At 33.2% G+C, this 72,089-nt stretch overlaps 2 protein-coding genes across 3 annotated transcripts; one reads left to right on the plus strand and one right to left on the minus strand.

The window, feature by feature from the left end:
* Positions 1 to 17,803: 17,803 nt before the first annotated feature.
* On the minus strand, positions 17,804 to 35,320 carry LOC134251108 (alpha-(1,3)-fucosyltransferase C-like). Its single transcript, XM_062733474.1, has 2 exons — positions 35,168 to 35,320; positions 17,804 to 19,108 (listed from the first exon to the last, which is right to left on the minus strand). Exons 1-2 carry the CDS (start codon positions 35,228 to 35,230, stop codon positions 17,873 to 17,875), a joined length of 1,299 nt encoding a protein of 432 aa, XP_062589458.1. The 5' UTR covers positions 35,231 to 35,320; the 3' UTR covers positions 17,804 to 17,872.
* Positions 35,321 to 43,244: 7,924 nt separating this feature from the next.
* Positions 43,245 to 47,351, plus strand: LOC134251109 (uncharacterized). 2 transcript variants are annotated; one of them, XM_062733475.1, is made up of 2 exons: positions 43,245 to 43,528; positions 46,362 to 47,351. In XM_062733475.1, exons 1-2 carry the CDS (start codon positions 43,478 to 43,480, stop codon positions 46,968 to 46,970), a joined length of 660 nt encoding a protein of 219 aa, XP_062589459.1. In that variant the 5' UTR covers positions 43,245 to 43,477; the 3' UTR covers positions 46,971 to 47,351. The 2 variants fall into 2 exon arrangements, with proteins under 2 accessions (XP_062589459.1, XP_062589460.1); XM_062733476.1 differs by lacking the exon at positions 43,245 to 43,528 and adding an exon at positions 44,666 to 45,298.
* Positions 47,352 to 72,089: the final 24,738 nt, after the last annotated feature.

Consider the following 72,089-nt stretch of genomic DNA (forward strand, 5'->3'; position numbering starts at 1 on the left):
CTTTATGTTGTTGTTTAATGTATAAGTAAAGGAGGGTACTGTAACCCATGGAACTGCTGAACCAGAGAAATATGTACCAATATGTTCACAACACTACAGGGATGACCATCATAGAATGCTTGAGTATTGAAAGAGTACTACTGGGTAAGGATACAGGGCTAGAAATAAATTGTGAGATGAAAGGAAATATCAAGAAAAAGAGAAAGGAGATTTACTGAATAATATGAACCTATTGTTAGATCCTAATGGTGTTGGAAAAAGGTAGGATATTTTTTTTTTACGTGTTATCAAACATTATTTTTTTTAATTCTATGATACAAATACGAATTTTATCAAACATAGCATTGTAGCTACTTACTTTGAAAAAATTGCGCACTTTGAAAAAAAAAAAGCAAAGTACCTTAAAATTGGGACAAAATCAACGCATGTTGAATTTTTTTTCAAAGTGTATTAAGAGTGTACATCAACATTTTTTAACATGGAGACACTCAACGCCCTTACGAAAACCGTTGGTAAAAAGACAAACCCCTTAAAATCATTAAAACATCTATAAAAGATATCTTATACTTGTATTTTGTGAAGTGACGTCTATGGCATGCCAAATTCACAAAAATGAGATAAACCTAGTTTCACAATTGATAAACCAGGTTTATCGACTGTAAACTATAGTTTACAAACCGTAAACTATAGTTAACGATTCGTTAAGTATAGTTAACGATTCGTTAAGTATAGTTTTCATCTGTAAAACTATATTTAACGGTTGTTAACTATAGTTTACGAATGCTAATCTAAGTTTATCTGTCTGTAATAAGCGTTAACAATAGATTTTGTTGATAAACATAGATTCACGTTTGTAAACTATAATTTACAATCGTAAACTATAGTTAAGAGTTGTTAATCATAGTTTCACAAATCGTGAAACTATATTTATCAGATCGTTAACTATAGTTAACGGTTTGTAAACTATAGTTTACAAATCGTGAAACTGTATTTATCAGATAATCTATGTTTTGCAATCGCAAATGATTGTTTTCAGTGTTAAGTATAGTTTACGGTTGTGAAACATAGATTATCGCGTTAACTATGGTTTACGGATGTAAAATATATATTAACGTTGTTAACTATAGTTTACAGTCCGTAAACTATAGTTTACAACCGATAAACCTAGTTTAACAACTGTGAAACTATGTTTATCTCATTTTTGTGAATTTGGCGTGCCATAGACGTCATCACAAAAAAGGTTTTCGACCTGGTTCAAAAAATTATTTAACATACCTAAAATCTGCAAGAATATTGAACGTTTAAGTACGATATTAACGCACATTGACAAGAAATATGTTTCTTCAACGTGCGTTAACTTGATCCCAAATTCAACGAACTTTGATTTTTTTAACCAAAGTGTGTACTTTTTCAAAGTGCATTGTAACAGAGCATATTGTAAAACTACAAGAAAAAATATTTTAATGCCAAATTCAACATTAAGTTATTTTAAATAAAAAAACTAAAATTACACTTAAAAATGTGCTTTAAAGTAATTTAAGTGAGGCGCCGTTTGACATTTTCAGTATTTATTACGGTTTAGTGAAATCAACTATTCGTATAGGTGATATCAATGGCACGCCTAATTCACGAAATGAGCTAAACATAGTTTCACAGTTGATAAACTAGGTTTTTCGACTGTAAACTATAGTTTACAAACCGTGAACTATAGTTAACAATTCGTTAACTATAGTTTTCATCTATAAAACTATATTTAACGGTTATTAACTATAGTTTACGAATGCTAATCTAAGTTTATCTGTCTGTAATAAAGCGTTAACAATAGATTTTGTTGATAAACATAGATTCACGTTTGTAAACTATAATTTACAATTGTAAACTATAGTTAAGAGTTGTTAATCATAGTTTCACAAATCGTGAAACTATATTTATCAGATCGCTAACTATAGAGTTGTAAACCATAGTTTACAAATCGTGAAACTGTATTTATCAGATAATCTATGTTTTGCAATCGCAAATGATTGTTTTCGGTGTTAAGTATAGTTTACGGTTCTGAAACATAGATTATCGCGTTAACTATGGTTTACAGATGTAAAATATAGATAAACGTTGTTAACTATAGTTTACAGTCCGTAAACTTAGTTTATCGACTGTGAAACTATGTTTAGCTCATTTTTGTGAATTTGGCGTGCCATAGATATCACTACGGTGGTATATTTAGGACACGTAAGTATTTCTTTTTTAAGATATCAGGAAATATTTTATCTCGTGAAAACGACATGTTATATTGTGAAAACGAGAAATTATCTTGTGAAAACGAGGTATTATCTTGTGAAAACGAGGAATTATCTTGCGAAAACGAGATATTTTCTTGTAACGAGAAATTATCTTGTGAAAACGAGAAATTATCTTGTGAAAGCGAGATATTATCTTGTGAAAACGAGAAATCATCTTATGAATATATAAATATTGCATGTAGTTGAGTGTAACATTGAAAATTTTCACCCCAAGAAAACCATTGTCAACCGAGGCGCAGCCTCGGTTGACAATGGTTTTCTTGGGGTGAAAATTTTCAATGTTACACTCAACTACATGCAATATTTATTATATCATACTGAATGTTTTATACAAATACATATTACAGTGAACCGTGCGCGCATAAATTCCGCGCAGTCGCTATTTTTTGGAATACCACCCGTCGTCAAGCAATGTTGACTGTTGCTACGCAGGAGGGCGTGGCTTCATTATTCAGCGGGTAGTAGTGTTTTTTTATCAATTGTTTCTCGACGAATCAGATTCAAGTAATTTACATGAAAGTATGATATAACGAAATATTACCTTGTGAAACGACTTAATATCTTGTGAAAACGAGATATTATCTTGTGTAAACGACTTATTACCGATATCTTGTGAAATCGACTTATTATCTTGTGAAAACGACATATTTTTCCGACTTTAAATTTTCTTACATTCATTAAAGTAATATACGCCGTATGGATGCCGATTTGTATTTGAAACAAAATGATTAAGTGATTTGAAACACATAAAGTGTCATGAAAAAATAATATTTCCACAAAATTTAACTATAAAACTCGTTGTAATAACAGAACAATAAAGCAATATCTGCAATCAAGAATTCAGTCTTTTCATGAATATTGATAAAGGAAGTGCGTAAACAGTAGGTCTAAATATAGACACGTATGTCCACGGGAAATTATAGACAACGAGGCACGTTGCATTTTGACAACGATTATTAATAAAAGGTTAATATGCGTCATAATAGAGTATAGATGGTTGATATTGATTACATTTAAAGATAAGTTATATTAATAGTAACACGCCATCCATGTCAAAAGTGAGTTGTATCTCAAAGGGCTTACCTCGTTTTCTTGACGCCGTGTTTGTTTATCAATCTAAAAGTAGCGACGGCGTCACGTGGTGGATTTACTTAAAAATAGACATTATTCTCCTTGCAGGATAATAAATAATTATAATTTGATAACTTTATAACGAATTTTATTTAAATGGTGTAATTTACAGCATTTTCGTAACTTTTATTGGTAAACAAAATATATAAATTTCCAGCCGTATTTTAAAATGGCGCACGTTATAGCTTACTATATATTATATTACTTTAAACAACATAATTTAATATTTTGCTATTCGTTGTCAAAAATGGATGAAAAGTATATGAGATGATATCATTAAGGAATGCTTGAAATGACATAAATATTCCACAACTTACAATGATGTTATTAGGACATATTTCTATCAAGCCTATTCATTTCTGTTTTCAGATTAATTAATTATGTTCTTCATGTACGTCCCTTCGATGTAAATGCATGCTAAAGATGCAAATGTACATTTTATTTTTACATTTACAAATATCCGATCGTATTTCATTCAAATAAAATGGGAATCTCAAAATGGTCGTATCTGCAAAATATCTGCTTGTCTCAATTATTTTCATACATTAATTGGATTAAAAATGTGCTTTATTGGGCCCTAAAACGAAATTAAAACACCCTTAAACTTTATGTCCAAAGTCATGTAATATATTCTTTGAAAAACAGTTTTACTGCCGCCTGCAAAGTACCAACAATCCCCACCCGACCTTTTATTTCCACGACGTCAATATGTCCTCCTCACGAGATATTATCACTATTTCAAAAGATAATAAGTCGTTTTCACGAGATATTATCTCGTTTTCACAAGATAAGACGTTTTCACGAGATATTATCTCGTTTTCACAAGATAATTTCTCCGTTTCACAAGATAATACCACGTTTTCACAAGGTATTTTCTCGTTTATCAGAAGGTAATATCTTGTTTTCACAAGATAATTTCTCGTTTTCACAAGGTAATTTCTCGTTTTCACAAGGTAATTTCTCGTTTTCACAAGATAATATATCTCGTTTTCACAATATAATATATCTCGTTTTCACAAGATAAATTTTTCCTGGTATCTTAAAAAAATAATTACGTGTCCTAAATATACCACCGTATATCACCTACTACATGGATTGATTTAATTGATTGTATGTTGTTAAACGTCCCTCTCGAGAATTTTTCACTCATATGGAGACGCCACCACGTGCCGGTGGAGAGCTACATTTTGTCCTATAATCGGGACTCAGGACCATTGAGTAGGGAGGGATCTTTTTCGTGCCAGCACCTACTACGACACGGGACCTCGGTTTTTAAAACGGTCTCATCCGAAGGACCGGTCTCATCGTCCCACAGTGGGATTCGAACCCATTCAACTCATTAATTCGCGACTCTAGAGCAGACGCTCTAACCACTGCGCCACGCGGGCGACGCTACTACATGGACTAGTATTAAAAAGGTTATGTCATCTAGTTGAAATGTTGATGCATGAATTGGTAATATCACTCTCTTGAATTGGTGATATCACTTATTCGAATAGGTGATACATGTATCACTATACTGCAATGAATACCAAACTGCGACATATATAAATTACTATTCGCAAAGAAATGCATGTGTAGGTGATATTGTTACATTAAAGTTTTGCAATTTAAGAAATTCAAAACTATCTATAACAATTGTAATAACATTAATGTAACAATATCACCTTTTTTCAAAATTAAATCGGTGAAATCACCTTCTTGCAACAAATACTAGTAGGTGCTATCATTTACTCCGAGTATAAAGTGATACTGATGAGATGATATCAGCTATTCGACCATTCTATTCGATTCAATGTAAAGTTATACTGATGGATTCAAAATAGCCTTGTTTTATTACAGTACACAGTATTTTTGTTTTAAAAGTGTATTTATTTATTTATTGTAATTTTGCCCTCTGAGTAATTGATTCGTGTATTATTTTTTTATGCAATCTGTAGTATTATTTAAATCGTTAGTTTAAAAAATCATGACCCAATATAAATCCCTTCCTTCTGGTAACTGATAAACTATTACCAATATTTTTGAATTTTGCTGTAGAAATTTATATGTAATATATGCAACACTTTATAAATTGTACTGAAATAAACACAATGTCGGAACTCATATCGCCGCAGGGTAAGAATGTGCTGACGGCATTATGACGTTTTTCTTTGAAACTCGTTTGAAATATAATGATTACGGAAGTCCTGGAGGGATATTGACTTACTTCTGATAACTTGTTGGTCATGATTTTTTTTTGTTGTTGTTGCTATATAGTTTTAACCACAGGAGTTCGCGTACCTATTAATTTTACCGAAATTATCAGTAAATTCATGCGCGGATCTAGAGGGGGGGGGGGGGGGGCTCCGGACCCCCCCTGGAATTTACCAGGTTAAAAAATGTATATACTATAACAAGAAAACAGTTACCATGGACCCCCCCTGGAAAACTCAGACCCCCCCTGGTAAGCGTTAACATGTGTGAAGTGCCCCCCCCCCCCACACACACACACAAAATAGGTTTTTGACGTTTGCGCGATTTTCCTTTTTTTTTTTTTTTTTTTTTTTTTTTTTTTTTTTTGTTTGTCAAGAAATTTCTGGGATTGGAATTTTTTTTTGACTGAGGTGGACCCCCTCCTGGAAAAAATTTCTGGATCCGCGCCTGAAATTAAAAAAAAACCCATAATACCTATAGTGTTATTTTTTTTTAATTTGCTGAAAATTTCGGTAAAATTGATAGGTACGCGAACTCCTGTGATTATAACTAAGTGTAACGTAGCTATGGAGAACGTATAGCTTGGATTGTTAGTCCTAGTTTAACTGTGGTGGTTGTTATCTGTTTTAAAATATCTTGTAACTTTAGGTTTGGTTGGTTTGAACATATTTTATTGTATAAATGAGCCGTTCCAAGCAAAAACCCCCCTTATGTCAAAAATTTTCGAAAATGACTTTTTCCTTGAAAAATGATGTAGAACCTTGGGTAAATATAACCTGTAAATATTACAGGTGTATCTTCCGCCGTTACGGATTTACAGGTATTCAAAGTATGCATCATTTATATGGCCGACGTCATATTTTATAAATTTTCTATTGTAGCGACGTCAACGTTATAGCGACGTAATAAAAACATGAATTACTTATACGCAATAATTAAGTATTGTATTGCCGTTCTGCTTAATATATATATGCTTAATTTGTTGTAAACATTTTTTTTCTTTTTTAGGAAAAAGTTCAGTTTATTCTTTTCTGATATTGATTAAAAATATGCCAATGGAGTTCAAATAGTCCTATGATTCGCTGACTTAGAGAAAACATCACAAATAATTGATAGATCTTCTAGTAAGTGAAATTCACTTTCAATTTTACCGCATAAGTTCTTTCAAAAATCTTTCAAAACCAGCAACAACAAAAAATGTTTTAGTTCCCATCAATTTATTTTTGATAATTGATTTTATTTGTCCAACCTTTGCCTTCAAAACACTGACCAAGAGACAGCATTAAGGGACTGCGGCTTGCGCTTTTATTAATGAACACGACATAAGGATTTTGTAAAGTATGATATATCAATGTAAATGATAAGTACCATTTATCCTTTTTTTCTAAATGTTCAACTACATATGCATTTTCTTTGCTTTATTATGTCCTCATTTATTAAAAAATATTAGAAAGAAAGTGGGCGGGGGGGGGGGGGGGCTGCAATAAAAGAATAAATACATAAGTACTAGTATAAACTTAAAGGCAATTTAGACTAGATATATACATGTTAAATCTGTAATTTATGAATAGTTCAAGTACACTTTTCAGATTTCAAATTATGAATTAACTAATAAAATCTTGACCTGAAAAACTGAGAAAATGAGCAAGGCATTTGATTCAGTTTTTTTTTAAAATTGTATATTTTCTACAGTACAATCATGTACATGTAATTAATATATGGAAGACTGCCAAACATACAGCCCCATCTATATCTAACACCAAAATTATGAGAGTCGATCCTCTTGGGCTTTACGCATAGATCTATGAAAGTGAAAGTTAGGCTTACTTTCTCAATATTTAAGTCAGTTAAACGATCCGTATGAAGTTTAAAATATCATACATGTCACACTTTTTTTGTCTGTTTTTTTTTTCAAACAACAGGTTGTTATGAGGCAAGTTTCACAGGTCAACACTTATAATATATAATGAAGGTCCTCTGAAAATGTACCATTTAGTCAAAAGCAAAAAAAAAAAAAACAAATTCAAGAGACTAAGAAAAACGTGTAAGTCAGGGGCCTATTCAAAGCAGCTTTTAAAGTCATCGACAAAAAATGTACAATATTTGATTACCGTCTTCATACAAAAAAAAAACACAAAGAAATTTTACAGAAAAGAGAACATGTTTTACGTGCGAAATCTGCACATTGGACTGTCTTTCGAATAAAATGCTTCTCATATATTAGTAAAATAAATTCTATCCCAGTCTACCCAACATTTTACACACATACACAGAAGTTCCATTGTGTGCAGAGGGGGGAGGAATGCTGGTCATTCTCTGTCACTTCATTAACATCAAATATTCGAACATCTGACCATCCTTACAAATTTACGAGGAGTTCACGTGTTCTGAAATAGGAAAGAGGAGTTGAGTAGGTTACTTTTGTGTTATAGTCTTCTTGTTAAATTTACATGGAGACCGGTCCTTCGGATGAGTCTGTATAAACCGCGGTCCCGTATCGCAGTTAGTGCTGGCACGAAAAAGATCCCTCACTGCTCAAAGGCCCTAAAAGCCGGTTATAGGACAATATTTGCAGCTCTCCACCGACAAGTGGTGGCGTCTCCTTATAAGTTAAAAATTCTCGAGATGGACGAATAACATCATACAAACAATCAATCTGTTTAACTTTAAACATTGAAGTTTCACAATTTAACTAGAACCTTTGTCTATACAAGATATTTCCGAAGTTATCTAGAGACCTTTTTTAAACAAGATATATCCGACTTTTGTGTTTGACATCTGTAGCGGACAATATATATAGGGAACTTATATTGCCTCGCTATTAAGCTAACTTTTCTAGTGATGCGGTAGAGTCCCTCTCTATTTCAGGCAAGTTAAGCAACGGCGAGCCTGTTCAACTATTGGATGGGTGACCGCTCAAAAACATGGAAAGCCATGGAAAGTAATTAGATATAGGCCTATCTAAATGACATGCAAAAATTTAGTTTTTCTGACAAACATGATTATGTATACTTTGTGATGTCAACATCACTCATTTAATCTTTCATTAAGCACTTTAAACTGAAATTCTGTATCATCGCAAACGTTGTTTAAGGATAATTATTTGAACACCAAATTAAAAACTGCATTTTTATACAACGATTCCCATCATTTTATTGTCTCCTAATGGAATCTCAATATATTGATAAAATAAACACTATTATTTCTTATTTTATTTTTTCCACATTTGCTTCTACAATGTCAAAGAGTTGTCTTGGTACAGGTCCACTGAAAATGATAACGCTTAAATATTTTCCCAGGAACATGCGTTTTAAAAACATGTCGGATCGTTTTTCAAATCATTCGACAAAAGTGTTATAATATGATAAATACTCCTAGCTCTCTGATTTCCCAAGATCTAGCATTGTGGAAAAAAATCAGGTTATGTTCACCTGCATGTGATCTTCCTGGTAAAAATTACGAGCATTTACTTCTTGCTATGTTAGACGAAAAGTAGATCGGGAAAATCCAAACTGATTAAAATATTTTGGAAATGTATTTTATTTGCACTCGATTTACACTCAGGTGAACAAATATTGTGATTACAATCATGCACATAAAAAACAAATCCGGGGGTTGCATTGGGGCCCCTCTTCGCATTTTTTCTGAATGTAAATTTTCACTGCTAACATCAGCATGCAATGATGCCCAGGGGGGGGGGGGGGGGTTAGAATAAACTTTAAATATATTCTATCCCAGTCTACCCAACATTTTACACACATGTGTGCAGAAGGGGGGATGCTGACAATTCTCTGTCTGTTCATTCAGTTCAAATATTCGACATCTGACCATTCTTAACAACTTACAAGGAGTCCACGTGTTCTGAAAGTGGGGGGAGGTGAGTAGGTTACTTTTGTGTCTTACTTAGTCTTTTAGTTAAATTTACATGGAGACCGGTCCGTCTCTCTTTTCAACACATTAAAAAAAGGAGAATGTCGGATATACGTGTAGGTCTATTTAATTAATGTGGCTTTGTTAGCTAAACTAGTGTCACTTTTCGTCCAAGAGGTTCTGGGTCTACAATAAATAAAAAAAAAAATTACCCCGGATTTAGATCTGGCATTGGGTGTGGTTTAATAATTCTGTCGTTTTGTTTTGATTGGTGTTAATTCCTGTGCAGTGTTCTTGACACATGTGATTAAGCCCAATCAATTTTCCCCAAGACTTCGGATAAAAAAAAAACATTTCAAACAACTCTTCCTTCCTTTTTAAAAATATTTTTACACTCAATATCATCATTTCATGTAAACGTAATTATTTTTGTCGTTGTTGAATAGGAAAGAGTCGTAAATCTGAATTTTAGACAACAGTCTCATGTTTTATTTAGTTTAACCGAAAACTTATATTGTACATGGAACAGAATACACGTAATTGTCGAAGTGTTGACAAATATTATGTATTTAATAAGACCACTATTAGGTCGGTTTAATGTATAATGCACATGTAGTTTGACAACAACCAGAGTCAGATATGTTATGAAATAGACAAGAGTCATGAAAGAAAATATGCAGAAAGCACAATGAAGAAAATTCTGTGACGTAAAACAAAGCATTCAGTTGGAACGCAGTCAGTGCGCGATATATTTTGATCGCAGTTTTCGTTGCAAAACAATGACGTCGCTTTTTCTATTGTGACGTAAAATTTTGTCAGATTGCATAAGGGGGGTTTTTGCTTGGAACGGCTCAAATACTATACAAATGGTTTGAACACAAGTTCTAACAACTTACTAGGTTCTCACCATACAACTGTCAATATATATACATAGGGAAAATAAGTGAAAAAGGAATATTGATGTACAAACATGTTTGTTAAATTGAAACATACATTTGTTACATATGATAAATATATAACTATATAGAGTGTAAGTGTTAGGCAGTAATAATTAATTAAATCTACCAGAATATCTTATAAATTTTTGAACTGACTGAAAAATATATTTATTGATTTCTACATTTTGTGACTCATCTCCCCGCAGAAGTAAGTGGCAATCAATAATGTTCAATTTAATATTTGGTTTCGTAAGACACAGTAAATCTCTGAATAGGTTTTCTCTAGCATATTGGTACTTATTGCAGACAAAGAAAAAATGATATGGGTCTTCTGGTGTACCACATGAACAGTAAGGTCTCTCGATAATGTTTCTTTTATAAAGATCATAATTTAAAATGCAATTGTGTCGTAGTTTAGTATGTATGATATTAAGTCGTCTATTACCATGGGAGAAATAAGAAGGGGGGTCTGCTGGGTTTTTATGTATGTTATTTTTAAAGCTGCTAAAAGACGTGCTGTTTCTAGTGGTGATACTCAGACTATTCCATTGGTTTATTGTATCAGGAACAAAAGATTTTTTAAATATTTCAAGTCTACATCTAGGAATCGTGTAGTCCTCTCTATTGTGTGTGTCGTACTTTGATTCGTTACGTCTTGTTGCAGGAAAATACCTTTTAAATAAACGGGTACTAAGTTGTGATGTACTTTATACATAGTATTTCGTTTTGCTACTTTTCGCCTATCTGCAAGAGGTTCCCATCCTGTTTCTAAATATAATGCATCTCTTGAAGCGATAATTGGTAACCCTGTAATAATTCTTGCAGCATAAAGCTGCACCTTTTCTAATCGTTCAACATCTTGTAAAGAACACCCATCCCAAACTATAGAACAATATTCAAGTAGTGGTCTAATAAAAGTTATGTACATTTTAGATAAAGTTTTTCTACCGATATTGTATTTCAGCTTTTTCAAAAGGCCTGTTTAACTATATTGTCTATATGATCAGACCAATTAAGATTTTGGCTCAAAAGTAATCCTAAATGCTTATGAGAGGTTATGTATTCTAGATTACATTGTTGAAATTGTAATTTTGGGAGATAATCATTGGATTTTAATGTAAAGAATAATGCTTTTGTTTTAGATGGGTTAAATTTCATAAGCCATTTGGAAGACCACTTATCCAGAATATCTAAATCATGATTTAAAGTATATTCAATAGTTGCAACATTATAAGAGGAACTTTGCAAAGAGTTATCATCTGCAAACAATCAACACAATGAAATCATGTTTTCTGATACATCATTCACATAAATCAAAAAAAGTAAAGGACCAAGAACAGATCCTTGTGGTACACCAGCGTTAATGTTTCTATTAGACGAAAAAATATCTTTGTACATAACTTTCTGTCTTCTATTACATAGGTAACTCTCTATCCAGGTAAGAATATTTCCACATAATCCATATGTTTTTAATTTAAAAAGTAAACCCTTATGCCAAACTCTGTCGAAAGCTTTAGACAGATCACAAAATACCATGCAACAAAATTTTCCTTCGTCGATATTCTTAATTATAGTGTGATAAGTTTCAAGTAGTCGGTAAACAGTTGAGTGACCTGGCAAAAAGCCTGCTTGAAATTTGTAGAATAAATTATTCTGATGAAAGTAATTGTACACATGTTTAAAAACAATTCGTTCCATAATTTTGCTAACACAGCTCAACAATGATACCGGTCTATAATTAGTAGCTACTGAAGGATCATCTTTTTTAAACAACGGTAATATATGAGCGACTTTCCATTGTAACTTTATTGTTATAACTTTCATTTTTATTTGTATATTTGTTATTTGTAACTTCCAGTTTGCATAATGACTGAACACATGAATATAACTACTAATTTATCTTGTTGTTAGAAATAAATTCAAAGACAAAATATCACTGTCTTCTTTTCTGTAACTACACGTAGCCTCCATTTTTCACACTACGTTTTTAGATTAAGTAAACGTGTGATAAAAAATTTAAAAAAAATAAGAGTTGCTATTAAGCCCCCCTTCCAGGCCTTCCAAAGATGATACATACGATTTTAACAAAAAGGAATGAATTTAGAAACAACATTGGGACAAAGTTCAAATAATTTTAATGTTAAGACTGGTTGCAGCAAAATTGCAGTAAAGATTATTAATAGAAAGATTATGAGAGGTTGAAAAATTATGCAGAAGAACTGAAAATGAGTGCCGAAAAGAAACGCTATAACGAAGATAGTAACATTCGATCAATGGACAAAAATTAACGTTCAGTTTATCTTTGTACATGTACTTTTTAAAAGTCTGTTTATATAATTGAATGAAATTTCAAGGGGAGGGGGAAGAAATATCAAAATAAATATGGATTTTATACTAATCAAAAATTCTAAGACCCATATACTCAGAGATTGTTGGTTTTAAATAACTGAGTATAACTAATAGAACTTTAGTGCAAAATTTGTTTGGTACTTTCGAATAGGACAGCAGTAATTGAAAAAAAAAAATAAAATGGCGGGTTAGAAGTTTTGATAAGTATAGTATGTCAAATTTTGTTATGTATATTATCATGTTAAAGAAGCTTCTGAATGATAGTGCAATGTTTGTATGGAAAGTGAACTACCCTGGAAAGGCCCAACATCTAGGGTGTCTGTTATACGACTTTGTCTTGTGACAGGCGGTAGATGGCTCTTTTTTTATTTCTTTTCTTGCGTAGGATTGAACTCCCCTTTAAAAATCCTGGATGTGCGTATGTAGTCTTTAGGCAGATATTAAGAATACCTATGGTGATATTTCACTCTGGGTAAAAGAAATCGAGAAATGTGTACAAATCAAGACACATCGCATTTCCACGATTCACAAATGGCTTTGTCGTCTTTTTGTTTTTTTGATTTGGAATTTTTGTTGCTTTTCTCATATGACTTTCATCAAAGAAACATTACACTATTTAATTAAATAATTGAATGTAATAACTACATGAATAAGTTGTTATATATTAAGTGAATGAAAAGTATGAGCACGTTTAATATATTAGTTTTTAAAAAACTTTTTTAAAACCATATCCTTCATCTCTAAACATTGTTTGGGTATACTCTCCCGACCTACTGGCTAAACTAACCTGACTCAAAGGGGTTTTAACCCTCAGGAAACAGTTGTTTTTATGCACTCCGGAAAATAGTAACAATCAGCATTGATGTTGAACTTTTCTGGGGGGAAAAAGTCAAGCCTGCCTACCGCCTCAAGTTTTTCATCCCAAGACGACCAGAGAGGACAGAAACTTTTTAAAACAGTCAGTTATTTCATAATCGAGGCGACTCTTTTTCTATTTGGCCAACTAATGGAAACAAATGCAATGTTTACCTCTTATACGATTTTCTTTAAAAAACATGCTATTGAAGTAATTATCTATTTAATCATCATATTATTTAAATGTACATTACATGTATCTATTTTTGTCATTTTATTTGTGTTGAAGAGGACAATCTAAGTTGGAATAACTTGTGTCCATCATGTTTCAATAAAATATGTTTAAATCAAATCATATAAATTAAACTTTGTAAATGTTCCTTGTTTTTTATCAACAGAATAAAATTGTTAGAAAATTTTCGGGTTTTCTAAATTGATATGAAAAAAGTTCTGGGGTTTCTTAATGTACTGTTTAATATTTTCATTTCCATAGTTTTTCTTTGTATTCTTCAGGACAGATGATACAAATAATTTTTTCTTTGGAGGAGACTAAATTTCATCTCACGGGCTTAGAAAAAAGGATAATTCTTTGATTTTTTCTCTCCTTAGTCTTGGAAAATAAAATAGACTTGAAAAATATTAGTTCATACTTCAATAAACTAACACATATGGACAAATCATACTCAGTAAATGTTTACAGATGAAAACACAAATTTCAGAATACCGGTATGTTAGCTTACTGCTAATTAACATGTGATAATAACTTAAAAAGAAATATATAGTTACCAAGCCAGGTTCGTTTTATGAGGAAAAGCAAAACGGTAAAAATCAGCCTATGTGATTGTACTGATTTTTTTTACCATTTTGCTTTTCTTCATAAAATTCACCTAGCTTGGTATATTTTTGTAAAGTTTATATTACACTTTTAGCACTAAGCTAACATATTCTGAAATTTGTTTTCATCTGTAAACCTTTACTGAGCATGATTTATCCATATTTGTTATTTTATTGAAGTTTTAAATAATATTCCAAATCTATTTCATCTTCCAAGGCTAAGAAGAAAAAAAATCAAAGAATTATCCTTTGTTCTAAGCCTGAGAGATCTATGAAATTAAGTCTCTTCCAAAGAAAAAAATGTTTGTATCATCTGTCCTCAAAAGATGGAAGTTTTCGTCCACGCTTTTATACAGTACATTTCATGGCATTCACTTTTTACTTTCTTTAAATGACTAAGAATGTAACTATATATAGTTGTAGTTGAAGAAAAAATGATTTTAAAGAGGAGTAAGAGGGTCCTGCATTGAATCATTTAATATCAATGATGCTTCCGAGCTATCAGTTGTATCAGTGGTCCTGTAAAAAAAAAATAGCTCCTCAAACTGCCTGTTGAATGAAACACAAGAACAACCTGAGCACTATGCCATGTTGTAAATGTATCTATTTTTGAATTTAAAAACCAAATACACTGCATAACAAAAGACAATCAATATTTTTCCCTTCTCGTCATAAATGATTGTTTAAAGTGTAGGCAATTTTTACAAGAGCTTTGATCATGAATTATATTTTAACTTATGTTGCTCGATAGAGTTACCTCAACCATCACTAATATCCATAACGTTAAATGTATAGAAGTTCATTCATCCAAAAAGTCCATTATTTTTATTGTTGTTTTACATTATCGTTCAGATAAATGTTTTCGAGGTGTATTAATGTGTAGAAAACTGCTTTAAAACCACCTAAATTTACATGTATTTGAAAAGTTCGTCAATATACAGTACTATTTTTCAATCCCTGTACTTTCAAAGTCGAGCACACTTTTATCGACTATAAAAACCATGAAAGTGTCCTTAATTACTCATGAGTAGCAAACTTAAAACAAAAAGTGATAACTTTTCAAACCATCCAGTGCTTTTCCCAATCATGACAAGGAGCACACGGCGGGTGTGACCGTCGGCAGGGGATGCTCACTCCTCCATGGCAACTGATCCCAACTCTGATGTCTTGGAGGTCCGTGTTTGCTCTGCTCCTAACTTTTATTGTTTTAATGACCTTACATGTATGTTGAAAACTGTTCGTTATATCTATATGTTTCATTAGGATGGATTATCAAAAAGGTTTTGGTATTATGCTGTAAAATTGATACTTTGTAGAAACTAGCAACTTAACTGTATGGCGTGATGACATCAAATTTTATGTGGTCAGTTTCTCAGAGTTACCGTGCTACAGGATATTCTAAAAGTGGTGTAAATCAGATGTAGATCCTCAAAAACTCTTAAGACTTTTAAAAAGAAGTTTCTAACATCAAAATGTACGACATTTATTCCTCCAAATCAACTGAAATTTATACTTTTTGAAGTTATAGAAAACTGATTTTGAAATAAAAAAAAGGAACTCGGGAATTTTCACAGGTTGATTGATCATCAACAATATTACTTGGCTACAATTACTTTGTGAGTCTACACACAAGTACTCTGAAGTTGATATAAAGAAAATTATATATATACACGTTAAATTTAAACATTTCGAGTTGATTTTAATCATTTTTAACCTTGATTGCCTGTTGTGTTTTGTCAAATAATATTGATATTAATATTGATATTAACTCAAGAAACCAAGAAATATCTCCTTTTAAGGACAGATGAAAGAAACAATTTTTTTCTTTGGAGGAGACTTAATTTTATCTGACAGGCTTAGAACAATGAAAATTCTTTGATTTTCTTCTCCTAAGTTTTGGAAAATAAAATAGACTTGAAAAATATTAGTTCATACTTCAATAAAGTAACACATATGGACAAATCATACTCAGTAAATATTTACAGATGAAAACACAAATTTCAGAATATGTTGGCTTGGCTAGTAAATTCTCACCATCTTTTATCATATAGAGAGAAATTTGAAAGAAATAAAAAAAAATAAAGAATGAATGAATGAATAAATAAAAAATAATGAATATTAAACATAAATCAATAAAATCCCTGAGCTTATACAAAATAAAGCTGGAAAAAACTTGTATTTTGGTCGAGTTAATCTTATCAAAAAAGTACATGAAAACTTTTTGCACATTCGCCTAGGCATTAAAAAATAAAGATATAAGGGAATATAAAATATTTAAATAAAATAAAAAAATGAAGTAAAACGACGATTAATGAAGAGTTTATGAAAATAGCACTCATTCTCTCCAGCAGGTATGACAAATCTAATACAAGCAATCAAAGAATACTGAAAATTGGAAATACAACAGTTTGTCATTATTTCTCAGATATGTTAACCAATATCCCTGAATTGGAATTAAAGGAAAATAAATTTCAAAATACCCCTTAAGCTTAAAAAAGAAATCAAATTCGCTTATAAAGAGCATTTCTATTCCATACTAGAGTGATTTTGTAAAATGTTTGTGTGCGTTATTTTTTCGCTTTTTAAAAAATTCTAATTATTTGGTAAAGAAAATGTATGTCTTTTACGGGCCTAGATTTGTCTTGAAAAATTAAATAGGTATGAGACGTAAACGTCGGATACGAGACGAAATTTCCCAAAACACTCACATTGTACTATATTTCTGATCATGGTCTCTTCAATCCTCAGCAAAAAGAAATTTGTAATTAAAGATCAGAAAAATGCAAGTTGTGTAGGCCGAGCAAGGAAATTACTTTTGATGTATTTAGTATGATAAAAAAAGCATAATTTACCGGTATTTTATTACAAAAATGATACTATTAGATTTTGTACTAAAAGATCTTGGTAATTTGGAACTCCACCTTACTACATGTATAATTTACAATATTAACAAGAATTCAGCAAACAATACGAGTTTTTACATTATGTATTATGTGTCAGACCTGTAAGAAATTGTTTAAGTGTTGTTAAAATCTTGGGTCTTGAAACAATCTTCATTGGTCAAACGCAAGTCTGTTTAATCTATGACTAAAATAATTTCTAAAAGATTCATTATCAATTCATTATCCTATAAGTGGTCACATTCGTGCTTATCAAATCCATTCAAGTTAAAATTACTGAAACACATTAATAATAAAAAGATAAAGGTTGTGAGGTATGTAATTATAACAATCATATGAAAGAACACGTACGGGCCTTTTGAAGCAAACAATACTCACACGCAGCACAAACGCAATTTTAACATTAAACAGCTGATCATAGAAGAAATTTTTATACATATACACGTGCATATAAATATGTACACGTTTATAACCTTTTTTATTATAACATCCATTTCAACATCTACAAATCCCTGGATACAGAGCATCCATCTCGATTATTTGGTGTAACAATCCATTTGTATATATCATTATATATTCTTGTATATTTTGTGGGATTATTTAGTCGCTGACAAATATTGCACATATTACTGCGCCAGTTTTCTATTGGATACTGGGATTCATAATGTTTCTTCCAGTGTAAGAATTCTTCTTGCATATCTTTGTTTTTCTCCACCTCTGTAAGGTATTTTGACAACTGTTGTACAGAGGAAAAGTCTTTTGTGTCTATGTATGATTTTGGCGGACTAAAAATAGAATAATTTGCACTTCCTCTCATGATTGGGATGATATCATGTTGAGTCACGTGATGAAGGCCTTTTTCTGTGATGTAATCACGACACATTGCGTTTTCAAATGACAAATAAAACATATACTTTGTATCAAGAATGTCGAAACATTTACTTTCTTTTAAGCCCCAACATTCTCTGATGGCATCTATTCTTGATTTCGGGCAATTCTGGGCTTTTAAAGAGCCACAGTGACCATATATATCTATTGGCGTGGTTTTCTTCAATAAACTAACGAAGATTTCTCTTCTAGATGAGGTCTTGCAGTGGGATACAAACCAAGCGATGCCACGTTTAGTATTCGAGTCTTTCTTTCTTCCTCTATCGTTATTTCTCTTGACACTATAAGACCCATGAATAAATGGAAGGTCTGCATCCCTTCTGTAGCTTATTGTCCAGTTCACCTTCTGATTATACTTTTTCATACTCCTCTGCGTTACGAATTGGGTACCAATTTCTTTTGTCAAATAATCGGTCGATTCATATTGAGCAAATATCCAAACTTGGTGAGTCTTTTTAACAGGTAATTCACCTCCTCCCAACAAGTCGATCACGAATATCACCGCATCACTGTTATCATAAGCTTTAATATCAGTTGTAATTTGACAGGAGTATGGGCAATTTTCCCAAAGTCCTTCTTTTTTGAACTTGTTCAGTATTTGTATTTCCCAGTGTTTTGGATTGTAAAGAAGCACTGTTTTGATTGGATGAGTGGAATTATTTGCATTTTTTGATACCCTGAGGATGTTTGGAAATTTGTCTTTATTGTTATATATAAAAGAGTACGTCAAGCTAGGATTTTGATAAAAGACAAAAAGTAAAATCACAATAATAATGAATCCTCCGAATAAGCATTGATAAGATTTCAATGAAAATCCTCTGAAGGTTGAATTTTTTCTGAGATTTTTCATCTGAAAAATAAATTATATTTAGTGAATATAATCTAAAATCTGACGATGCTTTGACTTCGTTAAATTTAAGGAAAAAGATGTTGCTAAATTGTATTCAGTTATAATGTAGTTATAATATATTTAATTTGACTTAACGAGCATAAATGGAAACAAACAACTATTTCAATGGAAATCTATTAAATGAAAGTTTATTTTTTGAAGAAACTGAAAGATTTACATGCAAGACTGTGACAAATGGGCATGCTCTGAGCATTGTCATTTGAATATTTGTTTGGACATTTACAGAAATTGAAGCAAGACTGGGGCAAATGGGCAGGCTCTGAACATTTTCACTTGGTTATTTGTTTAGACGTTTACAGCAACAGAAGCAAGACTGGGGCAAATGGGCCTCATCTGGTTACTAACTTTAGAATTTGCATCATTCAAAGCAAGTCTAATAGTATGCATCCCAGTGCATTATCCATGAAACGTATAGAGATAACGAACAGTATTCAAGATCAAAAGTCCATAATATACAATACAAAAATGGTACAGAGCAAACATGGACCTCCAAAACATCAGAGGTGGGATCAGGTGCCATGCAAATATAACCGTCTAAATTCTGATGTATAAGACGGAACTCCAAATATGCAGCTTTAAGGGGGATGTACAAGCCATATTGGATCTAGTCTGGTGTAAAATAAGAAATACCAAGAGTGCGCTTAATACTCTACTAAACTAGCCCAAAGTTACTGAAAGTGCTAATGCACTAATTACCTACTGTTAGAGACCAAAATTAGTTAACAATAAAGTTTATTTTGTTTTAATTAGGAGGAAATTAATCATGTTAGAACTGCGCAGCTACAGCATTTACGAGATAATAAATGCATTGAAAATGGTGATAGTTTGATTCATTGATAATATAGCTACAACCATTTGTTTCGCTTTTTTCTTGTCATTATCCATAATTCTTGAAAATTTGATTTTTCATATGGGTGTCTTCCTGAGGCCATGTGTTTATTTCGTCCGCCATTCCTCTGTCACACAGAGCTCGAATAACATTGATTTTAGAATAAATGAGACCATAATAACATCAAGACAAGAAATTACTCAGTAATAATCATTAGGTTATATTACTTACTACTTTTATTTGTTGCATCGCATAATCTGATTAATGAAAAACGCGATTTTAACTCCACTCCAGCAAATCGGGAAAAACTGTTCTGTTTACAGTTCGAGTTTCCTCGTTAAAATTATTCCACTGAGCACGTGGTTGGCATGTGCATATATCTGCTGTGGATATATCCGATTATTACCATGATTATATTTAATTTTTCATGGAACAAGTCTTGATAATTTGTTGGTGTCTTTAAAACTCAAGAAAAAAAGATAAAAATGTCCTAAACATATGTGTTTACGACGGGTCTTTTTTCTGTGGCGATCGAAGTTATTTTCAAATGGGGCACTGCAAGGGGGATGCTTAGAATTTAATTTGAAAATGTTAAACAATATGCGGTGCATGAAAAACAAATTGTAATGACATGTCTTACATTCTAAAATTGGTACATATGTATATTTTGTTTAGAAGTTAGATAGAAAAAATATGCAGTCATAGGATTTCCTTCAGGCACCTCACATAAATAGCTAGATTGTTTGCAATGACCAACAAATTGTATGGAGTAATGTTTGGACATAATAACGCATCATGTCTCATTATGTTGACAACGTTGTAAGCTCTCGCTCATTGAACATACGAAGCTTGATAAAATATATTGAGTTGTTTCTTTGAAATTTAGAAGCGAGTACAATGTTTGCAAAGAAAGGTCCATTGAATATGCTATGTCTATATCATCGCAAAAAAAATGAGAGCCCCCCCCCCCCCCCGGAAAATCCTATGTTTGTTTTTCAAAATAGTGCAAAAGATTAAAAGATTTTGCATTACTAAGTACGTGATGGAATATGTATTAGCCTTATAAGACCACTTGTTATAAAAATATTTGGTTGCCCTCTCTCCCGATCTACTGCTTGGAAATGGCCCGACTCATTTTTTTTACATCCCATTACACGATATTTTTTTCTTTTTCTTCCGTCAACAATTGTGTTTAAATTTTAAGGAATTTCTTTCTCACCTATAAATACGGACCCAATAATTTTTCCCTGAGTTGGGAGGACCACCAAACGTCATTTTAAAGATCGTATAAAATTTTTAATTATGTTGATTTTTTTTTCTTTACTTTGTAAAATTTTAATTTTGACAATATGGGCAAATAGAATCAGATTGTGACATAACAAACAAGGAGCAAAACTTCAGCATATGCTATTTATAGAACTTGTGTTTGGCTATGTTTCTAATCTGAATTGTGGTTTTGTAGATATAGAGATAGTTCGAACTTTTTGACCACCCCTGGTACTAGTAGGTTTTAAAACAAGGTCATTCATATCGATTATATGTGTTTATTTCTTTGTGTTTCATTGGTGATAATTAAAATTTTGATAGATAATATAAGTTATCTATGGCAAACTTACAAACTCTTAATTTTTAACTTTGATGGTGCTCAGAACAGTGGGACGGACAACTTCGGAATGGACATTTTTCCGAACTTGCGCACCCTTTTCCTTTAAAGCTATCATCTTAGGGTTTTTTTTAAATGGTGGGGTTTTTATAATCAAATTGATTTGTGAAAAAAAAAATTCAACATTTTCTGCTAGTTTTTGAGATATTTGAGTTCAAAAACAAAAATCCCATGGGGAAACATGAACTTAAAAATACCCCACAAAAAACCCCACAAAAACCCCATGGGGTTTATTTTTCACCCCATGGGGTTAAATAACCCATATTATTTTTCGTGGGGTTTTTTAACCCACGTCTCACTAAAAATAAAATGTGGGGTTTATTATCCCATAATTTTTTATGTGGGGTAAAAAAACCCATATTATTTCTCTTAATGCTTGTAATTATCAAGTGAGAATTATAAAATACATATTGTTTGGAGTTGCAACATAAATTAAGTACAATACATGTACATTTTTTATCAACTTTGTAACAATTTAATTAATTAATTTTTTTTTCAAATTCATTGATATACAGTACCTGGCCATAAGTGAGTCATAATTTTATTTTTACACTATATATTTCATTGAAAAACCTGTTTTCATAAAAACTTGTTGTGAAGTCAATTTTAGCTCAATTTTCATGATTTTTTCACTGAAACATGCAGAATTATTCAAATTTTCTTATCTTAAATGATAAACAAAATGATACTTAAACTATTGAGAATAAATCATAAAATATTGTCATGACAAAATTTTCTAACCTCAAATTACTATGATTTCTTAACAAATTGAAGTCTTAAAATTTTTGTTTTGCACTTGACCTGTGATTTCATGGTAATGCATAAAGATAAAACTATTTTGAAATAATGTGAAGAAACTACAACAAATTCTGCATTTTATGGTGTTTTAGACATTAAAAAGAAACAATAAATGACACTGCAAGAATATTTTAGAAAAATGTGTTTCCTAATGAAATATATAGTGAAAAAATAAAATTTTGACTCACTTATGGCCAAGTACTGTACATTTATCACTGCATATGTAAATAAGACATGGCATAAGCATGATAAGAAGGGAATTAAATTATATTTTTTTGACTGACCCGTAAGTGAAAAAGTAAACAAATACGGATTAAAAGTTTGAAAGTTAGTCTAATATTCCAAGCGGGGGAGAGAAATGAATATAAAAAAAGACATTGGAGTGGACCGGCAATTTCATCAGAAAAACAATGTAAAAAAATAACGTGACTTTGTTTACGCTAGCGTAGCTCACAGGTTATTGTTTTCACTATTTTACTGATAAAAGTGCCGACTCCTCAGTCCTGTGACCTGTTATTGAACACTGTTGATCGTGAATCACATAGTAATGATAGTTGTTCTACTTACATGGAGTTTAGTTTGAGCTCTGCTGTCTGTAGCATAATGGACTTGATTCAAACAAAGACAAAAACTTCTCTACTTTTCAAAGAATGTTTTTGAAATTGATTGAAAGAGACCAAATCAATTCATGACTTGTGATACTTTCCTTATTTTGGCACCATTGTCACCCACATCTTTTTCTTTCCCTATGTATAAGTCGTACTCTAAGAAACATATGGGAGACTCTGACAAATAGCGTAAAATTCAAAGACTAAACTGTTATATTTATCCGGAATTTGTTTTTCAGCTACACTGACAAAAGTTAAGTATATTATACTTATAGATGTTTATGCCCACTGGCCCTGATTTGGGAATAAATCGCACTGTCATTTCATTCTAAATAATCTGTAAATGCAGTAGCTTCTCAATCCTAAACCAGAAAAATGCTTTCTTTAAAGTGATTAAAAGAACCAGTTCGTCTTCTTTCATGCAATATAACACTTTTATAGCTTTTTCAAAGGAATTAATAAATTTAAATCATAAAAAAAAAAAGATGAAAGAAGACGAACTGGTAGCGTTATGAAGGTGTTATGGAATAAAAATACCACACAAAGCAAATTTACATGAAATAAAATGAAAGAAAAGACCTATAGCCCTCAAGGTTTCACTGGTCAGCATGATCAAGGACTCTAATAAATTCATTCAATACGCATACAGGTACGGACTGACTATATAAAATCTAATATTTATTTTTGAATATTAATTATGTCTATAAGGCAGCTATAAAGCTCCTCCGTTTTTCAATAATTTATTTAAATTTTTAAAACTTATAGCCTTGAGTAGAAAACAGTCTCTCATTTCCTTAAATGTTTCAAAAATATAATATATAAACAAATACTTTGATAAAGTTAGAATTACTAAATACAAGAAATTTATAATTTATCATTTTAGATTAAGAAAGACCATACTTTTACAAGAAAAATAAAACCATACTTGCCAAATTTCATTGAAATGTGAAAAAGTTATGGCCAGTTAAGAGAACACACCTGTACAATTGACTGAATATGACATGATGATGGATTCTCCCCATGTAAATTTTACAACTTATCATGTAAGATTTAGAAAGTTTATGCCATTGCAAGAAAAATAAAACCAATACTTGCCAAATTTCATTGAAATATGAAAAAGTTATGGCCAGTTAAGAGAACACACTAGTACGACTGACAGTGTATTACATGATGATGGATTCTCCCTATATAAATTTATGTTCTCTTTTAGTTTTACAATTTAATCACTTAAGATTAAGAAAGACCATACTTTTACAAGAAAAATAAATCCATACTTGCCAAATTTCATTGAAAAATAAGAAAGTTATGACCAGTTAAGAGAACACACTAGTACGACTGACTGAATATGACATGATGATGGATTCTCCCCAGGTAAATTTCAGTTCTTTTTCAACTTATCATGTAAGATTTAGAAAGTTTATGCCATTGCAATAAAAATAAAACCAATACTTGCCAAATTTCATTGAAATATGAAAAAGTTATGGCCAGTTAAGAGAACACACTAGTACGACTGACTGTGTATTACATGATGATGGATTCTCCCTATATAAATTTATGTTCTCTTTTAGTTTTACAATTTAATCACTTAGGATTAAGAAAGACCATACTTTTACAAGAAAAATAAATCCATACTTGCCAAATTTCATTGAAAAATAAGAAAGTTATGGCTAGTTAAGAGAATACACTAGTACGACTGACTGAATATGACATGATGATGGATTCTCCCCATGTAAATTTCAGTTCTTTTACAACTTATCATGTAAGATTTAGAAAGTTTATGCCATTGCAAGAAAAATAAAACCAATACTTGCCAAATTTCATTGAAATATGAAAAAGTTATGGCCAGTTAAGAGAACACACTAGTACGACTGACTGTGTATTACATGATGATGGATTCTCCCTATATAAATTTATGTTCTCTTTTAGTTTTACAATTTAATCACTTAGGATTAAGAAAGACCATACTTTTTCAAGAAAAATAAAACCATACTTGCCAAATTTCATTGAAATATGAAAAAGTTATGGCTAGTTAAGAGAATTAACACACTAGTACGATTGACTATATGTATAACATGATGATGGATTCTTCCTATGTAAATTTATGTCCTCTTTCAGTTTTACAATTTATCATTTTAGAGTAAGAAAGACCATACTTTTACAAGAAAAATAAATCCATACTTGCCAAATTTCATTGAAAAATAAGAAAGTTATGGCCAGTTAAGAGAACACACTAGTACGAATGACTGAGTATAACATGATGATGGATTCTCCCTATGTAAATTTAAATTTTAAGTCTCAACTCTGTTTTAAGTTGTTATAATCTGCACCAGTAAGAACATTTTAATAGAAAAGGTCATATGTTATATGTAGGCATTCACAAATTAATTTGGTAAAATTAAAAAGAAATGTTGGAAAAGTATTCCATGAAGATACAGTATATTTTAATCTGTTTAATAAGAAATATATGAAGAAGTTAAGTAATACATGTATGAATTCTTATTTATGAAAATAAGTTGCAAATGATTTTGAATGAGCAAACCATTGTATTGTTTATTACCAAGAACCATACAGTTCATAGGTTTAACGTATATACATAAATCAGTTGTACAGTATATGTGTAACATTTCAATGTCATTCGAACATTATGAAGCCTTACATCAGAGACATAAATAACAGTTATTATGTCTCTGCTTACATCCAAGTATTTGGAAATTTATCAATATGTCAATGACCGTTTTCCATGGCAATAACACAATAATTATCAATTAGTAAAATTACAAAAAAAAAGTTAATTTTTCATTTTTTTTTTTTCATCAATGAACACTTTGAAATGTGCTTTTTACTAGGAAAACTTAAAAAAAAAATTTAGAGTAGCTAGTTACTCTGAAACCAGCTATGTATACACAAAGGGATATATAGTAAACAGGAAATGGTTCGTGTAATGATCAGTCTGTGTGGAAATGAATTCTTGAATATATGTATATACCGGGTATATCATCATATAGACTGAAACTCTGAAAGGTGTGAGAACATTCCTTCGGGCAAAATTCTCCAATATATTTTCAAAGGTGTGAAATAGGGATAATTCACTGATTTCAATTTAATTGATCTTTTACAAATTTATACAGATTTTCAGAATTAATAAATTGAAAATCAATCTGCAATTCATCCCTTTTATTACAACACTAATCAAAGGGTTTTAATTAAGACTGTTTTTTCATGATTCAATACTCCAATTAAAATCATCATAATTTAATAATTAGGTACTCAGTGGTCATTAAATAATACATGGCTTCCTCTCTTTCTCTCTCTCCTCTGTATAAAATTATTGCACTTCCTCTCTCTCTCTCTCTCTCTCTCTCTCTCTCTCTCCTCTGTATAAAATTATTGCACTTGCAGTTATTATTTTTTTTCCCCTAGAAAATTTCAATTTTTAGTTGTTGACAGGATAAGTGGAATAAAAAAACCATGCAGAGAGAGAGAGAGGGGGGGTATAAAACAATTTAACAAAAAATTCTGTTAGTTGTATATCAACACTTGAGGGGAAGTTTGGAATAGGTTAAGCATGTTAAGTATAAAGCATTCTGAAATAATCAGGCCTTTGATTTTTTTTTTGGGGGGGGGGGGTGTTACCAAATAACGATGAAATGTATAAGGAATATTGTTTAAGGTTTCCGTTAATACTCTATAATTGGTGTTGATGTACATGGTTAAGGTTGTGCAGTTCTTTAGATTTTAATATATATGAAGTAAAAATCACTTAAATACGTGTAAGATGGCTGCATCCCTCTACTTAAGGAGGCTGGCGGGTCAAAATTTTAATCTTAAATTAACCACCAGATTTAACTTATTTTTTTTAGATATGGTATATTTAGCTGTCAACTATCATTTGGCAAAGAAAAAATTCATATATTTTAGTTTTAAAATTTTATCATTTTGTATATCTTTATATGGAGCTCTCCTTTTAAAGGAGATTGAAATAGTCTAAAAATGGCTGCCACCCCCTAGCCTCGTTAATTAACCTGCCTACAGTTTTTCAGCAAATTGTCTTGTTAACTTGCATTATACAGTAAGGCACGTGTTCATGTCATGCACTTGTGTGAAATTAATTGTAAATGTGAACATATGCTTTATATCTTCTACATGTACTAATTTTTGTTTCTATTTCGATTATCTTTACGTTGAGAGACTGTAGACATAACATGAAAATAACGATATATGCCTTTCATACTTTGAAGTTTCTTTCATTGTTTATATACCAAGTGTTCTCCGGAGACAGCTTTTGATACTTATGAAGAATTTAAATCAAGATTCTAGAAATTGTCGTTTTTCTTTATTAAACTTTCAAAATAAAATGTTACTGTCAAAACTATTGTTAGATGAAAAATACACTAGCTTTTATTGTTTAGATGGGAAAATAATTTCAGGTTAATGAAATGACCATATGTATTTTAAATCTTTATCTTCGATTTTAGAAAGGGACGTAACTCTGTAAAGCGGATCGTATAATACTTATATTGTCCTCAGTAGTAAGAAGACTAGATTAGTAGATAGGATATGAGACATTTTGAAAGGAAGAATTAAAACTATCATGACATCGAAACGCTAAATGGGTTTGGACGGAACCATTCATATTTTTGCGCAGGGGTGTCTTAAAATAAACGGAACGTGAATTTGTTTCTTATTTTTAATCCGAGTTGGATTCAACGGAAATTTCCTCAACCTTGTTGTTTTTATCTATTTTCATAATCTTACATTATGTTTGAATAATAATAATACAGCAACTAGAGTCTGGAGTTAAACCTACCCACCCCTTTTGTTAACTTCCGAGAAACCAATATCAGAATATCTACACACCCCAGATCTACATAATCCAGTTGCGTTTACTTCTGAACAAACTAATATTTTTAATGCTGAACAAACTGACACTTTTAATAACTTTACATGTCCAGAGTTTGAAAACCCGATAGAAAAAAAAAAGATGTGAAATATGATTAAATTCCATCAAAATCAGATCCTAACAAGAACAATATTAAAAACTTTGAATTAAAAAAAGCGTACAATCTTTTGTATTACTCCTAGGTTGAGATAGAAATGTTGAACCATTATTTTAAAACCAGAAATTATAACATTCTTGAAAGTACATGTAGACTGCTCTCAGATGGGACTAGACGACTATTATGCAATATTAACAGGAAATGACAGGTGTCACTACTTAGGTGTGGAACCGAATCCTTGTATACATGGTATATATACACGTGTGATGTACGTCTGGGTTACAATGTACCCCTCGGAATACAGCCCTGAGGGTGAATCTTACAATATATTTTCTATATAGTGTGTACAGAGTGGTTCGACCATGCTCTACGCGCTGAAGTTATTAAAAATGATTGCATACATGTGACCCCCCCCCCCTCCCCCATACCTAGTACCATAAATACGCGATTTCCATGCATTTGTAATATGGGATAAAATATTATTGATATAGAATAAAATTTATAAAATATAGATTAACGGGGGGTGGGTGGGTCGTAAGAATTTAACTTTTGTTTAATGATTTAGACTTTGATATTCCTATCATGCATTTACAATCAAACAAGTCCGAAGATTGACCGGAGAGTCCATTATCCTCGTATAAAAAATACAATTAATTTTTTTTTACAACAGACCGAGAAGAGTAAGGGGTATACTATTTTTGAGACATAAACGGGTGTGAACAAAAAATCTCGATTGCATATCACATGCTTGATAAAGGAGCCGTACATATTAGGCCTAATATATATATGTAATATGCTTGTAACGGTGGATTAATCATGTGTTGATAAATAAATAAATGAATAAATGAATAAATGAATAAATGAATGAATGAATGAATGAATGAATATAAAGATCTACTTCAGGTGGGTCATCATGTATTCGGCACTTTAGTAAACGCTTCGCTTAATTAATAATCGGGATATATTACAACAAATATAAGATGTTTTAAATCGTTTAAGTTGAATCAAAAAGATCTAACGGAAATAATTGTAAATATAATTACCGAAATTAATTAAGTGTAAATCGCTAAAATGAGTAAACCGGGCCCGCTACCCATTTTAGTCACCTTGAAAAGGACAATCGGCGATAATGATGGATAACCATAACATTTTATTTTAAAACTTTCAGCGAAGGCAAATCTTATAGTAATAAACTATGTCCGTAAATTTCATGAAGAAATAATGTGTATTCATCTCATTATTGTCAAAAACCCGGTTTTCAGTTTCGAAATTCCCGGCCGGCCCGGCCCGGGTTTCGCTACCCATTTTAGTCACACTACAGAAGAGCGGACAGGAAGAAGACCACCTGTCTGGATTACAGGCCTAATGATGGAATTAAGAACTTTATTTTAACAAGGATTAATTCACGCAAGTATGTAAATCAGTCTGATTGATTTGGCGTGTGTGAATTATTCCATTAACATCACAAAATGTCCAATTGGAATTCTGCTGTCAGTCAGTGTCTGAAGGAATTAGTTTTGTTTACATGTCAGTGATGTAAGTATTAGCATGCTATGAATTTGGGGGTTATTTCTTGCAAAACGGAATCAAGCTCTATATGATAGATATTAGAGGAATATACATGGTCAAAAATTAATATATAAACTTTTAGTTAGTTTAGTTTAGTTTTCTTAGTCTTACTCAACAGTCAATTTAGGGAGGAGGAATATCTGTCAGGGTGTCCCATGTATCAGTAGGGTATGTCACATTGTGCCTGTCTAAGGTTAATCAAGTTCAAGTTCAGTTTATTTATGGATTCTATAACATAAGGTCTGTGCGAATGAGTTCAATAATTAATCCCTGCATGTACTTTTATGGGGTACTCACAAGGGTGGATCTTAACAACTGCAGTGATATAGATGTGAAATTTCTATTTTCCTTTAAAAAAAATGTGTGAATCAAAAATTATCACTTTGACAACAAAGTACAATCATACGATATGTATGGAAATACTTTATTGAAGAGTTACTGTAGCTCCAAAGTTTTTTTTTCTAATTAGGTCCATCTTCGCTAGCCAAGGGTTTCTGATACGCCACTCTCCTCATAAACCCTTGGCCTACGGTGTTGATAGAAATTGGGATTTTTTTCCAGAGTTCTAATTGGATTTCAGTACACCCTGGTCGACCAATCAGCAATTGTTTTTTGTAAATGACGATATTTGCGTTCGGGATACATCTTCACTCTTTAATCTCGGAAATGAAAAACGCAAGTAAACAACGATCCGTAAGATAACATTCAATTCTATGAATAGCCATGGTGTCATCGAATATCTTCTAAATATGTGATTAAGAATCTATATTGAAGCTTCAGATTTGTTCTATGAATAATGGATAAACATAACTCAATTATTGCTTCTTAAGTATTCTTGAAAAAACTTTGATTTATTTTTTTTAACACGTGTCTTTATTTCTGGCGATGACGCAATCTGTGCCTACCTGATAGTTTCGAGATCACGTGACGAAAAACAATCCCGTCTTTTGACTTCACCGTATGCCAAGGGTTTATGAGGAGAGTAGCGTATCAGAAACCCTTGGCTAGCGAAGATGAATTAGGTCAAACATGAATAAAGGTCAAGGGGTCAGAAATCATAGCATGCTCAGAAATATCTTGCAACAGACATATGAAAAATCTATCTCTTCTAAATCAAAGTCATAAGGAAGAATTAATATTTATGAAAAGTATGTCATACTTCAAGGTCAAGATATAATGGTAAAAAATCATGATAGTGTAATCTGTATTAAGAAAGGAATAATTCGCACAGGTAATATATGTATAATTTGAACATGTTGAAAGCCCTATCTCATCTCATTCAAAAGATATGACCAAAGTTTAAGTTTTTATGACATTGATAAGCTGACCATTTAACAGATGACAGATGAATAAGATTTAATGTCCTCTCTTATTCGCTAAGGTGGGGGACAAAAATCAAAAGAACTCATCAAAAGGGATTGACTGACCTTGACCTGATAATGCATATAGATGCTTTCTGTAAAAATAAATGTCTTCTTACAATTATTTAGTTTATAGTTAGAAAGTTTAAGTATCATAAGAAAAAGAAATATCATGTTTGACATACATGTAGATCTATTTCAATGAAAAAAAAGTGATATTGTCAGAATGAGATCAATATTGCCTGACTGCACCTTGCAGGATGAAAATTTAGTTTTAATAATTTCAGAACTTCTTTTTTTCTAATTAGAAACCAAAGAATTTTCGATGAATTCCAATTATATATTGCTAATAATTATAATGTACATGATCTATGTAAAGCCTAAATTGATTCGTTATCCAATGTAGATTTAACAGTCGAGCTGGTTGATGACAGGTATAAACTTAAAAAAATTACTAGTAGTAAATAAGGTACCGTAAAGGCGTAGTACATGTATACAATGTATATGTTGTCTTATTTAATCATGTTCATTGTACCTGCTTTTTTGGCTGATATTAAGTGGTTATTTCAGCTTTTTTTTTATTCAGACAGAGTAGCATAGAGATGCAATTAATTTCATTTTTCATAATATTCATTCATTCATAAAAATAATAAAGATACCTAACCTAATGATAAAAAAGAAGAATAAATCAGATTGGTGATCAATATCTAAAGACATTATGGCGGATCTAAGGGAATACTGTAGGTTGTAATATTTTCGTTCGTTTATTACTTTTCTCATTTACCTAAGACAAAGCGACATGAGATATTTGTCTCATCTTTTTTAATTATGATTATGGCTAATTGATTTCAAACATTTAGCTTATAAGTCATGTATTATAGTCTAAATTTATGAGCGGTGGATCCAAGGGGAGTTGATATTTAAATACTTGTGGTGGATCAAAAGATACTAATGATTTTTGCAAATTTATTTCAACGTTTAGTTAATATTTCTGTGTGTGATCATGATCTTAACTAAGAAGTGGTGGATCCAAGGCAAGTGGATATTAATTGTTTTGATAGCCATAAGAGTTGTGGTGGATGTAAAGGGAGTAGATAGATATTTGTAATAGGTCAAAGGATAATAATGATTATGGATAATTGATTTCAAACATTAAACTTATATGTCATGTGTGATCAAGATCTAAACTTATAAGTGGTGGATCCAAGGGGAGTGGATATTGATCTTTTTTAATTATTTGTGTTTGATCAACATGATCAAAGGTTATTAATGTGATCATGTCTAATTTATTTCAAACATTTAGCTCGTGATCTTAATTTTAAAGTGGTTGATCCAAGGCAAGTGGATATTATTTCTTAATATTTGTGATGGGTAAAAGGACATTACTGATTCCGGCTAATTGATTTCAAACATTAAACTTATATGTCATGTGTGATCAAGATCAAAACTCATAAGTGGTGGATCCAAGGGGGGTGGATATTTATCTTTTTTAAATATTTGTGAATGATCAAAGGATATTAATGATTTATGATTATGGCTAATTTATTTCAAACATTTAGCTTTTATGTCAGGTGTGAACATGATCTTAATTTAAAAGTGGTGGATCTAAGGGGAGCGGATATTATTTTTAAATATTTGTGGTGGGTAAAAGGATAATAATGATTATGGCTAATTTATTTCAAACTTTAATCTTACATGTCATGTGTGATCAAGAACTTAACTTATTAGTGGTGGATCCATGGGGAGTGGATATTCATTTTTTAAAGAAATATTTGTGGTGTATCAAGGATATTAATGACTATGCCATAGTCATTAATATCCTTGATATGGCTGATTGATTTTAAGCATTAAGATTATGTCATGTGTGGTCATGATCTAAACTGATAAGTGGTGGATCCAAGAGGCATAAATATTTTATTTTTAAATATTTGGGTGAATCAAAAGATGTTATTTTTAATAATTGTACTTTGTGATATGTAACTGAATTGAGTTCCATTAATTAAATATGTAGATATATTGCACATGAATTAAATAAATCCAATCTTATTAGTGGTAAATGCAAGGGGAATGGAGATTTAAAAAAAATCCACAAACTAGACATCATATAAACCTAACATATATAAATATACATTAGTTAAGGAAAGAGACCCTCTTTGGACACTGTGAATTGGTTGCTATTGTGTTGGTATTAAATTTTCTTGTTTCATTTTTTTAAATATTCAGATTAATGGTCATCGATCAAATAATCTGTGAAGAGTTTTATGATGAATGTTTCATTTTGGGAGGCAACTGCCTTAGAAACCTGTTTTCATATAAATCTTCTTTTACATAAGCAAAAATTTGAAGAATGAATACTTGAAAATTTGAAAAATAAGAGATATTTGTTATAACTATCTACTTTTATAAAATGAGAAACAGAGAAGATACTAATGATCCATTAGTCTAAGAAAAAACCCAAGTTTTTAGGAATTATCTTACAGTAAATATATCAATACATGGGATTTAAAACCCCATGATAAAGAAACGTGGGAGAAAAAAACCCATATGACAATATAAGCAACATATGGGTTTAAAAAACCTACATTGATTTTCGTGGGGTTATTTCCCCCATGGGGTGAAAAATAAACCCCATGGGGTTTTTGTGGGGTTTTTTGTGGGGTATTTTTAAGTTCATGTTTCCCCATGGGATTTTTGTTTTTGAACTCAAATATCTCAAAAACTAGCAGAAAATGTTGAATTTTTTTTTTCACAAATCAATTTGATTATAAAAACCCCACCATTTAAAAAAAACCCTAAGATGATAGCTTTAAAGGAAAAGGGTGCGCAAGTTCGGAAAAATGTCCATTCCGAAGTTGTCCGTCCCACTGTTTCAGTTTTCTTTACCTGGAGTCAAAGAGTTTAAGATTTTTTTTATATCAATACGTACACTATTTAACAACTGTTCGATAATAATACTAAATAAATTACTTCAAGCCACACTTTAACACCTTTCCTCTTTTAAAAGTGTTCATATTATTTGAAATATTTTGCAGCTGTTATTTTCTTCTACATTTAAGATTGTTATGTCCCTCCATATTAAGAAGAGGTCTGGAAAACAAATTTCTATGCTAAAAATAGACCACGTGCTGCTATCCATGAACTACTTTCATGGTTCTTTGCACTCTTTTTGAAGACAACGGTACCTTGTTTTGAACTGGAAATTATCATTAAAAAGTGCAAAATTTAGACATTTTCTCAACAAATGGTTGTAGAGAGAACATTAATGCACAGTTTGCATATTTTTTTGGATTTTTTAAGGCTCTGCTGAATTCTGTAGCTGCGCAGTTCTAAAGAGGATATCAAAAGCATTTTTCTGCAAAAGTATAGATTATATATACATAACATACATTCAGTTATGCATATTTATTGTATCTTTATCATAAGGACTTAAAATTTGATCAAAATATAATGTATTATAGCCATTTGAAGAAATGTTTACATTTTGTTCTCACTTCACTAAAGGTGGCCGGACATCCCCCTTAACAGATTTATTTAAAAAAGGGGACAGGCTCCGCCATATAGCGGACGAGAGCGCTGTCCAGCGTGGCTGTCTTGGCGAAAGCCAGTCGATAACTGATCAAAAGTACAAAACAGCAAATTACATACAATAGCATAATATTTACAATAGAGTTATTTAACACTCGATTAATTAATTACTTGTATTGTTCAGAGATAAATGTTTACCCAAGTCTTTCACTCTGAAGTCCTTGACACCTGTTAAATTTAATCTGCCCGGGGCGCTTTGATCATTGTCCCGGATTACATATATACATTTTTACACTAATTTCCTTGGTCACACAAGTTTTAATGAGGTAGGATATGTAGTTATCAGGTTACTGAGGGTAGAGACTATCAAAGTTTACTGCGACAAAATATCTAATAACTCGTAATATATCGATCTCTAATATACAGTACATTGAGGAAAGATCACACACGTGTATAACTGTTTAATGATTAATATATATACGGAGAGGTTCATTTGTACAGTTGAAAAGCAGGAAATTATCTATTATAAATTCTACATACTCACGTTCCTGAATCAATCTATAAACAGCTATTGTATATTTACGGGATTTATTCCCGCCTTCATAAACATGCGGTTATGTATTATGTAGAAAAGAACACAATTACTTACCTTTTCAGGTGAAAAACCTTCACGACCTCTGCCATTATTTTTTGGGAGGAGTACATGTATCATCAAGCCTTTTATATGTAAATTACACAGAATAATTACATTGCAAAATATAGATTATTTCCTCCACATGCCTGCTGGCAATTAACCGGATCTATTTTACAGTTGTATTTGCTAGTATGATATAACCGTGTTGCTCAAAAATACCCCGAATCAAATATTGCTGAATTTATTTTGCACACTCGATCCTGTAAAAGGGAAACATCGGGAAAACTGTTAACAAATAAAGAAACACCTATAATTTAGAGAAAAGTGGATCAACGTAAAATTGTTAATATTTAATACAGTGTTTTTCTACCTTTTTAGACTTCTTTTTCAATACAAAAGACTTATTTGTTTATTTGCTATTGAAAAAACAAACAGCGAAATCCCTCGTCGAACCTCAATCATTTAAAATCCATCGGAGTAATTCACGTCACGGTCTACAAATCCAATTTACAGGTCGACCTTTTACCACATTCAAAAGAGCTTTTATGACAGCCGTTTGGCTTATCATATTATTATATACTATCTCATTTCATTATTTAAAAAAAATATATCATTTGGGTGAGCTGCTCACGTAATTATAGCGCATGTCCAGATCAATGGAAAAACATTTTAGAACAAAAATACTTATATTGATCGACACAATCATGTACACATAAAACTCCACTATCTTTTTATCCATAACCAAGGAGAGAATTCATAAGTCGATATCATTACACTGTACCAACACAATGTAGTGAAAGGTTCTTTGTCTATTTGCTTACTATATTTCTTTAATTAACGCTTCAGAATTATCTCCAAAAATCTTTTCTTTTATTTTTTTTATCAACATGCACATAAATTTTGCAAATTATTTTGTACTCGGTCGATATGCTTTTCTGTTAAGTCGATATATCTATGAATCGACCTCATGAAAGACTATATTTGTGGTATACTATCTTGTCTACTGTTCATTAAAATAACGGGCATGCTCAAGCATAAAGCATTTCAAAACTTAAGGAATACTCTATGATTTTTTTAAAAAGAAAAATCCAAATAATATTATTGCAAAATTTTTAGCAAAGTCAGTTATAAAAACTGTACACGAAATGTAATGTCTCTTGAATTTTATTAAAAAATATTGATGATATCTGTGAAGTTTTTGGAGATAAAGTCATCTCCTGAAATTCCCATTGCTACTTGTTATGCGGCCCTTTTCTTACCAGGCCTATTTCTGTATCCATATGAAGCAGAATTCTTTCAAACTCTATATAAAAAGGAGTCTTTTGTTTTCGATAATTATATCGACGACATCTTCTCAATTAACAATATACATTTTTAGCTCACCTGAGCCGAAGGCTCAAGTGAGCTTTTCTGATCAAAATTTGTCCGTTGTCTGTCGTTGTCGTGGTCGTTGTCGTTGTCGTCGTTGTCGTAAACTTTTCACATTTTCATCTTCTTCTCAAGAACCACTGGGCCAATTTTAACCAAACTTGGCACAAAGTATCCTTGGGTGAAGGGGAATCAAGTTTGTTCAAATGAAGGGCCACGCCCTTTTCCAAGGGGAGATAATTATGAATTAGAGAAAAATTAATGGCATTTTTAAAAAATCTTCTTCTCAAGAACCACTGGGCCAGGAAAGGTGAAACTTATATGGAATCATCCTCAGGTAGTGTAGATTCAAGTTTGTTCAAATGATGACCCCCGGGGCAAGGGTGGGGCCAAAATGGCCGACCCAAGTTTTACATAGGAATATATAGGAAAAATCTTTAAAAATCTTCTTCTCCAGAACCACTGGGCCAGGAAAGATGAAACTCATGTGGAATTATCCTCAGGTAGTGTAGATTCAAGTTTGTTCAAATGATGACCCCCGGGGCAAGGGTGGGGCCAAAATGGCCGACCCAAGTTTTACATAGGAATATATAGGAAAAATCTTCTTCTCAAGAACCACTGGGCCAGGAAAAATGAAACTCATGTGGAATCATCCTCAGGTAGTGTAGATTTAAGTTTGATCAAATCATGATCCCTGGGGCAAGGATGGGGCCAAAACGGCCGATCAAAGTTTTACCTAGGAATATATAGGGAAATCTTTAAAAATCTTCTTCTCCAGAACCACTGGGCCAGGAAAGATGAAACTCATGTGGAATCATCTTCAGGTAGTGTAGATTCAAATTTGTTCAAATGATGACCCCCGGGGCTAGGGTGGGGCCAAAATGGCCGACCCAAGTTTTACATAGGAATATATAGGAAAATATCTTTAAAAATCTTCTGCTCCAGAACCACTGGGCCAGGAAAGATGAAATTCATGTGGAATCATCCTCAGGTAGTGTAGATTCAAGTTTGTTCAAATCATGACCCCTGGGGCTAGGGTGGGGCCAAAATGGCCCACCCAAGTTTTACATAGGGATATATCGGGAAATCTTTTAAAATCTTCTTTTCAAGCACTTCAAAGCTATGATTAGTGTTATTTATATGGAATCATCCTCAGATAGTGTAGATTCTAGTTTGTTCAAATGATGAACGCCGGGGGGGGGGGTTTAAATTCAAGCCCGATGTGCTCAGGTGAGCGCTGTGGCCCCTGGGCCTCTTGTTATTCTAACGTTGATTCGATATAATTTCTAAGCTCAAAATTAAAATCACTACAGAGTCTAGGATTTTATATCTGGATTTTTTACATGAAAAAATATTATATTGGTAACCTACCCACCCACCCCCACACCCGCCCCAAATATATTTTAATTATAAATGTAATGACTTGAATTTTTTCTGACGTCAACTTAATTATTAAATTAATAAATTGATGATTCAAGGATATCAATGGTCTGTTTTAAGTCAAAGGTTTGTAAATTTTGTGGTCCACATATGACCTATTGCTAAGTCTCTTTTCATACAAAGTTAGGTCATTATTTTCACACTTTAGATTATCCATGGATTTTTCTGTTTACTAGATTATGACAAGGACACATAGCAGGTGTAGTCGGTCGATAGGGGATATTTACCCCTTTATAGCACATGGTCCCAACTTCTGGTGTTTTTGAGGTCTGTGTTTGGTCTCTATTTGTTTTGTTCCAATGATCTTTTGAGCTAGATTGACGTTCTTCGTTTTTAATTTTCACGCAGAGTCTTTTCAAATGAACGATTTCTAATAGCGCATGAGTCTCGAAAAAAAAAAAATCACAAAAATGGAAGCCGCCAACATATTTTTTTATATATACAATAAATGCACGTGCAGTTATTGTCAACTGAAATGACCAAATAAAACAAATTCAAATAGGGAGGAAGGTTTCTTGAAAATAATTAAACACAGACATTAGATATAATTAGATATCAAAACAATATTTTAAATACCTTTTTAATGTTCTGAATAAAAATTCATTTTGATAGTAATCGATAAAGACACACAGAGTATATAAATGCTAAGAAATAAATTTTGAACGTTCGTATTTCCATATTAAATCTTGGTTTTTGCAATGCACTCTTGGTTAAATTCATACAACTCTTTAAATGAGAGCATTTCAACCTATTCAGAGATCAGACATATATGTAAATTGATGTGTTGAAAATGTTTTTTTTATAATTGAAATAAAATTAGATGCTCTACCAAGCCTACTGCTCAATATTAATTTACATTACTCGAGAAGTGGTTTAGATAAGATGACAGTGTGAATACGTGTAATTAAAAACTCTTTTTAAAAAACTTTAAAAGAGCTTGTGAAAAATTTGAAATCAATTTTTTTTTTTACCAAAATCAACGGCATTAAAACTTACGACTTTTCACCTTCATATATAAACACCCCCATCCCACGATAAATTAAAGTCCAAGCTTTTTTATATCATTGACAGCTGCCTTTTCAATATAAAAGAAAGTCGTAAATTTACTTATCTTGTCACTGGTCATTTGCAAATTATTTTGTTAAAAACACCATGATTGAACACACAAGCACCCTGAAGTTGATATTAAAAAGATGCTTGAGTTTCTGATTGACTATAAAAAAAATAAATATTATACTTAAAAAGACGTTCATAATAATCTATAATCAACCAAGTTTTATAACAAACGAGATGACTTTAACTTTTCAGTCGTCAACTTCCCTTATTTATGCAGCTTACTGCTATATATATATATATATATATATATATATATATATATATATATATATATATATATATATATATATATATATATATATATATATATATATATATATATATATATATATATATATATGTATACCCTGATCGCCAAAATACAGGGTGTATATCTCTCAATGATTCGATACGCAAGGACATGTCCTACGAGGCTACGTATGAACACATTTTAAAACGAGGTAAGTTTTTGACAAACAAGTTGCTGGAACAAGAATATCAATTGTCTCGTTTAAAGTCATCATTTCGTAAGTTCTACGGTCGATAAATTACCTTGTCAGCAAAAATACAATTTATCATTAAAAGAAATGCCGACTGACATTTTTCTTACTAATTGTTAGGCCATTATATACACACTGAATTGTTGACAGATTTTCCCGATTATGGTAAGGGGGACAAGGCGGGGGTGACCTGTCGGCAGGGGATGCCTACTCCTCCATGGCACCTGATCCCACCTCTGGTGTTTCGGAGGTCCGTGTTTGCTCTGCTCCCTTTTTGTATTGCTTGATGGACTTTTGAGTTTGAACGCTCTTCGTTTCATTAAAAACGTCAAAGATCCTTTATTTATTTTTGTCTTATTCATTGGTCTATGCATTCAATTGTTGAAATGCCTGAATATCAAAGATACAACTTGTTCACTTCGACTTGTGCGCTTTAAACTTTGCCTTCCTTGTAGTCTTGTAACAAAACAACATGCGGATTAAAGAAAGTAGCTGGCCCATATCAAAACAACTTGGAAGACCTTGAACACACTGGTTAGTAGATTAGAAAAATATCTATAATGTCGGCCGCAGCAAATATCCCTGTGACCTTTGAATAACCCGATCGCCAAGTGACAATGCCAATGAACCGTGAATAATTCCAATACACATATCCGGGTTTGTTTATAACCCATAATACACATTCTGCACAATGATTTCACAGAAGTGAAAATTGAGAAGCCATGGTAAAACCTACTTTCTAATTGGCAAGTTGGAGGAGAAAGAGAAGTTATATTGCTAAAAAAGTAAGTGTGAATTTCCGCTTTACATTGTTTTTCCTTTTTAAATTTGTTTTATTGAGCGACATAGTTTAAACAGTATAATCAATGTTTGAGAATGGTAAGCAGTGGTTGAGAAATCAGGTAGTAGATGTACACTGTGTATACAAAATCTTAAAGGTCCCACAGCATATGTAGGACTAAAATTATTTATTTTTGACTAAGAAAATAAAATGGAATACGAATATAAAATACGACATGTATTGATGTAAACATAAAACATATACACTCGCTCTACTATTATTCAAAACCTGTATGTAAAGGAGTGCCATGATTATAGAATAATACGTAATATTAAAATACTAATGAAATAGCCGTATTCATAGGCGGATCCAGGAATTTGTAAAAGGGGGGGTCCAACATTTTGACCTATTAGGTACTGTTTGCAACATCTACCGCTCCCAATGCATAGGTGTAGTCACAGGGGGGCAGCAGGGACACTGCCCCCCCCCCCACTTTCAGATCTGGGGGGGTGGCAAGAGTATGTCTGTGCCCCCACACTTTTTAATGAAGAACAAAATCACAGCTATTTTGGAATAAAGTTAAACCTCATTTTATGTATGGCATTTTTTTATGTTCAACAAATGAGCAAACATTTCTCTTGAAGTAATAGTTGTATAATATAGTAATGTAATATAGTAATTGAATCGTCAAGACCTGCCCCCCACTTTTTTCCCTAACATTACCTTTAATATAGGAATTTTTTATTGAAGGGATAGTTGTTGCCCCCCCCCCCCCCCCACTTGTTGACCATAGTATAGTGATATCGAAGAATTGTGGGGAAAAAAATTGGAATTGAAAGTAACGTGCCTTTGAAAAAGTTAACCACTACCCCCCGAAAATCCGAAAAATCGCAATCGGAAGGACAGACAGGTGGATAGATGGACCGAGAGTAAAATCGCACCCTCCCACTTCTCAGCAAAGCGAGAAAGGGAGACTAATAATACAAAACAATTGTTTGATATTAACCCAATATCACACTGTTCTGATCAGACTTAGAGTCCCAAATATCTATAGCGAATTGCTCTATCAACTTTAGACATTTACTATTCTGGTCAATTATACTGGAGTGACATATCTAACAGAAATATCGTTAAACTCTATATTTATCATAATAAATGAACGGTATGAACTTTGATGCACCAGATGCGCATTTCGACAAATAATGTCTCTTCAGTGATGCTCAGACCAAAACTATTGGAAATCTTAAAAAAGATAAAGAGCTACGAGCATGGATCGAAAGTGCCGAACATGAGCCAAAATCCGAACAAGGACCAGAGCTATGCCTGAGGGAGATGCGTCCTTTATTTCTAAAATTTATCATATTAAAATTTATATATCCGTTTCATGCTAGCACTGGAGTACTAGACGAAACTGGGCTTATGAATAATACCCTCGGGGACTAAAAGTCCACCAGCAGAGGCATATTACTAACATTCATATTCAGTTATAATTCTCTCTTTGCTACAAGGATATACAATTTTGATAATACATTTTTTTATTTCATAGGCACACATAACCAAAAAAATGGGGGAAGGGGTATCTGCACATGAAGGCCTATCTAGAATTTATTTTACTTTAAAAATATACATGTACATTACATGGGGGAGGGGAGGGAACCACCCCAACCTGTTTTTTCCTACAAATTGTAAAAAAAGAAGAAAAAAAAGAAAAAAAAAAGTAAAATTGGACTCCCCCTTTTAAAAGGAATAGTAATAGCTGACTCTCTCTGAAGATAAAACTCAATGGTAGACCCCTCCCCTACACCGTGCCGTTCACAAACTTGAGAGTTTAAGCATAGTTTGGGGTATTTGTATCAAATAATGAAATTGATAATCACGTACATAACCACCCCCACGTGTAGTTTTGAAACGTGACGTTTATGTGATAAATATAGTATAATAGGCCCCTATGTGTTTTATAAAAAAAATATGCAAAAAACTGAAATAGCTGCAGTGCTTGTTCTACTGCCTAACCCTTTCATGAACTGAATATTTGATAAACAAAGTTTGTTCAGATCACAGGGCTTCTTATAAATTTTGTACTCAATCTGTATGTTATATATCTATTCATGGCGTGAGAATTAAAAAGAAAAGACCCCCCCCCCCCGTTTTGTGTTTGAACTCAGAGCATAAAGTTTGTACTATACATGATGTATAGCTGCGCTCGCTACAACGGTCACACCGTCAATATATTACTGTAGGCCTATTAGTCAATGTTCATGATACATTGTAACAACCAGCCTTCCACATGTATTTGTGTTACACGTGAAACGACCTTTTTCAAAATCGTCGTGTGTGACTCAGCCTAAGAATCAAACATTTGGCTAGTAGCCTAGTACAATATAAACAACTCTTAATAAAAAAAGTAAAAGCTTACCATAATATTTATATGAAAATTATGAATTATGGACAGTTTAATCTTCATGCCTTACTGGAAGCAGCTTCAGAGTTATTCTAAACAAAACTGTATATGTCCAGCGCTGATGTTTCCGGTAAAATCTCGTCAACTTTCTATTTCTTTTCTTTTTTTTTTCTATCCTTTTTTTCTTGATTTATATTTCTTTTTTTTTTTTTCTTTTTTTTTTTTGGGGGGGGGGGGGTGTATATATTTTTTGGTCCGCGAAAAAGGGGGGATCCGGACCCCCTGGACCCCCCCTCTGGATCCGCCCTTGCGTATTTACCGGCATATTTACTCGTTATACTTAAATAAAGAAGACAAAAATAATGCAATCAATATGTGCCCTGTACTTATGTTTAGTCACATGTATAAAACAGTATCCATCGATAATCCAGCATCTGTTTGTTTAACAATGACCAATCAGAAGCAGTGTGCTATATTGTATAATAAAGATGACTTCCTTTATTTCAGAATCGTGACACGGACTTCTAGATCCGCCTCAAAAGTAACACGTTAACCCAGTTCCTGCGGTCGACCAGATTTGTATTGAGTGAAGCAGCAGCTCCCGCTGAGCGCATCGTAAACAGGGCGGTTAGTCATTCTGTTGGGAATCAATAGAGGAATAAGTGGCCTTGATCCCCTAGCTCTTGTTTACATCCTCAACAGTGGGAGAGGGACAGAGAAGACAAACCATTTAATTTCAGATGCGGGGTTGTCATCGTACGTCACTGATTGGATCTTTTACCAATTGCAAGGTAAGGGAAAATGTCTATACTTCTGATAGTTACTCTCTAATCAAAAGTCTTGATTTTTTAGGCATAAAATATACTTTGAAATACGTTTTACATTATGTTTTTTAAAAATCAAGTTCATAATATATTCAGTTATCATACAGTTACATGCATATGTTCTTTATCTTATGAATCTTAGAATCAATCTGTGTGATTGTTGCATTGGAAATATTAACAATCTTTGGAAATGTAAACAAACAAATGTTCACGGGTTTATAGTACCTGAATTTATGCTTTCCTGACATCGTTTTCATTTGAAACATGTGTATGTTCAAATGCTTAGTCTAGAACTTAAATTCTTGCCATAATATGATCGAGAAATTTCGATTTTGTAAGTTTTGCAAACAGTTCTTCTAGCATTTTTGGCATATTCTTGTTTTTATTTCATCATATTTCCAATGCTGCCTATTGGTCTTATCTGAACAAGTTGATAAACTCTACTTGTGCGTTTTACTTGATGATTTTCACATGAAGCCTTAGAGAGAGTGCAGGCACTTGAGAACAGATTGGTCTCTAGATTTTCACAAGTTTTGAAATGCTCGACCATTCCGTCTACGTCAGAAAACCTAATTAGTCACCATACGTTATCCGGCGGTTGACTTCCCCTACTGAGTCAATAGTACTGACAGAAGTACTATGTTATCACCTGTCTCATATTGGATTAGTGATACACTTGATGGGCTTTTAAGACGACCATCTGTCATGTTTAAGACTTGACTGTCTTTCTCGTTCGTCTTGTACAGCATACTTTTCGAGGTTCTGCTGCAACGCTCAGAATAATTCTGTAGCTTGCCAAGTAATTCTTTGTAATGATGGTAAAAAAGACTTATGTGTGTCAGTTTATTACAATAGTTGAAAACACATTATATTAAAGCAACTAGTACTGCTTATTTCAAAGCAACTGCTAATTTCAAGCACTTTTTCTTATTCGTCAATAACAAATTACATTAGTAGTTTTCATTTAAATCCTTTGTATATTAAGAAAGAACATTGACGCAGTTATTCTAAAATTACATGTAGATATCTTTCATCAAGTTCATTTGTGCAGTAACTTAAATGACATGCAAATTCAATGCCTGTTGGGTCAGATTACAAATTCTCTAGATTTGTTGAAAGATATGGCCGTATTACGTCTTCACAGTAATAAGTTAGCAGGCTTAAAATATCTTAAGGTTTCGTTGAAAATGCCTTTGCTTACCGGAAATTCACATGACCTTATATTACTAACGATTACAGGGGCCCTGTTTTCATTATGACATAAAGTTGAGATGAGGATGACATAGATAGATCCTGCACCGTTTGTGTTTACAATATTTAGTAAACACTTGTACTTGAATTCTGTAAATAATGGCCACTTAACAAGCTTAACGCACTTTGGCACAAGGACACCTTTTATAAATAGCTCAATTTGAATGGTTGATATTTTTTTGAGGGCATTGTACGTGCCTTTAAGTGGAATCATAATAAAGCCTAAAGCTGATGGTGTGTTATTAATTTGTTTAAAGGTGTTAATTGTAAACTTGTTTACGACAAGTTGCCTGTTCGCCAATATAAGATCGATATAGTAACAAATTTTGAGTGGTACGTCACTGGCCGTGGACATTGGATAGTTTATTGGGTATTGGTCTGGTTCATGACTCCGTTTCTTTCTTATTTATCTTATGTTTTGAACGATATATACACATATATTCTATTCCCATTCATTGTGTGCACAGGGGATGTTCACTTTTTATGGTAAGCTTTGCAAATACTTTCTCTTCAGTGTGCTTTGAACGCTATTTCCCAACGTTCCAGAAGTGTATTTAGTTTTTGAAGTAAAAATATGAATTCCAAAGATAAAGAAGATGGAAGAACAAGGCGGGCAGAATGCCTGTAGCGTCGGATATTAATAAATCATTTTCAGTATGTGATTTGAGTATTTAAATTAACTTCTCATTACCAGGTATTAAAATTTATGAAACCTCTTCTGAGAGAAAAACTCGTAAAAAAATTTCTTTTATAAAAATATAAGATGATACTCTTGGGATTTAAACCCTAGCAATAAAAATCCGACGTATGATTATCATACTGGTTTGAGACTAACGCGCTAACCACAATCCTACATGGCTCATGGTGATTTTAGGCATTGAAATCATGTTTATGACATGATCCACGACTTAATGGACTTGAAGTATTTCTCGGAAAGATTCGAATGTTTTGTCATAAAAGTGTACTTTTATGGTATAGTGGGACATCGCTCCATGTTCTTGTAAACTAAAATATGTATATTTTATTGCAAACTTTTAGGAGTGTCTTTCAAAAAAATGGAGCGAAGACCCACTCATATTTAAAAAATTTTGTTTAAGTATGCGAAAATGATCGTTTTTGTTCTTTTTAGTGTGTGTATGCTTTATCATAGGCAAATATTTTCAGTCTTTGTGAGATTTTTGAAAATTGTAGAGATTTTACATTAGTATACTTTAATATTAGATAAAATAACACATAAAATTTGGATATAATGGAGATTAAATTTTCCACTTCTTATCTGTCGCACTATAGGCACTTCGTCCGACTTATCCCCCATCTTCTTTTTGATATTTTTTTAACCATAAAATATAATTTTCAGCGCTAAAGGCAACTCTTATGTTCTTGTTCTTATGTGAACATGTTACAGCTAATCAGTAAATTTTTAAAATCTAGTTCTTAATTTTTTATCAACTCATTGTTGTCATAAAAATATATCATCTGTCGGAATATTTTGAAGAAACATTTTTTTTACATTGAATAAAAATTGTAGTACTTTATTTTTATTTTACAGATTGCTGCCAAAATTTCACATATCGGGATGATGCTTAGAGAGGACCGCCATCAACGATTGCTTCCCCATCTTCCCCTGACGTCACAATTACCAAACAGTCGAGAAATCATCATTGATTGGATGTCAGATGACCACGTGACTCAAACGTATGACCTTATTCAGCAGTGCGCTGAAGATGGACATGGATTTGGTGTGGATGAATTCGAAAACGAAGAAGATTTTCGTGAGGAAATACGGGAATCATTTTGTTTCGTTGTTATGGACAGGTCAACAAAAGAAATGCTTGCATCATTCATAATGACGTCAAGCAAGTTTTATCGCGGTTCTCCTGACGCTGTGGATCCGTATATTATCGTCAGACCTCATGACCGCCAAAAGGGAATTGGCGAATTTTGTATGAGAAAAGTTTTGGAATTCTCTGAAATTCTTGGATATCAAGGAATGTATGTGGACACCTTTTGTAACAATACAGGAATGCAGAAAATCCTTGCAAAGCTGGGTGGTTTCATGAAATGTGGTTGCCTTCCCATGGGAGGAAAACTAAAAAATGGAAATATCATTGCCTCTCTGATATTCTTCCGTGATCTTACGAACTACTCTAATGGTTGATGATATCCATTAGGTAAAAATGAAAACAGAAAAACATTTTGTGAAAGGAATCGAGTTCTTCGCAGGTGGATAGCTGCCAGTGGTTCCAATAGCACGGCCCTCAAATCCAACTATGCTGGAGGGGCATATTCCTTTTCTTCATCATTTGCATAGACCGACATGTACAATATGTGAATTGTTACAATCTGATTGAAGATAATGTTATTATGATTCAAAGTAAAAAAAACATTATACAATCTTCGATTGATCTGTGACCAAGGTAGTATAAATGGCAGGGATGCACTAATATATTATACATAACAAAGATTTCAGAGCACTATTTTTTAAAGCAAGATTTTTTACAAAACTATATATTCTTACAATAAATCTTGTTCCACCCTTCTTTCTTGTTTTACAGTTTTACTTTACTGAATTACCCGTGTTGATCTGTTGAGTTAAATTCAAAGTTCCTGGTTATTAATATATCCTAGAGATAAATATGCTGCTAACTGTCACAAAAGCATGACATAGGAATGGTGACCTATATAAAAAAATTCATATCTTGTGCAACGTTAAATCATTCAAAGGAAAAAAAAAATAAGTGAATAAACTAGACTTATTTCATGTTCATCATATCGATCGTTCCTATATTAGGCTGTATGAATGTTAAGATTTTTATTTGATTAGATGCTATTTATGGTCCTTGGCCATAGCGACTATAATGATTTTACCGGATGAATTTAGCAGGCCTGCGTTTAACAAGATATGACTGATGTTTAAAAACATTTGGTTTTTTGTTCTTTTCTAATCCATCATTCAAATTATGATTAAAGTGAAACACATTCTTGTTAAAAAAATAATTAATATTAAAAGCTGTGGTTGAATATGCAGGAGAGATTTTGAATTCTTTTTACTTTTCTTTAGTTTAAACAGTGTGTCAATTCCACTTACATGTGTATTTCTTTAATATATATGAAATTTGTCAATTTTTTTTTCTATGAGAAAACTTAAAAGAAATATTACTTTTTGGTTTCTGAAAAGAAGAAAAATGGATGTTATACTAGTATTTTATGTTTTCTCTGAAGATACTTTTATAATCAGTAAGATAAATTCTGATAACTATTACCTACTACATGTACACAATTGAAAAGGAGGATATGGAAATAACGAACAGTATTCAATACTAGTATCAAAGGCAATAAAACAATACAAAATAGGAGCAAAGCAAGCATGGATCTCCTAAACAGTAGAGGTGGGATCAGGTGCCATGGAGGAGTAAGCATCCCCTGCCGACCAGTCACACCCGCAGTGTGCTCCTTGTTATGATCCGGAAATAACGGAAACATTGTCAATTCAGTCTATAAATAATGGAATAATAAGCATAATAAGTATGTAAAACGTCAGTCAGCAATTAACTCACTTTGAACGAGACTGCTGATTTTCTTGTTTCATCTTGTTTGTCAAAAATTTACCTCGTTCTAGAAAGTGTTCATACCTAGAGCATTCTCTTGCATATCGAATCAACTGAGATATATAAACTCTATGTGCAGGTGATGAAGGTATATTGCTGCATAAGTAAGGCTAGTTGACGATAGAAAAGTTAAAGTCATCATGTTTATCACGTTTAAGGAAGGCGAGTTTGACCGGTCGACAGGGGACGTTCACTTTTCCATGGCACCTGATCCCACAGATACCTAACGAATGGGTGTAACCCCAACCCCCATCTTCCGAGTTTTTCGAATTTTTATTAGGCACAAAAACTTATCAAAAATACATGATTTCCTAGTCTACCATTCTTATATCATTTTCCGCGTTTGTTGACGATAGAAAAGATAAAGTCATCACGTTTATCATAGAGCTTGGTTGCTAGATTACCATTTACGTCTTTTTCAAGTAAAATATCCAAGTATAAAACAGGTTTGTCAGACTCTATGGTATCTTTTATCTGAAGCTTACCCATGTTACCAGGATATATCCTATCGACGTTGGAATGGAAATTACCATTATTAATAATCAGAAACTGAGAAATCTTTTTGATGTCAATTTTAGAGTACTTGTTTGTGCAATCAGGATGTGTTTTAGCAAAATAATTTTGCAAATGACCAATGACCAGATAAGTAAATTTACGAGTTCCATTTTAATTAAAAAAGCAGCTATCTTTGCTTTCAAAAAGCCTTGACTTTAATGTGTCGTGGAGAATGGTTGTGTGTAAAGTTGAAAGGTTGTAAGTTTTTATCATCTGATTTACACCACTTCTTGAATATATTATTGCACAGTACTCTTGAAGATTTTCCTTCACTACTGTCAACATCTTAGTGAGGAGTAAAGAAAGAAGCTTGTTTGAACATTTACTGGAACCCGCAATGTATCTTTGTTTGTAAGGATTCTCTAAATGAAACATTCTAGAAACAAGTGTACTGTTTTGCAAGTTTGAAAGGTGAGAGTCTGCTAATTTTTACCAGTTCTATCTAAAAGTAAAGACCACAAACAGTGATCAATCTAAAAAAAATCAATAAACAATACAAGTTTATGCAAAGAATTAATGCATAAAAATAACCCACTGGAAATAACAGAGGTGGGATCAGGAGCCTAGGAGGAGTGAGCTTCTCCTGATAACCGGTTGGCGTGAACCCAAGGCAGTTCTATGATACAATGTGAATAGTCAAATCTAGTTTTAAGAAATGAGTTAAAATTTAGTATGAAACAAGTCAGCCAAAAAACGACCCAATAATACGTCATATTTGTTAACAAGGTCATCATAAAGACCGTAGAATTTAAGAAATGCTGACTTTTAACGAGACATCAACATATCAGTTGGTAGCACGCTTCGTTTTAGAAACTGATTGTTCTCAGACTTAGCTCTTGAGTAGCGAATTAGGGGAGACTACATAAATAAGTAAAGTTGACAATTGAAAACCTAAGTCATCTCGTTCATCGGTTATCATATAATTTGCTGTTAGTTAGCTCTTTTCGCCTTTATTCAGTAAAACGCAGTTGTGGCAAACTCTGTGGTGTCTTTTATTTCAAGTTCAATAGGATAAATCGAGTTCACATATTCATGAAAGTAACTTCAATGTTAATTGGAAAAAAAAAACATCGTGGATATATTAATGTCGAATTGAAGGCCACAGCAAGTATTTTCTCCTTTTAATATACAAGTTTTTTTTCTAATAAATTATACTTCAAGGGAAAATAAAACAGGTCAGCAAACAAAGGAGCACAAATAGTGTCGATTACAACTCCAACAATTGATGGAAAAGTTGTTCATCGAAGACTACATCGTTGTTGTCAATGCAGACCTCAAGAATCCTTTTCATATCAACTTCAGTGTACTTGTGTATGCAATTAGTGGTTAACGAAGTAATTTGTTAATGACCAATAACAAGACATGGAAATATCTGAGTTCCGTTTTTGTTGAAAAAGCAGTTGTATGTGATATAAAAAAGGCTACACTTAATTAAATTTAATTTATCGCGAGGAATTGCTGTATAAAATGTAGAAAAATTATAAGTGTTGATATTATACTTGGATAATTTTTAAGTTTTTAGAAGTTTTTGTCATTATTTCAAAAAATTGTTCCTATACAAATCTATATGAAAATAAGAATAACATTTCTTATGTTTTATACTGAGCGGGCATAAAGAAATCAATGTTTGACCGCTGGGTTCGATGTTGGACCTTTCAAAGAGATGTTGGACCGTTTACGTCACACAATTGGCGGAACTTAATCTCATTTGCATTCATTGGTGTTTTACAGTGACGGACTTGAGGTATACATCACCGAAGACAGTTCAAGGTACATGTATGTCAAAAACATATTAAAATAAAAAGTATAACAACACATTTATTGAGTGTATTCTCGGGCAAAATGCGTTTTAAAAAACGTCGACCCTCGAACCAAACTGTCTGTCTTCGGCCTAATGACCTCAGGCAAAAAGTTTGGTTCTTGGGTGCAACAAAACCCACGTTGCCCACGAACTCAGTCAATAAATGTTTTATCCCCATCACATCTTATTTACACTACTTCTAGAAAACTATTTTTTAAGTTTCTCCTTCATAGAAGTAAATAATTTGGTAAGAAATCAATATAAGGGCTTGGTAGAGCATTTGCTGGACCAAGTTATGTATGTGTTGATCTATCAATTCACTTTAAATTATCCTAGTAATTATTTTCCGATTTCATTCTTCAACCAGTTCTATTTTACGTAGGAGCGTCCTAGTTTCTAAGTAAACTGCATTTTTTCTTACTTATTTTTCGTTTTCTTTCGCTTGCCATCCTTTTACGATGGTTTACAGTCAATAGATCTAATTGATTTAGATGATGCAACATTTTGCTGTTATTAGACAAACATGTTTGTGGGAGGTTTCCTACACTAACTGTGGGTAAATATCCGTTATTATTATTTTCCCCCATAGATTTCTCTTGACGAGAACGATTGTAACCTGAGTTTCAGCCAATCCCATATCTGTGCGTGATATTGTCTACAAGAGCGTCACGATTATTCTCCAACACTTCGTGTATTCTATCACAACGAGGGACTTTTATAGCTGATGAAAAATGAATATTATTTCTAATAATTAATATTTTGATGTTCTGAAAGCCTTAGGAACATATAAAATTTGCCATGTATTAGTAATGTGACTAACTCTGTAATTCCGATTCAATTCACTAAGGGATTACCCTGTTTGTTTCATTTTGACAAAGGTTCTATTGATCACCTCCAAGGCTATATTTTTCAGTAGAGGTAGATCATGCACAATTCTATGTTTGTTCTTAGGATTAAGAGTATAGTATATTGATCCTGTTATTTGGTCAATCTCTTTCGTTCACAAAGTTCGCGCACGAAAAAAATAGGTTAATTAGATTTAATAATCCAATAAACATGAAAAACTAATATATTTTATGTACAATTTGATAGCAGGTTATCACATAGCCAGAACCATGACGTCATCCAATGCTATAATTTTTGCCTTTGACGTGTTCTTTTTTATAATCGATCTTTTTTTATTATTTGAGAAGGGAAAGTTTAAAAAAATTCATACAATACCATATAATCCGACATAGGGTTAATTTATTCAAGGCCAATTAAAAAAAGGAGTTAACTCTTAAAACTAACGACAATGTCAATGATGAGTACTGAGTACTTTTTAAGTACTGCTCAGAGAGTTCAAGTCCTCCGTGGATTCAACATGCAAGCAATGTCCAGGCCATCTTTAAAATAATGTTTGCTTGTCCTCTCCCGACCCAAGATTAAATTATTAGGTCGATAGGTAGGTGGGAAATTTTTTCCCCAGAAATTCCAAGATATTTGTGAAAGAGATAAAAGGAATTAAACAGAAAAAAATGTGTCACCGAATGTAAAAAAAAACTAACATTTTTTTTAAAGTTTTGAGTCGAGCAATTTTCGGTCAGTCGGTCAGGAGACCAAACAATTTTTAAAGGTGGCCCCAGTAGGTTTAAATTGTATAGTACATGTATTTGTGTGAATTCTACCTTCAATCTTCATAACGTTCCTAATTAATATATGGATTCTCTGTGCAAGATACCAAAGGAGGATGTTAAAATTGTCTCTATAACCCTTTTGGAAATATCTTAAATTGTCAAAATCAAAAATTTAAGCGATGTTAATTTTTTTAAAGACAGATAGAAACCAGTTTAGAAATCACACGGTGATTATAATTTTAAATGTTTTTATTTTATAATTACGAAGATATACAAAACATGTCTGACCTTAAGGACACTAACACTAAACAGCAATAACAACAATAACTAGTGCTAATTGTAACGGAGACCGTTACAGATGTTCCCCAAACGCTCCCCAACTCCCTTTTGGTGCCATATTCCCTGTAAGCTTCATTAAAAAAGACAAACTGTGTGCATGTGCAAGATGATCATACCTTCTTGTAGGAGTCCCTTATATCTATCTATGTTCTAAATCCCATCCTGTTTGGATGAAAACCAAGGGAGTTATAGCCATTTAAAGTTTCAGCCAATCAGATTGCAGCGCACGTGCAATCGCGTGATTTCATGAAAATTTTTCAATGCCATATTGTAGGATATCCTAATGCATGACTATGTTTTAAATTTCAAACCATTTCTTCAAAAAACAAAGGAGATATAGCCATTTAAAGTTTCAGCCAATCAGATTGCAGGACACGTGCAATCACGTGATTTCATGAATTTTTTTTCTGCCATATTGTAGGATATCCTAATGCATGACTATGCTTTAAATTTCAAACCATTTCTTCAAAAAACAAAGGAGATATAGCCATTTAAAGTTTCAGCCAATCAGATTGCAGCGCACGTGCAATCGCGTGATTTTATGAAAATTTCTCTATATCATATTGTAGGATATTCTAATGCATGACTTTGTTTTAAATTTCAAAGCTTTTCGTCAAAAAACAAAGGAGATATAGCCATTTCAAGTTTCAGCCAATCAGATTGCAGCGCACGTGCATGCACGTGTTTTCATGATAATTTCTATATATCATGTTGTAAGATATCCTAATGCATGGCTATGTTCAAAATTTCAAGGGATTTCATCAAAAAACAAGAAAGATATTGAGACTTTAGTGATAGCCAATCAGATTGCAGCGCACGTGCATGTGCGTGAGATCTTGCTATTTTGACCATGTCACCTTGTCTATATTACTAATATATCCTTACATTATGAGTTTCAAAGCATTTCATCAAAAATTATAAAAGTTACGCCTATATCAATTAAATCGGTCATTTTACTGTTGCACGTGCGCGCTCTTGCAAGCACGTGCGCGCAAAATGACCTTTGTTCGGCAAATCTACATAACATGTCTACTGACCCTAAAAACATTTTACCTTAGTCGGTTGTGTAGTTTACAAGATCACTCGCGGACAAAATTTTCCCAGGAAGAAAAATAATAATAACTAGAGCAAAGCTCGTTGCAAAGCAACGAGTAGGTCTTCCGTCCGGTTTTGACCGGAAGTGCCGGAAGTGATGGAACAAACGAAAGCAATGAGCTAAGTAGACTCCAGTGACTTTATAATTTCAATTTTGCATCAAAACCTTCAAAATAAGCCATTTTTTGTTACTTCCGGTTTGACCGGAAGTGACGACGATGGACGGAAAAATAATTTTTTATGCTCCCAGAGACATATGTAACGCAAAAACTTGTAAAGAACGGCAAAAAAACGCGTTTTCCGATAACTTCCGGTTTGGCCGGAAGTGACGACGCCGGACGTATTTTGACGACTTCAATAGATTAAGCTTGACATTTTGAACAACTTTGCTTCTTTGACGTATTACAAATTCTAAATACTTTTTGAGATATGAAGCAAAAACATTCGGCCCCTCTCGGCCCCTGATTTAAGGGGCCAGCCCTTTTTTCGAAGTAGCATTTGAAAGATCTTTGAATTCTATACTTTTTTTGTTCTATATGTTTTAACAAAATATTTCTAGGTAAAAAGTTATCGTAGAAAAGGTGTTAAAAATTTTCAAGGACTATTTTCAGGCCATAGCGAGTGTCGGCACTTCGTACTTCCGGTGGTTGTGATATACGAAATTCACTTCTCCAAAGGTTGCTCTAGCATCACTGAAAATTTCATGCTTCTTTGTTGAGTGGTTTATCAGAAAACTGCCGGACAAAGTGACCCTCTGAAAATCACTAAAACGCGGAAATCTCGAAACCGGAAGTGACGTCATCAAAACAAAAAAATATATATCTAGTTTTTTTCATGCTCTATCAGTCCTGAAAGTTTCATGAAAATCGAACGAGTCGTTTTCGAGAACTCGCGTGCACAAAATCGGTAAGAAAAAAAACAATAATAATAATAACTAGATGCGATCTCGTTGCGAGCAACGAGTAGGTCTTCCGTCCGAATTTTCGATAAGATGAGATATGACTTTGACTATGATCTTTAATAAAACATCATGGAATCATGCCTTTTCTATTTTGATTAAATCCTTTTGATTTAGATAATATCATCAATGCGTACTTAATTTGCACATTAATTCTTTTCTTTTTTCTACTTTGAGAAACAACCAAAACCAATTAAAGAAAACTTGTAAGGAGACCTTGGATTATGAATGTAGTTTGACACAGAATTGCAACGAACCTACGACGTGACAATCCAAGTATCCCTACACATTTCATTGCTCCTTATGTTACTTTCGTTCAAGCAAACGCTCGGCTGCCTCTGTTAACCGCTATTGCGAAATGTCGGAATTGACAGAGACCGCCGCCATTTAGTTCCCGCTTCAGATTTTTGAATGTTAATATCTCGAGTTTGAATTTATAAATTTACAAACGAATTATATATTCAGCCTAATAATAAATGTTTCTATCAACTATACTAATATCATTTGAAAATATTGAAAAACAAAAAAGTTAAAGACGAGAGACTTTTGGCCCCTCTATGCCCCTAATTTGAAGGACTAACCCCGTTTACTTGATATCAAATGAAAGGTCTTACTATATTGCACATTTTTTATTATATATGTCTTAACAAAATATTAACAGGTAAAAAGATATAAAAGAAAACGTGTCAATTTTTGCGAGATGAGTATGAGGCTATTTTTCGATCCCAGGCGAGCGTCGATGCCTTCTTACCTGGAAAGCTCTATATGCAAAATGTCACATCTACTATCCTTCCTCTACCTTCACTGAAAATCTCAAGTCGATATCTTAAGTCGTTTAGGAGGAGATCTCAGGACAAGCTGACCCTCTAAAAATCAGTAAATCGTCCATATCTCACGACCGGAAGTGACGACGTACTTCCGAAAAATTTCCGACAAGGTTCAGATAAATATCTATCAGATCTGAAAATTTGGTGAGAATCGGTCCAGCCGTTTCTGAGAAATCGCGTGCACAAAATCGGTAAGAAAAAAAATAATAATAACTAGAAACGATCTCGTTGCGAGCAACGAGAGGTCTTCCGTCCGTTTCAGGAAAAGAACCTAAAATCGAGCTGAAAAAGTGATAAAAAAATTTGGTCACAAAGGGGATTTAACCCAGGTAGCCAGTGTGAAAATCCGACGCGCTTTTTTTTCCTCTTTATTCCCAACACGCTTAAATTATGCGTTTGAGTCCACTGCTCTAAATGTACTTGAATATACTTCTTCAACAATACACCTGTCTAAGAATCACGAAAGGCGCGCCACAATTTATAATTTCGCGCCAAACGCCACAAGTTAATCTGCGCGCCTTTTCTTTTTGAATGTTTCCTTAAATAGGTGTGATAGCTTCAATAGAATAAAGAAAAAGGAACGTTCGTTAAGCCTAAATTTCGAGGTTTAGAAAATATATTTAACAGATTGCACATATTCTATATCTTATATAGGTAAGTAACACAAAAGAAGTGAAATGGTAATCATTTTTAACCTTTTTTTAAATAATCGGCCGTTTATCCCCAAAGTGAACTAACCCGATTCTTTACACCTTCATGAAAAGGTAGAAATGGTTCAATGAAAGACATGTCTCGCCATTCGACGGTCAAGGAATCAGATTTCATTAATGTTCAATGTTCAACTTTAAATATCTTTGAGAAAAGAATGTTAATTTAAACTCCATTAGACGATCTTATTTAAAAAAGGTTTTCTTATTTCTGTCTTTTTTATTAGTTTAATATGACTCAAGTGTGCGTGGGAAACACAGTGGTGTTTCACGTTTGTGAAAAACTAATAAATTTTGAATACTGCTCTAAATATAGTTATGTATACAGTACACCTGCAACAGTACACCTGTCTAAGAATCATAAAAGGCGGGCCACTATTCATAATCTGGCGAAAAACACCTAGAGTAAATATTCGTGCCTATCCTTTGGACTGATCTATCAAATAGGTGTGATAGCTTCAATGAAATTAAATATTAAATTAAACAACTTCTTATCGCCTTTATTTTATTTCAACGCTAAGAAAGTAAATTTAACACATTGCACACACGTATCTAGCCCAATTACACTAAAGCAGTAAAGCGGAAATTAAGTTTTAAGATTGTCACTGAATTGCAGCGTACTAATAGGTGAAAGTCCATGTAGTTTTTTTACTTTTCATGTATCATTTAGTCAAACGCTTAGCTAACTCCATAAACCCCTACTCGCGAAATGGCGGAGTTGACAGAGGCAGACGCCATCTTGGACCCGCTTCAGATTTTCAAATATTAATATCTTGAGTTCGGATTAACCAATATTCAAAAGTCTTATATAGTAAGCATCAACAGAAGGGTCTCTATTAATATTCCAAAAATAAATAAAAAATATTGAAAAACAAAAAAGTTAGAAAATACGATTTTTTTAATTCGCTTCTCCTTACGACAGGAAGTACTGACGACGAACGAAAGGTCGCGTCCTGGATGGTAAATATCACGATCTATAATCCCTGAAAGTTTCATGTTGATATCTTTTACCGTTTTTGAGTTTAATCGTGGACAAAATGTCATTTTAATTTCAGAAAATTGTCCGTAACTTGGCACCGGAAGTGAGTTTCCAAATTTTCTCTCGGATATAATAAATTCATGTTACAACACATCTGTCCTGAAAATTTCACTCAATTCCATCCAGTAGTATTCGAGAAATCGCGTGCACAAAATTAAAAAGTCAAAAAAATAAGAATAATAATAATAATAATAAGAAACAATAGAATCACTATAAGGTCTTCCGTGAAGACGGAAGACCTTAATAATAATAATAATAATAGGGAAAAAGAAACAGAGTAAAAACAATATGTTCCCCAACTTCGTTTGGGGAACCTTAAAAATAGTGGAAAAGAAACCTAAGAATAACAGTAAGGTCTTCCGCTGAAGACGGAAGACCTTAACTAGAAAGTCTGCTATTGCAAGCAATAGCATATGTCGCCCCGTATTAGACAAGACTTTCATTTTTATCATCACTAAAACAAAAGTCCATAAGCTAAGTTTGAACAACCATTGAGTTATATCAGTCCTTTCCATTGGAAACGGAAGACCTTAATTCGGTACATCCCACTCATTATTTTTAGAATCGGTAGGAGAAGAAAGTAGTGCAGGAAAATTACAAGTTCCTCAATTTGCAGACTTGCATAAAAGAAATCTGGCAGATGTACTGAAATGAGCCTCATACTTGTTAATTGGCAGTATCTTTCCTATGATAAAAGCTTGGGAAATGTAATTTATGAAGAAGATCAGCCGAATTATTTTGTGTATTGTAACGCCAGTGAGAACTCTGAAATTTCCCTCTTTCACTTTCATTTTAGAGGTTCTACCGAAAAACGAATCTGACATGCCACCATCAATTCGAGCATTTCTGCATTGCAGAGAGCTGATGTGTGTTATGAGATAATAAATCATGTGTGAACTTTCTCAGTTTAGCGGAATCATGAACATTTTCGGCGAGATGAATGTTTTGTATACAGTGGTGATCAAGGCTTTGCGAACCATCAGGAGCGGATCAAAGAATTTATGAATGAATAAAAACTATGGAAATGACGTACCAATTTTTTAATTTATACTTGCACTATCTAATGAAATGAATAATATACAAGTGATAGATATACAAGAAAACGCGAAATGATAATAAATGCAGCTGACAATCGTTATTTTTTTTTTATATAGATAAAATAAAATATTTATAAATTCAAGAGACAAAACAGAAGGAGAATGAATGATGGCAAAATATCACATGACGGGAACTGAATTTTATGAATGAAGATTTTAAAAAGTTACTTGTAAGTTGTATATGTTATATCTGTGTATTCTACTTGGCTGTGTGCTTCATAAAAAGAGGGGGGGGGGCGTCTTGAACATAGTAAATAGCCATAACGTTTGAACGGTAAGTACTAGGGCTTTCGTATTTCAAATCTGTAATCCTTGTGAAAAGAACTTTTATTGGATACGACGAACTTTGACCCTTTGACCTAGACCTTGGAGAACACATGTGTGCATCTGAATCTTTTTTTCTGTTTCGTTTCTATGGCAACCGTGAGCGACTCATTACAATTATTTTGAAAGTAGAAATCACTTTGACACATTGCAAGGAATAAACATTGAAAGTTTCAAAACGATTGCCTGAGTAGTTATTGAGAAAATCGAAATTAAAGAATTTTAACTTTCACCTGGTTTCCATGGCAATAATCGATTATATGAAAATTTTAAATACGAGTTGCAGAACTACAGATACTAATCATTAAAATAAGAAAAGTTTCATGACGAACGTTTAAGGGACCAGAGAGAACACTCTCGGACAAAATTTGTCGCTTTTTACAGGTTTCCATGGCAACGGTAGACATATTGGAACTGAACGACCTCACTGCACAACTACAACCAGTGATCGTCCTTGAAGGAAAGTTTCAGGAAGATTGTCCCAGCCATCTCCGAGAAACAGCCTGGATAAAAAAACATGCGTACAATATCAATATGTCGTCCCCGACTTCGTTCGGGGCGACATAACTAGTGCTAATTGTAACGGGAACCGTTACAGATGTTCCCCAAACGCTCCCCAACTCCCTTTTGGTGCCATATTCCCTGTAAGTCTAATTAAATAAGACAACATCTGTGCATTTTTTACTTTAACAACGTTTTACCAAAAGGATACCAATTATATTCAAATTTTAACATTGCATGCGTGCCCATGTGAATGCAGTGCATAATGATCATATAATCTTGTCTACACTTTCTATATATTTAAATATACTTAATATTAAAGCAGTTAGTTCAAAAGTATTAAAAAATCACTCATTCAAGTGTATTTTTAATTTCACTCATTCCAAATGCACGCACGTGCGTGCACGTGCATGATGACCATACCTTCTTGTTAGAGGCCCTTATATCTATCTATGTTCTAAATCCCATCCTGTTTGGTTGAAAACCAAGGGAATTATAGCCATTTCAAGTTTCAGCCAATCAGATTGCAGCACACGTGCATCCACGTGATTTCTTGAATTTTTTTCTAATTCATATTGTAGAATATCCTAATGCATGACTATGTTTTAAATTTCAAAGCATTTCATCAAAAATCAAAGGAGATATAGCCATTTAAAGTTTCAGCCAATCAGATTGCAGCACACGTGCATGCGCGTGATTTCTTGAATTTTTTTATATATCATATTGCAGGATGTCTTGATGCATGACTATGTTTTAAATTTCAAAGCATTTCATCAAAAATCAAAGGAAATATAGCCATTTAAAGTTTCAGCCAATCAGATTGCAGCACACGTGCATCCACGTGATTTCTTGAATTTGTTTATATATCATATTGCAGGATGTCTTGATGCATGACTATGTTTTAAATTTCAAAGCATTTCGTCAAAAAACAAAGGAGATATAGCCATTTAAAGTTTCAGCCAATCAGATTGCAGCGCACGTGCATGCGCGTTATTTCATGAAATTTTTTCCATATCACGTTGTAGGATACCCTAATTCCTGACAATGTTAAAAATTTCAAAGCATTTCGTCGGAAAACAAAAGAGATATTGATATTTTTGTTTCAGCCAATCAGAGCAAGGCGCACGTGCATGCGCGTGAGTTCGTGCTAATTTGACAGTGTCATACTATTAACATTATTAATGTATCCTTATGTAATGAGTTTCAAAGCATTTCATCAAAAAATGTAAAAGTTATAGCTATATTAAGTATATCAGTCAATTCACTCATTTCACGTGCACGCACGTGCAGGCGTATGCGCGCAAAATGACCTTCGTTCCGCACACCTACACTACACACCTATTAACCCTAAAAAGGTTTTAGGTCAGTTGGGTGAACAGTTTCTGAGAACACTCGCGGACAAAAAAGTACCGGAGAACAAATAAGAAAAAAAATAATAACTAGTGCTAATTGTAACGGGGACCGTTACAGATGTTCCCCAAACGCTCCCCAACTCCCTTTTGGTGCCATATTCCCTGTAATTTCTATTAAATAAGAATACTGTATGGAATTTAGACTTAATCAAGATCTTCCCAGAAAAATACAAAATATATTTAAAAATAAGCATTGCACGCGTGTTCATGTGCGTAACGACCATATTATCTTGTCTACACTATCTAAAATTTTAATATCCTTAATATCACAGCTTATAATCCAAAAGTATTTAAAAATATACACATTCAAGTGTATTTTTAATTTTACTCATTTCTCGTGCACGCATGTGAATAATGACTATACCGTATTGTAGGAGTCCCTTATATTTATCTATGTTCTAAATCCCATCCTGTTTGGTTGAAAAACAAGGGAGTTATAGCCATTTGAAGTTTCAGCCAATCAGATTGCAGCACACATGCATGCGCATGATTTCATAAATTTTATCTTTATCGTATTGAAAGATATCCTAATGCATGACTATGTTTTAAATTTCAAACCATTTCGTCGAAAAACAAAGGGGATATAGGCATTTAAAGTTTCAGCCAATCAGATTGCAGCACACGTGCATGCGCATGCTTTCATGACAATTCTTATATATCATGCTGTAGATCTTCATAATGTATGACTATGTTCAAAATTTCAAAGGATTATGACAAAAAACAAGAAAGATATTGAAACTTTAGTTTCAGCCAATCAGAGCGAAGCGCACGTGCATGCGCGTCAGATTTTGCTATTTTGACCATGTCATCTTGTTGCTACTACTAATATATCCATGCAGTGTGAGTTTCAAAAAATTCCAACAAGAAATAGAAAAGTGAAGGCTAAATCCATTATATTGGTAATTTCACATGTTGCACGTGCGCGCTCTTGCTAGCACACGTGCATGTAAGTGCTTTCATGATAATTCTTATATATCATGCTGTAGATCTCCCTAATATATGACTATGTTCAAAATTTCAAAGGATTTTATCAAAAAACAAGAAAGATATTGAGACTTAAGTTTCAGCCAATCAGAGCAAAGCGCATGTGCATGCGCGTGAGAACTTGCTATTTTGACCATGTCATCTTGTCTAAGCTTCTAATATATACTTATATTATGAGTTTCAACGCATTTCATTAAAAATTGAAAAAGTTACGGCAATACACATTATATTGGTCATTTCTCGTGTTGCATGTGCACGCTCTTGCAAGCACGTGCGCGCAAATTGACCTTCGTTCGGCAAATCTACACAACATGTCTACTGACCCTAAAAACATTTTACCTAAGTCGGATGTGTAGTTTACTAGATCATTCGTGGACAAAATTTTCCCAGGAAGAAGAAAAATAATAATAATAATAATAAGAAACAGAGTAAAAACAATATGTTCCCCAACTTCGTTTGGGGAACATAACTAGGGCTAATTGTAACGGGAACCGTTACAGATGTTCCCCAAACGCTCCCCAATTTCCTTTTGGTGCCTTATTCCCTGTAAGCTTCATTAAATAAGACAAACGCGATACATTTAAGACTTTAATAAAGTTTTACCAGAAGTATTCAATTTCAGTATTGCACGCATGCGCATTTGAATGCATGTGCGTAATGACCATATCATCTTGTTTACACTATTGATATATTTTAATGTACTAAATATTACAGATTTATTCCAAAAAGTATCTTTAATCTAGTGTATTTAGAATTTTACACATTTCACGTGCACGCACGTGCATGCCTGTGCATGATGACCATTCCATGTTGTAGGAGTCTATATTATCTATCTATGTTCTGAATCCCATGCTGTTTGGCTGAAAACCAAGGTGTTATAGCCATTTAAAGTTTCAGCCAATCAGATTGCAGCGCACGTGCATGCGCGTGATTTGATGAAAATTAATATATATGACATTGTAGGATATCCTAAAGCATGCCTATGTTTTAAATTTCAAAGCATTTCGTCAAAAAACAAAAAAGATATTGAGATTTTTGTTTCAGCCAATCAGAGCAAAGCGCACGTTCATGCACGTGCAAGCATGTTCATGATGACCATACCTTCTTCTAGGAGTCCATTATGTTTGTCTATGTTCTAAATCCCATGCTGTTTGGTTGAAAAACAAGGGAGTTATAGCCATTTAAAATTTAAGCCAATCAGATTGCAGCGCATGTGCATGCGCGTAATTTGATGAAAATTCTTATATACCATATTGTAGGATATCCTAAAGCATGCCTAAGTTTTAAATTTCAAAGCATTTCGTCAAAAAACAGAGAAGATATTGAGATTTTGTTTCAGCCAATCAGAGCAAAGCGCACGTGCATGCGCGTGAGTTCGTGCTAATTTGACAGTGTCACCTTATCTACACTATTAATATATCTTTATATAATGAGTTTCAAATCATTTCAGTAAAAAATGTAAAAGTTATAGCTATATTAAGTATATCAGTCATTTCACTCATATCACGCGCACGCACGTGCATGCGTATGCGCGCAAAATGACCTTCGTTCCGCACACCTACACTACACACCTATTAACCCTAAAAAGGTTTTAGCTCAGTTGGGTGAACAGTTTCTGAGAACACTCGCGGACAAAAAAGTCCGGAGAAGAAATAAGAAGAAAAAAGAATAATAATAAGAAACAGAGTAAAAACAATATGTTCCCCAACTTCATTTGGGGAACATAACTAGGGCTAATTGTAACGGGAACCGTTACAGATGTTCCCCAAACGCTCCCCAACTTCCTTTTGTGCCATATTCCGTGTAAGCTTCATTAAATAAGACAAACGCGATACATTTAAGATTTTAACAAAGTTTTCCCAGAGGTAATCAATTTCAGCATTGCACGCATGCGCATTTGAATGCATGTGCGTAATGACCATATCATCTTGTCTACACTAATCATATATTTTAATATACTAAATATTACAGCATTTAATCCAAAAATATGTTTAATCTAGTGTATTTGTAATTTTACTCATTTCACGTGCACGCACGTGCATGCATGTGCATTATGACCATACCCTTTTGTAGGAGTCTATAATGTCTATCTAAGTTCTGAATCCCATGCTGTTTGGTTGAAAACCAAGGGAGTTATAGCCATTTAAAGTTTAAGCCAATCAGATTGCAGCGCACGTGCATGCGCGTGATTTGATGAAAATTATTATATATCATATTGTAGGATATCCTAAAGCATGTCTATATTTTAAATTTCAAAGCATTTCGTCAAAAAACAAAAAAGATATTGAGAATTTTGTTTCAGCCAATCAGAGCGAAGCGCACGTTCATGCACGTGCAAGCATGCTCATGATGACCATACCTTCTTGTAGGAGTCCATTACGACAGTCTATGTTCTAAATCCCATGCTGTTTGGTTGAAAAACAAGGGAGTTATAGCCATTTAAAGTTTTAGCCAATCAGATTGCAGCGCACGTGCATGCGCGTAATTTCATGACAATTTCTATATATCATATTGTAGAACATCCTAAAGTATGCCTATGTTTTAAATTTCATAGTATTTCGTCAAAAAACAGAAAATATATTGAGATTTTTGTTTCAGCCAATCAGAGCGAAGCGCACGTGCATGCGCGTGAGTTCGTGCTAATTTGACAGTGTCACATTATCTACACTATTAATATATCTTTAAATAATAAGTTTCAAATCATTTCATTAAAAAATGTAAAAGTTATAGCTATATTAAGTATACAAGTCATTTCACGTGTTGCACGCGCACGCACGTGCATGCGTATGCGCGCAAAATGACCTTCGTTCCGCACACCTACACTACACACCCATTAACCCTAAAAAGGTTTTAGGTCAGTTGGGTGAACAGTTTCTGAGAACACTCGCGGACAAAAAAGTACCGGAGAACAAATAAGAAAAAAAATAATAATAATAATAATAATAAGAATAAGTAAAATAATAATAACTAGTGCTAATTGTAACGGGGACCGTTACAGATGTTCCCCAAACGCTCCCCATCTCCCTTTTGGTGCCATATTCCCTGTAAGCTTCATTAAATAAGACAAACTTTATGCATTTGAGACTTTAACAACGTTTACCCAGAAGGGTACCAAGTTCATTCAAATTTTAGCATTGCACGCGTGCGCATGTGAATGCATGTGCGTAATGACCATATCATCTTGTCTACACAATCTATATACTTTAATATACTAAATATTAAAGTATTTAATCTAAAAGTATTAAAACATACGCTCATTCAAGTGTATTTTTGATTTTACTCATTTCACGTGCACGCACGTGCATACATGAGCATGGTGGCATACCTTCTTGTAGAAGTTCATTACATCTATCTATGTTCTAAATCCCACTCCGTTTGGTTGAAAACCAAGGGAGTTATAGCTGATTAAAATTTCAGCCAATCAGATTGCAGCGTACGTTCACGCACGTGTATGGATGTGCATGGTGACCATACCTTCTTGTAGAAGTCCATTATATCTATCTATGTTCCAAATCTCATCCTGTTTGGTTGAAAACTAAGGGAGTTATAGCTATTTAAAGTTTCAGCCAATCAGATTGCAGCGCACGTACACGCACGTGTATGGATGTGCATGGTGACCATACCTTCTTGTAGAAGTCTATTATATCTATCTATGTTCCAAATCCCATCCTGTTTGGTTGAAAACCAAGGGAGTTATAGCTATTTAAAGTTTCAGCCAATCAGATTGCAGCGCACGTGCATGCACGTGTTTTCATGAAAATTGTTATATATCATGTTGTAGGATATCCTAATGCATGGCTATGTACAAAATTTCAAAGGATTTCATCAAAAAACAAGAAAGATATTGAGACTTTAGTTTCAGCCAATCAGAGCGAAGCGCACATGCGCGCGTGAGATCTTGCTATTTTGACCATGTCATATTGTCTATGCTACTACTATATCCTTATATTATGAGTTTCAAAGCATTTCATCAAAAAGGTAAAAATTTACGCCTATATCAATTAAATCGGTCATTTCACGTGTTGCTCGTGCGCGCTCTTGCAAGCACGTGCACACAAAATGGCATGTTGACAATGTCATCTTATCTACATTTATAATATGTCTATATATTCTAAATATCAAAGCATTACATCGAAAAATGTAAAAGTTACGGCAATTTCAAGTATATTGGTCATTTCACGTGTTGCACGTGCGCGCTCTTGCAAGCACGTGCGCGCAAAATGACCTTCGTTCCGCAAATCTACATAACATGCCTACTTACCCTAAAAAGGTTTCCCCTTAATCGGATGTGTACTTTACAAGATCATTCGCGGACAAAATTTTCCCGAGAAGAAAAATAATAATAACTAGAAGGTCTGCTATTGCAAGCAATAGCATATGAAAGTCTGCTATTGCAAGCAACTCGCCCCGTATTAGACAAGACTTTCATTTTTATCATCACTAAAACAAAAGTCCATAAGCTAAGTTTGAAAACCTTTGAGTTATATCAGTCCTTTCCATTGGAAACGGAAGACCTTAATTCGGTACATCCCTCTCATTATTTTTAGAATCGGTAGGAGAAGAAAGTAGTGCAGGAAAATTACAAGTTCCTCAATTTGCAGACTTGCATAAACGAAATCTGGCAGATGTACTGAACTGAGCCTCATACTTGTTAATTGGCAGTATCTTTCCTATCATAAAAGCTTGGGAAATGTAATTTATGAAGAAGATCAGCCGAATTATTTTGTGTATTGTAACGCCAGTGGGAACTCTGAAATTTCCCTCTTTCACTTTCATTTTAGAGGTTCTACCGAAAAACGAATCTGACATGCCACCATCAATTCGAGCATTTCTGCATTGCAGAGAGCTGATGTGTGTTATGAGATGATAAATCATGTGTGAACTTTCTCAGTTTAGCGGAATCATGAACATTTTCGGCGAGATGAATGTTTTGTATACAGTGGTGATCAAGGCTTTGCGAACCATCAGGAGCGGATCAAAGAATTTATGAATGAATAAAAACTATGGAAATGACGTACCAATTTTTTAATTTATACTTGCACTATCTAATGAAATGAATAATATACAAGTGATAGATATACAAGAAAACGCGAAATGATAATAAATGCAGCTGACAATCGTTATTTTTTTTTATATAGATAAAATAAAATATTTATAAATTCAAGAGACAAAACAGAAGGAAAATGAATGATGGCAAAATATCACATGACGGGAACTGAATTTTATGAATGAAGATTTTAAAAAGTTACTTGTAAGTTGTATATGTTATATCTGTGTAGTCTACCTGGCTGTGTGCTTCAAAAAAAAGGGGGGGGGGGGTCGTCTTGAACATAGTAAATAGCCATAACGTTGGAACGGTAAGTACTAGGGCTTTCGTATTTCAAATATGTAATCCTTGTGAAAAGAACTTTTATTGGATACGACGAACTTTGACCCTTTGACCTAGACCTTGGAGAACACATGTGTACATCTGAATCTTTTTTTCTGTTTCGTTTCTATGGCAACCGTGAGCGACTCATTACAATTATTTTGAAAGTAGAAATCACTTTGACACATTGCAAGGAATAAACATTGAAAGTTTCAAAACGATTGCCTGAGTAGTTATTGAGAAAATCGAAATTAAAGAATTTTTACTTTCACCCGGTTTCCATGGCAATAATCGATTATATGAAAATTTTAAATACGAGTTGCAGAACTACAGATACTAATCCTTAAAATAAGAAAAGTTTCATGACGAACGTTTAAGGGACCAGAGAGAACACTCTCGGACAAAATTTGTCGCTTTTTACAGGTTTCCATGGCAACGGTAGACATATTGGAACTGAACGACCTCACTGCACAACTACAACCAGTGATCGTCCTTTGAGGAAAGTTTCAGGAAGATTGTCCCAGCCATCTCCGAGAAACAGCCTGGATAAAAAAAACATGCGTACAATATCAATATGTCGTCCCCGACTTCGTTCGGGGCGACATAATAACTCCTGAATTTTTCTCATCAATAACTCCTGAATTTTCCCCTTCAATTCGAGCATTTCTGCATTGCAGAGAGCTGATGTGTGTTATGAGATGATAAATCATGTGTGAACTTTCTCAGTTTAGCGGAATCATGAACATTTTCGGCGAGATGAATGTTTTGTATACAGTGGTGATCAAGGCTTTGCGAACCATCAGGAGCGGATCAAAGAATTTATGAATGAATAAAAACTATGGAAATGACGTACCAATTTTTTAATTTATACTTGCACTATCTAATGAAATGAATAATATACAAGTGATAGATATACAAGAAAACGCGAAATGATAATAAATGCAGCTGACAATCGTTATTTTTTTTTATATAGATAAAATAAAATATTTATAAATTCAAGAGACAAAACAGAAGGAGAATGAATGATGGCAAAATATCACATGACGGGAACTGAATTTTATGAATGAAGATTTTAAAAAGTTACTTGTAAGTTGTATATGTTATATCTGTGTATTCTACTTGGCTGTGTGCTTCAAAAAAAAAGGGGGGGGGGGTCGTCTTGAACATAGTAAATAGCCATAACGTTTGAACGGTAAGTACTAGGGCTTTCGTATTTCAAATATGTAATCCTTGTGAAAAGAACTTTTATTGGATACGACGAACTTTGACCCTTTGACCTAGACCTTGGAGAACACATGTGTACATCTGAATCTTTTTTTCTGTTTCGTTTCTATGGCAACCGTGAGCGACTCATTACAATTATTTTGAAAGTAGAAATCACTTTGACACATTGCAAGGAATAAACATTGAAAGTTTCAAAACGATTGCCTGAGTAGTTATTGAGAAAATCGAAATTAAAGAATTTTTACTTTCACCCGGTTTCCATGGCAATAATCGATTATATGAAAATTTTAAATACGAGTTGCAGAACTACAGATACTAATCCTTAAAATAAGAAAAGTTTCATGACGAACGTTTAAGGGACCAGAGAGAACACTCTCGGACAAAATTTGTCGCTTTTTACAGGTTTCCATGGCAACGGTAGACATATTGGAACTGAACGACCTCACTGCACAACTACAACCAGTGATCGTCCTTTGAGGAAAGTTTCAGGAAGATTGTCCCAGCCATCTCCGAGAAACAGCCTGGATAAAAAAAACATGCGTACAATATCAATATGTCGTCCCCGACTTCGTTCGGGGCGACATAATAACTCCTGAATTTTTCTCATCAATAACTCCTGAATTTTCCCCTTCAATTCGAGCATTTCTGCATTGCAGAGAGCTGATGTGTGTTATGAGATGATAAATCATGTGTGAACTTTCTCAGTTTAGCGGAATCATGAACATTTTCGGCGAGATGAATGTTTTGTATACAGTGGTGATCAAGGCTTTGCGAACCATCAGGAGCGGATCAAAGAATTTATGAATGAATAAAAACTATGGAAATGACGTACCAATTTTTTAATTTATACTTGCACTATCTAATGAAATGAATAATATACAAGTGATAGATATACAAGAAAACGCGAAATGATAATAAATGCAGCTGACAATCGTTATTTTTTTTTATATAGATAAAATAAAATATTTATAAATTCAAGAGACAAAACAGAAGGAGAATGAATGATGGCAAAATATCACATGACGGGAACTGAATTTTATGAATGAAGATTTTAAAAAGTTACTTGTAAGTTGTATATGTTATATCTGTGTATTCTACTTGGCTGTGTGCTTCAAAAAAAAAGGGGGGGGGGGTCGTCTTGAACATAGTAAATAGCCATAACGTTTGAACGGTAAGTACTAGGGCTTTCGTATTTCAAATATGTAATCCTTGTGAAAAGAACTTTTATTGGATACGACGAACTTTGACCCTTTGACCTAGACCTTGGAGAACACATGTGTACATCTGAATCTTTTTTTCTGTTTCGTTTCTATGGCAACCGTGAGCGACTCATTACAATTATTTTGAAAGTAGAAATCACTTTGACACATTGCAAGGAATAAACATTGAAAGTTTCAAAACGATTGCCTGAGTAGTTATTGAGAAAATCGAAATTAAAGAATTTTTACTTTCACCCGGTTTCCATGGCAATAATCGATTATATGAAAATTTTAAATACGAGTTGCAGAACTACAGATACTAATCCTTAAAATAAGAAAAGTTTCATGACGAACGTTTAAGGGACCAGAGAGAACACTCTCGGACAAAATTTGTCGCTTTTTACAGGTTTCCATGGCAACGGTAGACATATTGGAACTGAACGACCTCACTGCACAACTACAACCAGTGATCGTCCTTTGAGGAAAGTTTCAGGAAGATTGTCCCAGCCATCTCCGAGAAACAGCCTGGATAAAAAAAACATGCGTACAATATCAATATGTCGTCCCCGACTTCGTTCGGGGCGACATAATAACTCCTGAATTTTTCTCATCAATAACTCCTGAATTTTCCCCTTCAATTCGAGCATTTCTGCATTGCAGAGAGCTGATGTGTGTTATGAGATGATAAATCATGTGTGAACTTTCTCAGTTTAGCGGAATCATGAACATTTTCGGCGAGATGAATGTTTTGTATACAGTGGTGATCAAGGCTTTGCGAACCATCAGGAGCGGATCAAAGAATTTATGAATGAATAAAAACTATGGAAATGACGTACCAATTTTTTAATTTATACTTGCACTATCTAATGAAATGAATAATATACAAGTGATAGATATACAAGAAAACGCGAAATGATAATAAATGCAGCTGACAATCGTTATTTTTTTTTATATAGATAAAATAAAATATTTATAAATTCAAGAGACAAAACAGAAGGAGAATGAATGATGGCAAAATATCACATGACGGGAACTGAATTTTATGAATGAAGATTTTAAAAAGTTACTTGTAAGTTGTATATGTTATATCTGTGTATTCTACTTGGCTGTGTGCTTCAAAAAAAAAGGGGGGGGGGGTCGTCTTGAACATAGTAAATAGCCATAACGTTTGAACGGTAAGTACTAGGGCTTTCGTATTTCAAATATGTAATCCTTGTGAAAAGAACTTTTATTGGATACGACGAACTTTGACCCTTTGACCTAGACCTTGGAGAACACATGTGTACATCTGAATCTTTTTTTCTGTTTCGTTTCTATGGCAACCGTGAGCGACTCATTACAATTATTTTGAAAGTAGAAATCACTTTGACACATTGCAAGGAATAAACATTGAAAGTTTCAAAACGATTGCCTGAGTAGTTATTGAGAAAATCGAAATTAAAGAATTTTTACTTTCACCCGGTTTCCATGGCAATAATCGATTATATGAAAATTTTAAATACGAGTTGCAGAACTACAGATACTAATCCTTAAAATAAGAAAAGTTTCATGACGAACGTTTAAGGGACCAGAGAGAACACTCTCGGACAAAATTTGTCGCTTTTTACAGGTTTCCATGGCAACGGTAGACATATTGGAACTGAACGACCTCACTGCACAACTACAACCAGTGATCGTCCTTTGAGGAAAGTTTCAGGAAGATTGTCCCAGCCATCTCCGAGAAACAGCCTGGATAAAAAAAACATGCGTACAATATCAATATGTCGTCCCCGACTTCGTTCGGGGCGACATAATAACTCCTGAATTTTTCTCATCAATAACTCCTGAATTTTCCCCTTCAATTCGAGCATTTCTGCATTGCAGAGAGCTGATGTGTGTTATGAGATGATAAATCATGTGTGAACTTTCTCAGTTTAGCGGAATCATGAACATTTTCGGCGAGATGAATGTTTTGTATACAGTGGTGATCAAGGCTTTGCGAACCATCAGGAGCGGATCAAAGAATTTATGAATGAATAAAAACTATGGAAATGACGTACCAATTTTTTAATTTATACTTGCACTATCTAATGAAATGAATAATATACAAGTGATAGATATACAAGAAAACGCGAAATGATAATAAATGCAGCTGACAATCGTTATTTTTTTTTATATAGATAAAATAAAATATTTATAAATTCAAGAGACAAAACAGAAGGAGAATGAATGATGGCAAAATATCACATGACGGGAACTGAATTTTATGAATGAAGATTTTAAAAAGTTACTTGTAAGTTGTATATGTTATATCTGTGTATTCTACTTGGCTGTGTGCTTCAAAAAAAAAGGGGGGGGGGGTCGTCTTGAACATAGTAAATAGCCATAACGTTTGAACGGTAAGTACTAGGGCTTTCGTATTTCAAATATGTAATCCTTGTGAAAAGAACTTTTATTGGATACGACGAACTTTGACCCTTTGACCTAGACCTTGGAGAACACATGTGTACATCTGAATCTTTTTTTCTGTTTCGTTTCTATGGCAACCGTGAGCGACTCATTACAATTATTTTGAAAGTAGAAATCACTTTGACACATTGCAAGGAATAAACATTGAAAGTTTCAAAACGATTGCCTGAGTAGT

The sequence above is a fragment of the Saccostrea cucullata genome, unplaced genomic scaffold (genome assembly GCF_032062105.1).
Source record: "Saccostrea cucullata isolate Sc308-1 unplaced genomic scaffold, CSIRO_AGI_Scuc_v1 ctg1808, whole genome shotgun sequence".
Classification (NCBI taxonomy): domain Eukaryota; kingdom Metazoa; phylum Mollusca; class Bivalvia; order Ostreida; family Ostreidae; genus Saccostrea; species Saccostrea cuccullata.

Coding starts and splice junctions, on each gene's coding strand:
- LOC134251108 (XM_062733474.1), bottom strand. CDS start 35,230: ATGATACATGTACTCCTCCCAAAAAATAATGGCAGAGGTCGTGAAGGT. Junction 19,109..35,167: donor AAGGTTTTTCACCTGAAAAG/GTAAGTAATTGT, acceptor TTTATTTTTCAG/ATGAAAAATCTCAGAAAAAA.
- LOC134251109 (XM_062733475.1), top strand. CDS start 43,478: ATGCGGGGTTGTCATCGTACGTCACTGATTGGATCTTTTACCAATTGC. Junction 43,529..46,361: donor GATCTTTTACCAATTGCAAG/GTAAGGGAAAAT, acceptor TTTATTTTACAG/ATTGCTGCCAAAATTTCACA.